This window comes from Brienomyrus brachyistius, chromosome 1, assembly GCF_023856365.1.
Source record: "Brienomyrus brachyistius isolate T26 chromosome 1, BBRACH_0.4, whole genome shotgun sequence".
Lineage (NCBI taxonomy): Eukaryota > Metazoa > Chordata > Actinopteri > Osteoglossiformes > Mormyridae > Brienomyrus > Brienomyrus brachyistius.
The window spans coordinates 13,710,964-13,782,559 of NC_064533.1; the positions used below are offsets into that span (position 1 = coordinate 13,710,964).

A 71,596-nucleotide genomic window follows, 5' to 3' on the forward strand; every position below is an offset into this window, starting at 1 on the left:
TTGTCCTGTTCTCACATCATTAGTAAATTAGGTTAGATTTTTTTTTTTTTTTATTGCCACACAACTGGAGTTGGAGGAATTTACTTTCGGTACAAGAAATGTACTGATGAGAACAGAATCACAGTGAAATGCAGCCCAGTATGAGTACAACAGGCAGCACTGTCTCTTCTGAAGAATCTGACTGGCACCACTCATATGAATCCAATTTAATGACCTACACCCTGTTTCTGAATGGTACTGGAGAAACTGAATAATATACGGTGCAAATGTGTTTAGCTTGGACACACCACATCATTCTGGTATCGATTACTAATATACCATCACCTGTAATAATTTTTCCGGGGCTTTGCAAATAACTCAAACCTATTTACCTGGTCTGCAGAGAGCCCGGGCTGAAAAAGGGAAATTGCTCCCCAATAATCTTCCATGTTGATTTCTCAGAAATGCCGAAAGCTTAAGCATTAATTAGCTTTCAGAGAATACAAAGCAGGGAGGTAATAGGATTATAGGAGACTGACACATTCATTGGCTTGTTGTCTGGGGCCCGTTGCATTTTTTTTTTAAATTCCGAGAAAATTTGATGGTTGACTTCAGTGTTTTAATTAGCGAAATGCGTTTTCCTCTCTTGTAATTTGTTTTCAATAATGTGCGCTTTTGTAAAAGCTGCGTCAAAGACAGATGGAGCATGTTACCAGATTAGCGATTTAGCACTTACATGCACGTTCAGTGCTATTGTTTCCACACAGAACCACTGAATGATTAGTGCAGAACAACTTATTTTCTCTCTTTGAATTTTTGACCTCTCAAAAAAATTGATAATGATGCCCAAGGATGTACATAGAATGTCTTAGATCCGTAAGATGCGGACCTCACGTACATCCAGGAGTGTAGCTATAATGGCACATTAGATAAAAGGCACTGAAAGAAAACATTGAGAAATCCGCTAATTCGTGAACCTTGTATCTGCCAACTGGAGAACACCATTGCAAACAGATTGATCAAAAGTAATGACAAAAACTCCACAGCCAAGGCATCCTCAAAGGATTTCTTTGGTCAGCAGTGTAGCTGTAATTTGTCTTTTCACACTTAGCAAATTCAATAACCACCTCTTTCTCCCGGGAGATCTCTCTTTGGAGATTCCTGCCATTTAAATGCTATTAGTTCATTCCTTAAATGCTGTTCACTATAACCAATGCAAGAATCAAGAGATTTAAACTAGCAGCAGAAACATATTGTCCCCCAATCCTTCCCTAAGTCATTTCCTATTTGAGAAAACCAAAAGAAATGAATGAATTATCTCTATGCAGAGCACTGGAGAGCTCATTCAGTCCAGTAGTTGTTTTGGATTTTAGATGCAATCTGCATTGGAATTGAGCACACACTGGTATTTAACTGGCAAACAGCTGCTTACCTATAAACCAAACCAGTTCTATTAATTTCCTGCAGCTTGGTTCTTATTGACTGTAGCATCGGTATCGTAGCAAAAGGTACTACCTTAATTATGCCTACAACGGATGCATACTGTGTGCAATGTTGAAGGTGCATTGATTTTCCTTGAACCTACGTGACAACAGCACTGAGAGTAGCTAAAAAAGCAGAAAGCCACGCAAGCCCGGCACTGACAAACACCTACTCAACACCCAGTCATTATTCGACTCTCTAGCTGCAAGTCTGTACTGTATGTGTATGTATCAGTTATAAGCTGCTCATTAAAGTATAGAAGACTCTCTTCTGCATGATGACCTCAAGAGCTTGCACAACCCATCTTGTACATATTTTAATAGTCACCGAGGCATCTGTGGACATGTACCACACTTAAGGATACATCCCACAACTGCTCTCAATTCATTAGACGGTGTAACGTTAGGCCACCTGACCGCTCCCTCCTGACGTGAGATAGCAATATAGAGTATGATCTACAGAAAGCATCCCCAAGGAACGTTTTATTTTTTGTGTGTGTTCATCCCGTAAGAGTCAGAGTCACTGACCTCTCTAGTGAGTCTGCTCTCATTTCGGTTTGCGATGAGATTATTGATTATCTGTCAGGCGGGGATGACAGTGTGAGACGCACAACCGAGAAACCTGATGGTGACACCAGCACCAGAGAGAAGTCGTGGCCAAAGATGTCGGGCGGAAACAGCGATTGTTTGGAGGAGACACATTGCTCGCCAGAATGCTCCAATTGTCAGGACAGCAGGTGGAAGCTGATAGGCTGAAGGATCAACATCCAGCAGGGACTTCCTGTAGTTTGTAGACAAACAACAATAAACAAATTTATTTTTGTATAGCGCATTATCACAACATTACATTGTCTCAAAGCGCTTTACAGCATCCCCACCCAAAGCCCCCAGTGAGTAAGCCATAGGCGACAGTGGCAAGGAAAAACTCCCTAGAAGGAAGAAACCTTGGGAGGGACCAGACTCAAAGGGGGAGCCCATCCTACAGGGGCCGGCAGGGAGAGTCAAATCAGAGAGATGGTTAAGTGCCAAGTCACACTGTTCAAGATTTAAGACACAACCGGGAAGCAGGGAGGTGATGACAAGCCGGTGTCGACTCTCCTTCCAATCGCCAGGCAACCAGAAGTAAGGCAGCGGGTCATACATGGAAGATGGCACAGGCAGAAGAGCGAGCTGGATGCAAGGACGTCATGGGTAGGAGGCGACGTCACATGTAGCAGGGTGTGCTGAATATCTTGATAGATTGAGGCCTCCAGGCAGCACACTCCAGTAGGGTCAGGGGAAATAAAATGTGCAATTAGTCAAAGCAGGGGAGACTATAGGCAGTGCAGACAGCTAGGTGAGCGCAATATGAAGTGCCTAACACTTGGTTTATATCCAGTGTTTTTCAGAAACCTTCAGAAATTACCCAGAATTAAAATATTAGATAAACGTTAGATACTTTGGGTTACAGAAAAAACCACAACCATAATCCATTCATTCATCCATCCATCTTCCATAACTGCATATCTAGTAAAGGGTCATGACATCATAATCACCATCATCAGTATAAGTGCACTGAATACACTTATGAAAAATGACCTCTTGACAACCAAATCATGATTGAATAGCATTGAACTTTACACAAGTGTTAAATAGTGACTGCATGTATCCAGTTGGAGCTGTATGTTATCAGGTTGCTGTTTCCTGCACAGTACATGCCAGAGTCACATTTCAGCTCTGATGTTGTGGTAACATGATCAGCACCCAAGAAACATTGTGGGAATGTGGTGAGGATATGTCTGTCTATAGCTTAACTCAAGCCCTCAATATCTCCCTCTTTGTCTACAGGACCCCTTGCAGAGACCGTGAAAAACAAATGGGTATAACCAGAACTTCCGAAGACTACTGGTGCTGAGCATCCGGCTGATGCAGCTGGGCCCCAAAGCCAGACCGTGGAGGTCCGCCAGTGTACCACAGGAAGGCCAATCTGACTGAAAATCGAACCCGTACCACAGTGACCACAACCCACACAACTTCTTATCCAAAGAGATGGTCAATGAACCACAGACGTGAGTGACCAGCTCCAGGCAACAAATCGAACTGGCCTTGGTTCCAGGGACTCATTCAGACCTGCCCCGGTAGCACTGGGCACCCGGAATCCTACAGGAACCAATGACAGGCCTCTTTCAGAAGACAGCGCTACTCAGACACTGCACTCCGCGTCTTTGATGCGTCTGAGTGCATGACAAAGGTGTCACAGGGAAGCATATTCTATAATAGTTATGCTGGCTGAAGGCTGCAATAAGAATCAGCCTTGGATCACTCAGAAGAGCATGCCAGACAGTGGCAATTAATAAGCTGAAGCAGTACAAGGAGACTGCAAGGATTATGATGCCATGTGGACTGGCATACAGGTAACTGTGATGAAATAATAAATAATGACACTTCATTGATCCTCATGGGGAAATTCTCTTTTCAGCTACCCCCTCCTGCTTTCCATGATACACAGACACATATATAGGTGAGAGTGTTCTTGGCAATGAAGGACAGCCACCCTCAGCGCTACCCATGGAGTTGGGGGTTCAGGGTCTTGTCCAAGGGCCCACAGACGTGACTCTTATGCCCAGGCTGGACTTGAACCCATGACCTTTCAATCACAGGCTTAGCCCACTGAGCCAATAAGAAAAGGTTAGTCAAATAGTTAGTCAAAATTTGTTCATTCATTTTAAGTTGTCTGTGTGTGTGTGTGTGTGTGTGTGTGTGTGTGTGGTCCAGGTATACCCCCACAATGTGTTTTTGTACCTTATGGGAAAACTCTATTTTATCCATGACTGCAATGAATAAAATAAAAATGCAATAACTCTTGTATTTTTTTGGTTACTTATGGTTATGGTTAGGCCTGGGTAGGGGCTAAGGTTGTCATAGTTAGCGTTAGCTTTTTTCCAATAGAAATGAACGAGCGGTCCCCAAAAAGATATGATTACACGACTGTGTGTGCATGTGTGTGTGCATGTGTGTGTGCAGGTCTTTTGCCTCCTGGGATAGGGGTCAGGCTCACGGTGACCCAGTATGGATATATATCCACCCATCCATCTTCTAGCCACTTATCCTGGTCAGGGTCACAGGGTATATATATTTTATATACTGTTGAGTATATAATACCTATATATATATATACACACACACACATGCACATATATGCGGCTCCACTCTGATCAGCAGTTCTGATCAGCAATGAAGTGTGAGCTATCGAGCCATTCAGAAGTGACCTTGCAGGGTCCACAGCAGAGTTCTCAGTTTGTGTGCATTCTTAAGGGAATATTTTATTTTACCATTTCACCGTGGAGAGCCCTGTGATACAATCTGGCAAATTGATTTAGCCGTAGACCATAGATAGCACTGCAGCATTTCAAACCAAAGGCCCTATCCACTCCAAAACACTTAGAAGAAAAAAGTACTTTGCTTTCATCTCTATTTCAAATCCAGAGGAAGCAACAATGCCTCTCTGAATCCCTGAAGTTATTAAAAACAAATTAGTACACAAGATGAAATTACTTTGAGTCCTATAATTGATGAGCGAGGACAATAGATGTAATTGCGTAATTACTTATAAAACAAAAATATATAAAAATGTATTCTAACTATGGTAAGTTACCGATGGAATTTTATTTTCTGTTGTCTGTTTCCAGCACCCTGCAACCCGGATAAGCAGCTGAAAGATGGCCGTATAGATGCATGGGTGTATGCTTCCATAAGCCATATTACACACATAAAACTGGTCTCCTAACCTCGTTTAAAAATCAGGCCTTCAATTCATAAAGATTCCGGACCAAGCAGTAAGACCCTTATCGTCCTATAGCATCTTCCATGCCCTGGGACTTAGGTAAGTATGGGCTGTATGGCACTGACTCCCCTCGCTTTCCCTTCAGCTTACCCCCATCTTTCTATCATCGTTTGATCTTCATCAGCAGTTTCCTCCTTCTTCCTGCTTCATTTAACCCTTTCCCATCTTTTCAAATAACATGCACATGGGATCATCTCTACTTTACTTTACTTACTTTATACTTTATTGATCCCTCTGTGGGGAAATTGTCTTTACGCCTCCCTCAGCTTGCTCCATGTAGAATAAGCTGTCCGTGAAGGGCTGCCACCCGCAATGGCGCCCAGGGAGCTGGGGGTTAAGGGCCTTGCTCAAGGACCCACAGACATGCTGTGGCTGGGTTTGAACCTGTGACCTGCTGCTTACAGGCACACAGGCTTAGCCCACTGCGGCATGGTGGTGCAGTGGTTAGCACTGTTGCCTCACACCTCTGGGACCCAGGTTCGAGTCTCCGCCTGGGTCACATGTGTGTGGAGTTTGCATGTTCTCCCCATGTCGTTGTGGGGTTTCCTCCAGGTACTCAGGTTTCCCCCCCACAGTCCAAAGACATGCTGAGGCTAATTGGAGTTGCTAAATTGTCCGTAGGTGTGAGAGTGAATGGTGTGTGAGTGTGCCCTGCGATGGGCTGGCCCCCCATCCTGGGTTGTTCCCTGCCTCATGCCCATCGCTTCCGGGATAGGCTCCGGACCCCCCGCGACCCAGTAGGATAAGTGGTTTGGAAAATGGATGGATGGGATCATCTCTCATTTTGCCTTCTTATCAGCCCTCACCTTCTCTCAGCAAATCAGCGTCGAGTCAGCGTAGCTGAAACCACAGATGCATGAATCGACATATAAATAAGCACAATTTGTCCATCTACCATCCCGGTTATTCAGTGCAGGGTCAGAGGGAGCCTCTATTCCATTCCAGGCGGCAAAAGGCAGCGGATCACCGTGGACAGGACATCAACCCATCACAGTGCACACTCACACAATCACACGCTACGGACAATTTAAAGACGCCAGTCCAGCCAACCACATGTTTTAGCACTGTGGCAGGAAAGTGGAAAACCTACAGTAAAGAAAACCCACACAGTACATAAAAATATGCAAACCCCATGCACACACATGTATAAAAATATACATTTCTTGCAACCCTCTATTTGTACTCCAACACAATACCCATACTTTCTTGGAAACTTTACTATGAATATTAAATCATGAGCATACTACAGGTCACTGAAAGGCAGTTTCAAATAACTGTTTGTCTTCACTACCCTTTAATGAGCTCATGGGAGTTTTACTTACACGAAAATGTTCTGAGGGCAGAAGGAAAAATGAGTGGGTCAGAGAGATAACCAATCAGATTGTGGGGGAGGTGGGTCTAAGACATGTGATTGATTATAACTCTTCTGGCCTTTCCTTCTGCCCTTAGAACATTTTTGTGCATTTTGCCGTTATTTAGGTTAGAGACCTATGTTAAAATGCATTCAAATACCTCTCAATAATGAAGATAATTAAACCCACCTATACTGCATCAGTAATGGCCCGCTATAATTACTATATTCCAGAAAAGTCATAGTTGTGTTTACTAACAATGTCAGCATCATTACATTAATTAGTACTAGTTGCTGGGAAAGTGAATTTTTTAAAAAAGCACAAATTCTGATCCAGGCCCTGGTGGCAGGAAAGCTGGATCATTCAGCGAAAGTAGGGATGGAAAACTGCAGGACAGCTGCATACAGCTTCCCAACATTTGTTTGGCATTTGATCACTCTGTTTCCACTGGCTGCACATTCCAGCGGGCGGACTTAGAAATAATCAAAAAAGAGCATTAACCATGCTGTCCATCATTGGTTAAAACCGGCCAGGTTGTTTTATGCCGTTAGTCCCAAGAGAGACAGCAGCTGCTACAGAGGAGATGAGCGGTGGAAGACTTGGCTGGCAATGCCAACCATTAGTCACAATGCAATATCTTTTGGGGAGCGGGTCCAATCCCAGGGTTTGATCCCTAACTTCTGGCAGATGTAGCATTTTTAAGTACCAAATCGCTCCCAAGTGCCAGCGGTCATATTCTAAGGATCCACCAGATGACAAGCATGAGGGGAGCGTTAGTCAATTGACAAGAGGAGAACACAGCACTGCCCCCTAGGGGAGTGGAGGCATAACAACACCGACTATGAAGTGTCAGTTTCTCTGAAGGACGGAACAGGGGTCAACACCAAAGCAAATTCTGACAAAAAAATTGATCAAATTACTATTTGACTATGAACCACGGGTATTTAAAAGTGTAGCCGGCAGTATGTGCCGGAAGCAGGGAATCCACCCTCCTCTGGGCTGTCACCATATTGCTGCGACACAACTGTAAAACAAATAATTGCTCCTCAATAGACCAGGAGAATATAACAGTAGTGAAGAAGGAGGGTATTCAGTTTATGTTTTCATTTTTAAGTCTGACTGGAAGAGCAGTCGATAGTGGATCTGGAAACCACTAATACTGTCAGGCTCTGCGTGGACAGGAATGGCGAGACCCCCTTCAGCACCATTATCTTCTGATGGTCCATTCCCACTTCTCCTTATCTCCCCCTCACAATGCAGTGATGGATGATTCCACTCTTGGATGCTGGGTGGGGATACCGTGGGAGGCGCGAGAAAGCTTGTGGAGTCTCCCTCCACCCCACCCCCTTGTCCGAGCTGCAGAGGTCGGGGACAGTGGTCGACCAGGATGTGTCTACTAAACCGGGAAGAAAATTAACTTCTCTGCTGTACGCCGGGCCTCCACCTATCAAGCTCTGCGACAGGTAATTTCAGATAAGGTACATGATGGTAAGACTTTACCTCTTCCCTGTAATTCTTTATGATTTTTTTTTCCATCTGTGCTTTTTGAGTCTAGGGGCAGCCAAACCAGGATGTGGAGAGGGAAAGTTTTTGGGGATGCGAGACCTTGCTAGTTTTTCAACAATTGACCTATACCCTACATTTGTCAGCAACAGGCTGAGTACACACCATTGAGTGGCACCCAAACTGGTTGCTGCATGGTAGCTATTACATTTCAAGCTGAACACCACGCACCAGTCTTAGAGGACAAGGAACTGGGCTGAGGCATTATTACAAACCAGTTGGGAGGTGTCCCTGATTGCTAATATCTTCAGGGCACAGGGGTTAATACCCCCTAGTGATTTGAAGAGCGTCTTAGAATCAATGATTGAGGACCTTGGTGTAACATCCCATCTGAAGGATTGCACCCTCAGCAGTAGTGTGTCTTTCACTGCTCTGGGTCATTGGAAGTTTATTTGGTTCAGATGAAAGACTGCCCCCTGCTGGTACACCAACACCACTTCCTTTTGGCAGCTTGGCAGCATTTTTTTTAAAGCTCTCCCATGCATGTGTGTAGCTTCAGATGCTTGGCAAGCAAATGCGACTGGATGGCGTGGCTCCCAGGACGAACGCGAACACCCACGACAAGCCACACCCGAGATGGCGAGAAGGTCTAGTCGGCCGATTGTTTTCGACCCTGCAGTAAGCGCCCACGTGACAATGTGGTCCTCCGTCTTTGTTGTCCTCTCACTTGCCTGGGAAACAAATAGGATTATTGGAGGCGTATGGACTGCTGAGTCACCCAGAGAGAAGGGGGGAGGGGCGAACAGCCAGTACTGAGGTAGACAGAGCCCCTTAGGCTACTCCATACCGGGCCCAGTAGTCATTGCCGTTCCATGACCTTTAGTACCCTGCACAGCAGCTTCTCAGCATCCAATCAGAGCAAGCTTTCTTCTGTGAATATTATTTGAACGCTCAGGAAGGAAATGAAACCAGACTCTCTAATGTCAGTATAGGTTTAATACAAGATAATTCACAGTTCAATGAAAGCATTAAACTCCAGGCGCTGCCTGTGAAAAGCACCGCGTTATTAATTCCTGAAGATCTTTAGTGCAGTTCTCTGGGACTTTATGACAATTAAAAAATAAAAAAATATAAGAAGAAAACAAATTGTGTCTTTAAAAGTGAAACTGCTGCTCATGAATATTGAAATTGCGTGACAAGCTAATGGATTTTCCCAACAAAATAAAGTTCAATCAAAAAAGTGAAATAAAGCTGCAATATAACACTATCATAGTAAAGGCTATCAACGCATCCATCCATGTCAAGCATGCTGAAGACTGACCGAACATGATGGCTATGAGCCACCTAGTGGCCAGTAGTTGTACTTCACACAACTGCAGTGCAGCACCAACGAGCACAAATTGCAATTAACACTGAAGTTGTCCTCATATTTACACTAAACATAAACAAAAGCTAAGAGCTACAGTTTTATTAGTGCAAGCCACAGTAATACTTGCTGATTGATATCCGCTGTTGCCTTCTGATTGCCTTTGCTGACACTGCTGTGATAGGATCATATCACGTCCCAGCTAGTCACAGATAAGAGGTTATCAGGAGGAAAACACGAGGCAGGCGGTGGGAGGGCAGACGCCACCCAGCACAGTGCAGCTGGAGTTCGGTAAAACCTGGTCAAACTCACCAGGAGGGAATCCCAGAGAGGCTGCAGGCTGAGGATGCCTCAGTACAAGGGTAAAGGACCAGCAGGAGCCTGCCAGCCGTGTCCTGGCCGATTCAAGCTCTGAGCTTCATATTCATCACCGGACAGCTACGTGCCAGTGCACCTTCGGGTCCTGACCCTCTGTTTGTGAATCAGCTTTTCCCCACCAGCAAGCGGGGGGATTAAAAGCAGAAATATTAATTTCAGTACTTCAGCAAAACTGCATTTCACTTTTACGACAGTTTGAATATGAAAGCCCACACATGACATCAAACACACAGTAGAATATGCTCACACAGGCAAAAACTGGCTTGTTTTCCATGCGACATTACCATACGAATGACAGTGTAATTACCATGGGCCTTTGTGGGTTTTGAAATATAATATTACAGACTGGTGTAGGCTTAAGTACTTATAAGCTTTAATGTAAGCACAGGGGCGGGCAGACTACCATGGAGCAGAAATGGATACACTGCTGCTCTCCGGAAACTTTGTCAAATCCCTGACCTGTGAACGAGCCATGTGATATAATCAGGCCCAGGTAGCGAGGTGTGATACTGCAGCCGGCCAGCCCAGCGGATTTTACCTGCATCACTAGTTAAATCTGACATGTGACACATGTTGACATACAGTCTTCTGGCAGCCATTTTGTTTTGGTGGACGCTAATATTGCATTACATGGGTGTAACATTAAGCAGCCGCTTAGTCAATGTTTGTATACAGCTCATAAATAAATTATTTATACAATTATATGTGATTGTCTCCGCCCCCCCCCCCCCACAAAAGCAATTTATATGTGATTTATGTACTCCAGTCAACCGTATGACATCGGGGATTTGAACCAGCGACCTTTAACTGACCTTCACCTCTCGAGCTCTCATGCAGTAACTGTTGTGACCTCGCGGTCTCTGTCTGAACCCTAGAGGTCAGCGTGGAGCTTGCACCCCTCACTCGTCGGGGCGCCTGCCGTGCCGAGCCTGCCGGAGGTCGGCATGGTACAGCTGGCTCTGCCTGAGCCGAACTCACTGGGGAGACAGCAAACCCCCTGCGATCCTGCCACGGGGCATAACAAGCATGACTTCATACTGACAGTGCACATATCGCACAGCTCACCCCCAGCTGGCTTGTGACCAAAAATATTAGTTTATATCCAAATCCGTGCCTAATTTTGTGCTCCTCTAAAATATCCTGCAGTATAAGTAAAACTGCAAGCTGCTCTATATAAAATTATGAGCTAAACAATAATAAAAGATTGGATGTGCTTCTCCTATATGACAGTAATATATACCACTGAAGACTGGTTGCAAGGTCAAAGAGTGTCTAACCATTAATCTCTTACTGAGAGAGTAATGACTTTCCTGACAAATGCCACCAGCACCATTAGAAGCCTCCACCTGCTCTCCAAAGGTCGAGTCTCAAAGCATGCATTACCATGTACCATCGCGGCCGTGAGACATCCCCGTTTAAGGCAGAGGGTAGTAGTAACTCAGCTAAAATTACATGAGATGGGCAGGCCAGTCAGCAGAGGGTTCCTCCGTACTATAATGTTTTGTGCTCCATTGCCTGCCGCTACAAAGTATTAAACTGTGATATAACTCTGCCGAGAAGTTCGGTCAGTTAATGGAGTTCAGTTTCATCAGTGCTTGAGAAATGGCCCGACAGAATTAGCTCTGACAAGTGTCACAGATGCCATCTATTGGACCGGCTCCTCGGACTGCGCTAAGTCATCAGGCAGTCCGTCACTGCAGTCAGTTCAGGAGCCGTACAGCGGAGATCAACGGTGATGAGACTCCAGAACAACCTGGTAACCACTTATCTGGCCTTGGAAAGGTTTGAGGATCTCCAGTGCCTTGCAGAGAACAACTACACAACCGTATGGGATTTGAACCCACAACCCTGGAGATACTGTACCACAGCATGAAGCACTCAGCCACAGTCTATAAGGGTCACCTTAAGAAAGAATATTTCAAAGAAGGATGTTGATTCAGTACCCTAGCAAGGAAAATGATTTATTTACCCTAACTTGCTTGGACAAACAGTAATATTTACATACTGTAGTCATCCAGGTCTCTATTGGATTAGGTCAGAAATAGAAACTCTCCATACCTGTTGCCAGTTCAGAAGCGAGGGCTCGATTTCTAATTAACCTTCCCTGGACTCGGCCAAAAATAGCCCAGGTTTCAGCGAGAGCGGAACTGAAAGCATGTCTCATATTTCCACATTTTCTCATTAAATAAGAGTGCGGGCAGATAACTTCATTTTTAGCAGTATGAAGGATCGTCGATAGCGCGTCGCCTGCAGCATCTCTGCATCTCCGGTGCTCTGCTGACTCAGATGTGGGAGTTCGCAGCCTACTGCACGGCCTGCTGGTTTGGGGATGCAACTAAACTTTTACACTTTTGGCCTTTTACAATGCAAAGAAATCTATCCATTGTCCAAAACCATTGATCGAATTACGGGGGAGCTACGGGGAGCTCAGCCCCCCCCCTGAAAAGAACATGAGCTCCTGTGAAAACCTCCCCTAGACGTTTGGGGAGTGTACAAGAAGCAGAAAGATGTTACCCATATCCCTCTGATTTCTCATTTTGCTTTTTGTTTGCTCAGATTAGGCTATTAAACTTCATGCATGATTCTTACGTTGTTATTTCGTGCCTAAATGAAATGATCCTGACAGTATTAACTGCTTGCAGTAGTAATAGTAGAATGTTTTTCGCAGTAACCCTGTTACTGACTGCACTGCCGCGCACTTATATATGTATGCGCGTGCATGTGACTTGGGGAGTCGTGGTGCACCCTGGAAAACAGGGCTCCCCCGAAAGAGACAGAAGCAAAAGGTGAAAACTTGAACCCTGCCCATAAGCACATACTGTACAGTACAGAATCATGGTGAGTCTACTGTGAGAAGCATGGGACACGAGGCAGGGGGACAGACAGATAGGGTGACAGTCCCTCACAGGACACACGTTCTCACGCTATGGGCAGAGGAGGAAATTTCAGGTCCAGAAAGTACAAATCCAGACCAGGATTTTGTTTCAACCAACCAGCTGTGCACTCTGTGACAGTAACTCATACTCAACTGGTTGCTTGAAACAAAATCCTGGTCTGGATTTGTACTTTCTGGACCTGAAATTTCCACCTCTGGCTATGTGCAATTTAGAGACACTAGTTCACTAACCAGATGTTTATTTGTGGCAGGAAACTAGAGAACCTGAAGGAAACAAACACAATCCATCTGCCCCCATCCGAAATGCAGTCAGACCTATGTGTGTAATTCACATGCATTACACAGAACACAGTTCTACACAGCAACTTAACAGATCTCTTATGCATGGCACCTTTAAACCCAACCCATTAATGCCATGGGACTGAATACTGAAGTATGGTTTTCTATCATCAGACCAAAGTAACAGCCTTCACACACCAATACATGTTAGTGACTGGGGAGTACACCCCCCCCCCAGAATGAATATTATTTATTCAGCCAAGGTTACATTTGGCAGACGCTCGGTGCATGAGGCTTACGTAGAAGGCCATGTTGTGCTTTAAAAATAGAGGAGGCACCAGGCGTGGTGTACAGTTCATTAGCGATTATTCATTTCAAAGCATTCTGACCCATTTCATCACAGAGTAATGGGCAGTGCATGGACTCAAAAACACTGAGTAACAGGTAGCTGCATTCCAGTCAGTTTCAAGATGTCTTCCTGAGGACAAACACGCTCTATGTTTTTCCTGCCCTGCACAGACATGTCTGATTGATCCTGGGCGTTAGCTGGACGGACAGTGCCTGGAGCAACACAGTCCTGATGAGTAGTTCCTCTGACTATCTACCCATTTTCGAGAGCATAGCACAGGAGTCACAGGACACAAAGCTGAACACGATGCCCATCCACTGCAGGCAGGGCGTACACACAATCACACGCTATGGGTAACTTCACCTTATTCCAGTTCACCTCAATGGTGGATAGTTCAGGTCCAGAAAGTAAAAATCCAGACTTTGTTTCAACCACCCAGTCAAATATACAGAGTCACAGTCACAGTGTACTCAACTGGCTGGTTAAAGCAAAACCTTGGTCTGGATTTTCACTTCCTGAACTCCCTCTCTGAGTCACCTTACACTGCATGTCTTTGGACTGTAGGTAGACACAGGAGCACCACATGTAACCTCCTCCAAACCCCCCCCCCCCACACACACACACACAGCAGGAATCACTCTTGGGAGGTGTGAGCCGACTAAGCTTCCACACTACTTGGTTAAAGGGAAAAAAATTCAGTAAAAAGTGATGAGGGTGTTGCCACAGTACAGATGGTGGAGGAGGGAGTCAGCAGCAGCAAGGCTGGTGACAGTGGGCCCCAGAAGCTGAAATGGAAGTGCGGGGAGCCTCCCAGACTTCTATGACAGCATCGAGAACGGTCTGCCGCAGCTTCGTGCATTACAGGGTATGGGTGACGTGGTCAAGTGAGATAAGATACAAGAAGGGCATCGTGGGAAGAGAGTTCATTCTGCTGGTGAGGAAATATATAGGACAGTGGGAGAGAGGGGGCGGTAAGGAGTCGCTGCCTGACGCCATAATTTCTAGGAGAGGGAGTAGTGCTTGGCTTCCTTAAAATAAAATCACACGCGACTTGCTTGGTGAGTAATAACAGCTTTTTCTGTACTGAGGAAATTGCTGTTTTCAAGCAGAATAACAGTTCTGTTTGTCCAAGCCAGTGTTTTTTCTTTATTCTTATAAACAAAGCAAGGGGCAGCCAGACCGTTTCCCATGCATGTCTGCTGAAGTCTGATCAGTGTTTACTTATATTTTATTCTTTATTGTTCGACGCAATCAAGAACATTATACAGCAAAGGGGAGCAAAAACAGCACATCTCCAGGGAGTTATTTTGGAGAATTAGAACAATAATCTGTTAATATGTTAATATTTACTACGCAATACTTATTTAAATCCATATACCAAATTCATATCCACTGCTTTGACATTTTTTTAATTAAAGCTGCTCCATACTTCACTTTTTAGGGAAAGCAGGGGCTAGATACTGTACTGCTTTTTAGCGTGAGTAACCTGCAGTCGTTCCATATCAGCTAGCTATTTACTAAATCCTAGACGTGTTTAATTAAAATCCTTAATGTTTTTAGAGCTCCGTGCTCACACCTGTCATTTTTAGGATAGAGAAGTTGTTAAGTCATCTTGCCTTCTGGATTTTGCATGTTGTTGGTTTGATCCTTCAAAGCATTTATTTGCAGAGAATTCAGTACTGGGAATGACACAAAGCTCACTGTCCATGGCAATGATCAGCTCATCTCCTCATCCCCCCAAACCCCCATTTCAAAACAGTAATTAGTTCTATGGAGTCAATAGCTCTTCCTACACTGGTCCACTGATCTGAACAAGCCACTGCAGAGATACTAAGAGACAACTTAACATAACAATGTCTCTTAATACTGTAGTGTTCTGGTTAAATACTTTATATGCTAACCTAATAACATCAAGTGATTAGTCAACCGTTAGTCATGTTAGAAGGAGCAAAAGGTGAAAAACACATTTATTTTGCCTTTTGCTTGGCAAAACATTTAGATACCATGAACAAAAAACCTTCCACTACTCGCAATGTGGAATTTAAAATATTTCCGTAGCGCAGCACACAGAATATTGCACAAAAGGTATGGTAGCTTATTAACAGAATGTGGGGAGGAGGGGGGTCATATTATTATTAAAAACAGAGGCTTCTTTTAAACCAGTGACACCAGGACAGCAAAACACCCGCATTGGCTGTTAATAGATATTGATCCTTCTCCGGAGAGGAGAGGACAGAGAACATTACTGTTAATCAGAAAGGCCTCAAGCTGCCACAGTAGCTGACCGATTCTGGGTACAGGTCTGATGAGAGGAGGATAAATGGCATAAAAGAGAGAGAGGGGCATGCAGACCCATGGTCACCTGACTGGGGGCACACAGCAGGGCAGGGAGCGGCGGGGTAAAGACATCCAGACCTTGCCTGTCTTCCACACACCCCCGGACCACACCCCATGTTTGTGCGGATCCTAAACCGGTGAGCCGGCGTCCCATTTACGCTGCCTCATTTTCCTAAACAAAAAGAGCCGGCCGGGCTGACGTGGTGCCTCAGCAATTTCCCGAGTTGTTAGGACGGGCCTCGCTCCACAAGCCCGGCCCTCCTCACCATCCCTGACGGGTGCCTCTTTCTTCGGTTCGACCCCGGTTTTCTATTAGCGTTAGCAGACAGATGAAGCGCAGGACTGCATGTATTATACTAGCAATGCGGCCCCAATCTTCAGATTTCTGACTATTTAGCGAACGCGCTTCTGAACAAAAGGAGTAAACTACCGTGCAGAGTTGGAGACAAAGTATCTCTGGGGCTAATGTGGTAATCACCCGTCTACAGACAAATACTGCCGAAGTGAATGACACACCAGATGTCAGTAACCTTTGTGAACGAGCGAGCAGACAGAAAGGGAGGGCAAGGCTGCCAATAGCGTCGGGTTTCAGCATGCCACAGGTCACCTGCCTAATCTCTGTGCTTAGCATGGTGGACAACAAGACTCCACGACTGTGCCAAGGCTGTGCGGTGCAGCGACTCATAGGCTCCATGCCCATGCTCGAACTGCCCCCCCGCGGCCAAGTCCCCACACCCCATAAACGTGTCAATTCCTGAACACACATCGTAAATAAAATTTCCTCCCTTCAGCGCTGACATGGTGAGCTTTAGGTCAAGGAGAATGACAACAACAGGGTTTGGCTCTCAGACGAGAAGAACCACCGGTTGCAAATCAAGCCAGTGGTGTGAGACAGCGGAAAGCCAGCAGATTTCCCAGCGGCACTAGTAGCCCACAGTCTTTGGTTTGCAGTGTTTCTCAGCCCAAAGTCGTATGTGCTCGCTGACCCTGAGCGAACATCACAATGATGGAGCCCTTCCCAGCATCCTTAGCTGTTACAGTTTACAGCACCCCTGATATGAAAAGGTATTGCTTTAAAATTGTTCATGACAGGCTTTGAAAAACACTCTCAAATATTTAGACCCTGCCGACTGCATTGTTTGCCGTGTATTATGTACAACAAGTATTGTGCAAATTCCCAGTGAGCCATTCTATCAGTGACCTTAGCAAGAGATAAAATAGCAAAAGATCTGCTTAAAGCAGACTGTCCAGCACTAAAGGATTAGAAGCAGTGCATACAAGCCTTTACTCTTCTTATATACTCAAAGACTCTACCTAATTATTGAACAAATGAACCTGTAGCTTTAAAGACTTGTACACCATGGCCTGGCGATTGATTGCCCCTCCCTCCCCCCAGGTAATGGAGTACCCCTGCTTTGCATATTGATTAAAAGTTATGTAGGGTTGTGGGTATGTGACTGCAGGCTTGGAAAACACCTGCCAAAGGGAGGAATGGAAGGAAGCACTGGATCCATTAAAAAAAGAAGAACATTAACACTGCACATGTAAGATCCGATTGCACTGCATTCTATGAGAAAGTGATGAGAAACAGCTGGCACTGCATGTCACGGCACGTGCAGGTGAGTGTGTGCATGTAGCCGACAGACGAGTGCACAGTGTAAGCCAGAGTTCCCAAAATCCGGTCTGGAGGACCAGAATCGACCACAGTTTGCAGACTTTCCTGTTCAAACACACCCTTGCTAAACCTGCTAAGTGGTCGCTTGAGATGTCTTTGAGCAGTGAAATCTGCAAACTGTGATTCTGGCCCTTTAAGACCAAAACTGGGGAGCCTTAGTGTAAGCAATCAAAGTACGCAGAAGTATTGGCTTATAGGCTGTCATGTGACACAACACCAGGGTTTAATAGTTTATTGCAGTTACTTCTTTGAATGCAGTGGCCCACTAGGACAGACGAAAATGCAATTCCAGAGCAATCTAGTAATATCAAATTTGTGATCGATGGTTACAGGTTCAAGTCCCAGGAGGTTGTAACTATTAGCAGGGTACTAATCACTTAAGGGAACGTCCAATAGCACAACAGCTGTAATGCATAGGCATTATTCCCTGTAGGCTCCCACTGTGAAAGAAATATCCCGGTGGAAATGATAGGGAACTATGACTCAACAAACACAGCTTTCCGGAAAAAAGAAGAGTTATGCTAACCACATGCTACCTGACTTTGAAATGACTCTGAAAAAAACTTTTTGAAAACTAAAGTCTGACACCCTCTATCGTGTAAATACAATGTGCCATTAGTCACAGAATTGTTTTGTCACGGACCATAATTTTGCAAAAACTGGGGATCTTGCAGGGTCACTATTTGCAAGACTGCAACTAGATTCCTCTTGATTTTGCTGTACCTTTGTACTACAGAGAATGTTTCACTGCTGTACATTTGCTTTTGTTTTACATGGAATAAAGGCAATAAAGAGCATAAGTACTGCAAAACGTGCATTCACTGTTTCTTTGTATAGAAGAATAACACTGCACAACAGCACAAAGCAGTTCAAAACAGAAGAGTATCTTTACAGTACAGTGGAAATGCAAGGCAACCTGTGTTCAAAATACTGTACGTCTGCACTGAAAATACTGTACTCTGCATTGCACTTACTGTTATTTTGGAGTCTCCGCCAAGTCTATCTAGCCGACCTGAGATCCTGGATCCGCTTTGCTACTTCCTGTTTGGTGCTGGAGAAACCTCATCTGTTAGATGTTGACAATGTCAAGACGAGAAAAAGACTGACCTAAGGCAGATATCCTGACCACCTTACAGCAAATGATTGGGATAACAGGGATGCATCACAACTCTAGAAAAACTCTCACTGGAACTCACTGGAAATTTGTCTGTGACAATGAAATCGCTTGGAAAGTCATTTGGTGTAAGGCCAGAATTAAACAGGCACCATTCTCTGTACTGTATCCTACTGTTAAATGAAAGCTGAGTCACAGCAGCTCAGTGGGCAGCACAAACTCTGTCGTCACCCTGCATTTTATGAGTTCTCCTGGTCTGCCAGTTTCCTCCTGCAGTCCAAAGACACGTAGCTACTGTAACACCTCTAAAATGTCTATGGCATTTCAGTGCTTGCATGCGGACCCTGGGTTACGGTCTGGCATCCCATTGCGGGGGTCCATGCTAGACAGATCTACCTGCAGATACAGCAGAACCGCACATTACTGGGCATTGCTACAAGGGGCCAAGCTGCTCTTCAGGTCTCCAAAGAAGTACAGAGCCACCCAACTCCTGCATCTCCTGGGGTCAGCTGCGACCCCAGAGAATGCAAGCAGGAAAGTCAAAGAGACTGGGTTTAGTACCAGGAGCAGTGGCAGGTAAGTCCCAAGAGATGATAGAGGACACAGTATGGGGTTTCTAACACGATACTTATCCATCATTTTATCACTTGCCCTCCCACACCATTAAACCCCAAAGGATTAATCTGCCTTGGTCATCAATCTGGTAAGCTCTCAGAGCTATCAGGAAAATGAAACGGCTGTTGTAGGACGGGATGTCATGGATATATCCTATTAACATATACTAGCAAATCAATTCCCCTTCTACACTTAATGGATATTAATGAAGTCTGCTGGTACACACCCACAGCCCCGTTCATCTACTCGAAAGCGATTTTCTACTTTAAAAGCCAATTACTACTTTTCATCGATTTTGCCTTTAACATAAATGTATGGGTGGCTAGATAGCTGTGTGCAGGAGACTTGGCACTTCTTCTGGCCTGGTTATAGTGAAGCAGTAGGTAGTGCTTTCGTTTACAGAGCGGGCAAAAGCCAGGCCTGCCTCCTACATATTGTCATTAGCGGCTAGCCGCCGCGGCTCATGGAGCCCAGACAAATGCCTGTCTGCATCACCATCTGTGTCACCATAGCAACGTGGGCGACTACAATGCCACCGAAAGACTGGAAACGGTCTGTTCAGCTAAAATAAACAGAGAGATCCTCCCGTCACCCGCCTTGCGAGGCACAGATGCCAAAGATGTCTACGAACAGGCCAGCCACTAGGTTCCCTCACTGTCACGGCTAGTAAGCAAGGCTAGGCATTCATCACCAGAACGCGCGATTGGTTGGTTTGTGCCATACGCATTTAGCATCAGGTATTAGAATAAAACTAAAAGACTTGGCATCAATTTTGCTCGTCACATTAGTATGGTTTTTACACGTTTTGGAGTTCCTAATTCCTCAAAAGAGAAGAAAACGCGGAAATGCCAAAGTTTGACGTATGCATGTTTCTTACCAAAATTACACAGTTTGCTTCTGCACCATTGTTAAAGCTGATTAACATCCATGACATATTTTACGACATAAATATGAAATCTGGACAAAAGCATATGTAAGTATATAAGGACTGTTTCCCTGAAATATAACTTATATTTCAGAGAAACAGCCCTTAATGTGAGTGGTAAGATAGACGGTCACCAACCTCAACTTGTTTATTTAATTCAACTGGAAATGTTGGTATTTCTTGTTAGGCTCAATCTCAAAGAAAGCTGCACGCTTGAATAGACTGTATTTACCATGCTGTGATTCTATGCCATTTGATACAAGTTATTTGATACATATCACCTGCAGCACGACACATGCTGTGTTATTTTCTCATTATTCTGAAAATCTTACAATAATTAGAAGTAAACGAAAGAAGTGGATTCACAGCCTGCAATAACGTTTTAAAAGTGGTAGTGAGCTTATCAGCTTCTTGGAAAATTCGGATTTCACAGTTTTTCTCAGTCGCTTTGGTGCATTTCTTGAATCATCTGCAGAACAGCAAGTGAAATTTCTCGGAGCAGTTCGTACAAACAGCACCATGCAATGGATCACCTGCAAAAGCCTGCAAGTTTCTCGAAATCGTTAGTTCACCCCTCAGAAGTAAATATTTATGTAAATGAACTTGTCAGTGTCACCAGAATGACAAGGCCTTGTATTGTCATTCAAAAACATGATGGTTGCTAAGGTTTTGATGACAATGACTGGAAATGCACTTTTTCTGTATGACATATTTCAATTTCACAGTACACAGTTACATATACTTTACATATACTGTACATATACTGTAAGACACAAACACACAAATGAATACATATGTGCACAATGTAATATGCATACATATGTGTGTGCTACAGTATATGCCCAGAATGCAAGTGGAATACTACAACATGACCCACTTCAGTACGTATATAATATTACAGTAGAGTGCACATTGTTGGATTACATACCTGTTGTCTTTATGAAAAGTTTGAATGATTGAGAACACGGTTGTTCACCCAACATTTGGCTGCACCAGCCTCAGCCATTCTAAGGCCATGATTGAGGACATGGTCCAGAACCGGTTGATCACTGGTAGATCACCCATCTATTGGTTAAAGTCAAGATCCAACTGAGAGCAATTCATCAATTCAAATCATTTACAATCTGATAAAAAAACAATGAGATTTTGCATTTATGATGCGCACAAGTGACTTGATGATGTGGAGATTGTACAAATAGTTATGAGAATTTCGTTTCTGATCTGAGTAATGTGCCAAAGCGACTGAGAAAAACTATAATATCGAAAGAGATGCCGTCAATGAAAGTTTGGAGGGCTGCCAACTCATGTTTTCAGATTCGCACGCTCGCGCAAGAACTCTAACGGCAAATATATATCATTCCATTATAATCTTAAATTGAACTACATCAAAAACGTTGGAGCAATTTACAAACCCTGCAGTCTATTTACTGTACATGGTAATAAAATTGTTACATATATGGAAATGCATGTAAATGTGTATGCAGACTTTCCTCGAATTTAAAGTCTCACTCCAGCCAGCTAAAGTTGGCAACAGTGTTGTTTTAAATTTTCTGTTTATAAATAACACGGAAAATGTAAATTAATTACTTTCCTTATGTTCTCCCTATAATAGTATTTAGCGCGATGAAGCGGCCACCCCGGGCCAATAACGTGCCGCTTGCAGCCGATTATGCAATAGCCTCGAGATGTCCGCGATCTACACCCCAGGAATGGAGACGAGGCATTTTTCCGCGCAATTTGGCAAAGCCAAAAGACCGGAGACTGTTCAAAAGAAACCCCGCTAATACCCAAACCCATTAAAGTCCCACAAATTACCATTATTAAGCAGGCCCGTGGAGTTATGTCTTACTTTTATACTGAGAAGACTAAGTTTTGAGAAGCTCGTGCACACCGGCACGCGCCGGAGATCGGACGAAGGGGCGTAGCCCTGAGAGCTGGAGAGCGCGCGCTAGCGGCTGCAGCGAGTCGGATGCGGCGCGAGGGCACATCGGCGGGCCGCCCCTTTGATTGGCTGGGCGAAGCCGCACTTCTGCAGAGCGCCAGAAACGCGGAGTTTAGCGGGCGTCTCGCCTGTCTGTGCCGTGCACGGCGGCTACGTGTGGGACAGGACCGGAGCAAAACCCGGGCGAGCGCGAATCTGCGGCGGGCTCTCGAGTTCACTGCGGAAAATATGTACATCTGAAGAAGGAGATCTGTAATAGTATATATGCTGCTTTCAAACATCTGATTATATATACGTGCATTGTAGGTAGCTGATTTATGGCTGGAAAATCAGTTAAGGTAAGTGGCTACTGAAAAATGAAAAAAGGAAACAGTTGCAGATCGGATGGGGGGCACTGCTTTCCCATTTTATGTAAAGTCATTCTGTTTAAATTATTATTATTCGGCGAAAAGGCTTGAAACTGTGCGTATTATGAACAGTTAAGCTGCATTGTTGACTACTGTAAAATTTTAAAGTCGTAGAATTACTAATGTACTTTGACAAACCATTTAACTAGGTGGACACCCATTCTAGACGAAGTCTAAAAGTAACTAATATTTCTGAATTTTTGAAAATGATTGAATGCCGATTCAGTTGAAATTACTTAGCGGTTTTTTAACACGATCAAAGTTGTAGGAACAGATTTTTTTCAACTTTCGGTATGTCAGGTCTAGAAGTTAATATCTTTGCGCCAGAACCAGCCAAACCAAACCGAGTAAGCTATTAAAAAACTTTTGCTCTTAATAGAACTGACTAGGCGGCAATTTGGTGGCATTCCTTTATAACTTCTATTAAAAATGTTTGTAGATGTACAGAGAAAGTAAGCTGATTGGTGTACGTGGTAAGCACAACATTTATAAAGCTGCAGCGTTTCAGTTATGTACTTTTTATTTTATTTATTTGCAGATGGAAAGTGAGTGTGTAGCTTTGAAAGATCTAACATGCCCCTGTCTGAGCAGATCCGCAACGGATGGAGATGAGGTCAAAAATGGTCATAAGGCAAGTGTTTCCTGTGCGAGGTTTCAACGGCGCGCTTTGCGCACGTCCCTTTAATAATAATACTAATGATGATGATGATGATGATGATGATAAGAAATAGGTGGTTATTGTTGATGGTTGTTTTTATCACGTATTTACAGTATATTGTTAAAGTTTTTCCAAAGAGATTTAAAATTTTGGCACATTTAATTTTTACATTGGCTAACATCAACTTAAAATGTTAGATTTAGGTAATTACTGTGTATGTATATTTAAATGGTTGTGCACTTTTACTGGTTTCAAATGATCTTTAACTTACAACCTTGGCAGGAAAACGTTTTCCACCCCCCAGTGGAACGCAGGAAGGTCCCGCCGAAGAGCGACGGCGCGGCCAGTGCGCCGACAGGGAGGAGGGCGCTGTCCTCTGAGCAGCTCCACGCCACTCCCACCAAACAGGCGGACCAGGGTGCCGCTGAGCCATGGTCACCCACCGCCAACCTGAAGGTGCTGATCCAGGCTGCCAGCCCAGACATGCATGACCGTGAGATGAGAAACAAGACCGAGATGAGAAAGGTCTTGTTCCGACCCATTGAGAACAAGAATGAGGGGGTGGCGCTGGACTACCCCAGCCAGGTAAGGTCATGTGATTACCCACCCCCACACACAGACACACACACACCCATGCACGCACGCCTGTTAAGGGATAACTTAATGAGCACAGGACTGCATAGCAGTACATTTCCGTTTTCCATAGCAAGCCTGTCTCTGAGTTCACACACTGACCACAAATATTTGTTCCTTTGATTGCAGTACGTGGTTTAGTGCAGTGTGATTGAGCTAATTGTGTACCCAGCGATGGGTTGGCGCCCCATCATGCTTTTTTCCCTGCCTTGTACTTGTAGCTTCCAGGGTAAACTCCGGACCCCGGTGACCCTGAGTAGGACAAGCGGGTATATGGATGGATGGATGCATACCTGACTCCCCTCACTGATTACTCCATGCGTGTCTGTTTTTGCGTGTTTGGTTCAGTTCGAGGTGCCTAGTGAGAGCGCCGATGACATCGAGAAAAGGCCCTGCAGGAAACGAAAAAGCTTAGGCCTCCTGTGTCAAAAGTTCCTGGCCCTGTACCCTGATTACCCAGCATCCTCTGAGGCAACAAGCATCCCACTCGACGAAGTAGCCGTGAGCCTCGGTAAGACCCAGGAAAATGAAGGACCCCATTTTTAATTCTCTTTAAAATTCTCCTTTTCTTTTTTCAGGCTTTCTATAATTCAGAGGAAAGGTGCTTTTGTTCACTCGTTGTGACAGGTGGCAGTGGTGTGTTTTTCCCGGAATATAACTGTGTGTCTCTTTGTGTTTTTGCTTTGTGTATGATTTTGCTCCTCTGCGCCCCCAAGTCTGATCGCCCTTCCCCTGCTTCCATACATCAGGGGCAGAGCGCCGGAGGCTCTATGATATCGTGAACGTGCTGGAGTCTCTGAAGCTCGTTAGCCGTGTGGCAAAGAACCAGTACCTTTGGCATGGGCGCCAGAGGCTGCGGGAGACCCTGAGCGAGCTGCGTGGCTCGGGCTGGAGGCAGTGCTGCCCCCTGCAGGAGGAGGACTGCCAGCGCATGCAGACAGGGGAGGCTACTGTGCAGGATGGCTATGCGGAGACTGGCTTTGGTGAGAGGAAGTGGCCGGGTTTTGGCCCTGGCCTGGAGGGGGGGGGGTGCGTATATGTGTGTGTGTGTGTGTGTGTGTGTGTGTGTGTGTGTGTGTGTGTGTGTGTGTGTGTGTGTGTGTGTGTGCTCACGTGTCGTCCAGGTATTCATTACATTGTGGGGACATTCCACAACATGATAGAAACCTGTTATTTTGACGGTGCGTGTGTGTGTGTGTGTGCATCCAATGTACTTCTGTCTACCAAACCTGATGGGGGGTGTGGGTGTATGTATATTAAATGTACATCTGTCTTTACCAGAAGCAGCATATCAAATTAGATGAATCAAGATCTGCTCTTAATTGCCGAGGGTTTTATGACATTTGAAAGAAACGCACATTGACCACACCAAAGCGTGACAGAAGATGCCCTTTATGTTCTGATTATATCTGTAACTACTGACTGGCAAATCCTGAACGAGGCGGGGTGGGTGGGGGGGGCTAATGGGGGAGAGCTGCTGCTCTGAGGTCTGTGGTCTCACAGACACCTTCAGTCAGGCCCTGCAGTTGAGCTCACACCGGCTCCCGCAGCATGATAGCGGCCATGCCGCCTGATTAGACGGCCAGGAAGTTTAGGCTCAGCGACAGCAGGGTTACTGGCTCTGATCCCTGGTGGGACTGAGCGTCCATGTGCTGTTTCTGATCCTACTTATGTCTGTCTGAACATTCTTGAATGACGTCACCCTGCACAGCCGCAATGTTTCTTTACAAAATTAAACGGTGTTGCAGTACTTCTAGGGGACATGATGACATTATCAGTAAATCGGTGATATCAGTCAAGTAACCCATCTGTCTAACCGGCAATTATCGCCTTTGTCAAGGAAGCAGGCTTAAGCTACACACAACGCAAGATTAATTTATTGACTGACTTTCAGTTCAGCATTTTGTCCTACGTTTCCATCACAGTTATGGTGCAGTATGGAGAGTCAGTTCTGCTCACATGTGCCGGCCCTGGTTGAAGGTGTCCGTGGATCTGGTCTAAAGGGCTCTGATGGCCTGATCTTGGCAGCTTTGATAGCTCACACTGTTTCTCCATAGGGGTGGCTGGTGGACGCAAGGACAAGTCCCTGCGCTTTCTGAGCCAGAAGTTTGTGACGCTCTTCCTGGTGTCCGAGATGCAGACCGTAACGCTGGACCTGGCAGCCCGAGTCCTCATTGATGAGAGCCAAGACACCGAGAGTCGCAGCAAGTATAAAAGTGAGGCGCTTTTTGTTTGCCTGGATGCATCATCTGGAGATGGTGGCTCAACAGGTTAGGACGCTGTGTTATCGGAAGGTTGCTGGTTTAAATCCCAGAGTCAGCGGCGTGATTGCACTGTTGGGCTCCTGAGTAAGGCCCTTAACCCCCACTTGCTCCAGGGATTGTCTCACTCTGCCTTCTCAACAAAATGTGCATTATTTTGGATAAAAGCATTTGCTAAATAAATAAAATATAAATTTGATCTGGCAATTGTTACGGTAATCAGGATGTAGATTACTATCCTAAGGGTCAGTGGTTCAAAAAAAACATCCTGCTGATGTACCTTGTTCAAAGGTATGGACCTGAATTGCATTGTATCCAATCAGCTTTATAAATGTGTGAAGGTGCCGGTGACCTTAATTGACCCGAAACTTTTATTTTCAGGACAGTGTCTTGCTCCCTTAGTGCTGCTGAGCTATCTGACCAAAGCTGTAACGTAACTGTAATCTCATCAGGAAGTGGCAGAAGGTCGTTGGCTCTGTAACTTTAATCAGGCCACACCAAAGATTTGTCTGTTAGGGTCGTTGGCAAAAGTAAATAGCTGGACTGATGCACAGGAAGCCCCTAGCCGTGGGGGTGGGGGTTTTCAATTTGGATTCTTTTAGATGAAATGAAGTTCATTGCAGCACAGAAAAAAGAACCAGTAACACAATACTTGTCATCTATAATGCACTACAGATACCTTCATTATGCATTGTAATGGTCGGTATAAGCATTAATGATGCTTCATACTGCATTATAAATGTATCTATTGTGCATTATAAATGTTTCATAAAGCGTTTATAACGAAAATAAACATGTGTTATGCCTTTCTATAAATATTTATAGCCATGTTTATAATGCTTTATGAATGCAGTATAAATGTGTTATGAATGTGTTCGTAGATTCTTATAGACACGGCATTTACAGAAAGTGTTACAGAAGAACCTTCAGTATTGTGTTTCTTTTTTAAAGAAAGAAGGCACTGCTGGGTCCGAAACTTAAATTTTAAAATGTCTCACTTCCCCAGACAGAAAGAAACCTCGTCTCTTGAGTATGACCTCAACACCTTCTCTCGATTTCCATTCCCTGTAAGACATCAGTTTTGTTTTCTGATTCACTATCTAAAAAGTACAGATCTGACTTGTGATCTCCCTCGCCAACGTCTCCAGCGAAGGTGAGGCGTCTTTATGACATTGCCAACGTCCTGACGAGCCTGGGCCTCATCGAGAAGGTTCAAGTGAAGGAGGAGCGGGGAAAGAAGCCAGCGTTCAGATGGACGGGCCCAGTTGAGGTTGCCTGTGGTGGTGAGTGGGCCGGCTCCACATCAATGATAGAAGGCTAAAGTGCTGTCCAACCTGGATCTTCAGTAATGTTTAGTTTAGCTGTTTTCAGCAGTAAACCTCAACTCCCACATAGCACCAGGATGCTAATGGCACAGCAAAGAGCAATTTCATTGGTCCTTTTTGTCTACGGCCAGGGATAGTGCATAGACTGGATCTTGGTGCTTTTTAAGGATGCACACTTACGAAGGTCGTGGAGTCCACAGATTCAGGTTCTTGTCAGTCCTCCTCTGTATTCACCGTGTCGCAATACAACTGAATTTGCATCATGCTAATCCTCTGTTCCTTGATAAGACTCCCCAAGTTTAGTGTAAAGCTTCCAAACTCTTCTTAATTTAAAATGTTTTAGGTGACTTGCCAGCTGCAGCCATCCACTCAGCTTGCCACGTCGACAGTCACCTTGGCGTATCAGGGGGAGGGAAGCAGATCGTGGGACACCCCCACTTCACTGAGAGACCCGCCCCCTTTGCCACCGAGCAACGGGCCAGCTCCACCCCCTGCAGCCCTCCCTGTGGCCGGACCAGTAAGGACATCTTGTTTTCCCCTGGACTCCTACATTTGATAGACTCAGCTGGGCCACAGTGTCTCCAAATGAGCTCACTAGATGCCATATCTCCAAAAAAAAAAGTTAAAGCCCCACAAAAGGCTGGATTAATTTCTGTAATGGTTAGCTTTGGCTGCAGAATTCTCTACAGAATGTTTATAACTTATTTATAAGTATTGATGTAACTTTTTGTGCTTCTCTGATTTGACCAGGTCCAATTCCCCAGCCGGTGGATTATTCTAGAAAGGCCGCAAGCCGACGCCAGCAGGAGGACAGCCAGCGGTGAGTCCTGACAAGGACCCCAGCAGCTTTATTGCAATATTTTCATGGGAAGCAGTGAATTGTGTTGCCACCTCCACACGCGCATTTTGAAAAGCACTGTCCACCAAATTACAGCGAATGGGGTAATTCCCACCCATAGGTCCACCCATCCATCTTCTAATGTGCATTTCCTGGTGCAGGTTGCGGGGTAATTAGAATATGTAAAAATGGACGGTGCAGAAAAAAATAACCTGTTTTACAGACACATGAATTCATGGGGATCTGCGGATTGCATTAAGAGGACGTCTAGATCTGTATTGTTGGAGGTTGAACTTAACCAGGCAGTAATTAGTGTGAAGGGGGCTAGTCCCCAGCCCCCAGTGACAAAGAAGTTAAAAATAATCGTCTGGTTCAGTTTAAAAGCCCATACAATGGAACAGACCAACAAGGTGTGACAAGCAAAAACAAGCCTCTTTCAGATCTCACACGCACCTGCATTTGACGCCCTTCTGCTTGCACGCCAGTCCATTCCGCGTGTCACGCATGTACACATGTGTGCATGCTTAGGACAATCCATATGGAAACTGAAGCAGAGCTAAGGAGAACCTGCAGTCTGTATGAGCATGAAACTGGAATCACAGTCAAGATCACTCTATCAGTCTACTTAACAAGCTAACTGTGAAAAGTGTACGTACAATTAAGCTATCAACCACTGACCTTAAATTCAGTTTAATTTATTTGTAGTTACATTACTTTAGTTTTGTAATTGATCACAACAAATTTGTAATTTATTGTAATTATTTGAACCCCAAACAGAAATAGAATACAGGAAACAATTCCAGTGGATGCCAGAGAAATTTGTGTCGTATTACGTTTCTTACAAGTACATTTCTTCACGGTTGCGTGAATACGAAGCGTTAAAAGGCTACCCCAAATCGCGATGGCTGAGCTTCAGAGATGCTAAATTGGAGCTGGCCTGACCTGTTTTGTTAATAGTCTGGGTGGACCTGTAGCGCGTTGGCTCCCGGCCTGAGCGGGGGTTTTTATGCGGTGCATGCGAGCCTTCTGAAGGTGCCGTGCAAAGACACGCGGCGTGGCTGGATTAGTCATGGCTTGCCGCTGTGCACTGCATTGTTTCCCATGTTGCCCGGTCCCCGAGCTTCCCTAACTCTACATTTTGCAGCGTCACTGTTGTGGACAGCTGTGGGATCGGCTGGCGTTTCCGCACGTGTTCGTTCCCAGCTGTATTGCGTGCGGCTTACTGGAAAAGGGGACCCCCACTAGTAACATAGAGGCTGGAGAGCGAGACGTGTGCTGCTGGTCACGCTTTGAAGCCACTTACTGTTGGAATATGAAAATGTAATGGAGGGATGAATACAAGGATCGAGGATTTTTGTGCAAGTTGGTAGCAGAAGCACCAGGTTTAGTAGCTGCCTCTGAAATAGCATGAATAGCATAAAGTAACTATACTATACAAACATAGGGCAAAGGAATATGCATAAAATATTTGTATATATGGAAATTCACTGAGAAAAATATCCAAAATTATAAATAAATTATTTTTTTTTAGTTGTGTGAGGGACCGTGGTTAATCCCTGATCTGTATGGATCGTCCCCCGTGGTTCGGCCCCTGTGAACCACGGATTAATTGCAAAGTTTAATCACAGTGAAATACAGACGCTTCCCGAGTTACAATATTTCGACTTTACGATGGGTATTCCAGTTCCATTCTGTTTTTCATTTTTAGTACATCGTTCAATACAATTCAACACTTTATTATAAATTAGGCGTTGTGTTAATGATTCTGCCCAACTGTAGGCTAATGTAAGTGCTCTAAGCATCTTTAAGGTAGGCTAGACTATGATGTTTATGAAAATGCATTTTCGCCTTACAATATTTTCGCCTTATCGGAACGTAACCCGGGGAGTTTCTATACAGGACATACAGATTAACTCCTGCTGTTATTTATTAAAGTAATAATTCCCTAAATCTTGATGCTACGAAAGTCCATAAAGAACGTGCATTCAGGGCTTGAAATTCATTTCTGATAACGGGAGACTTCTCCCCTTATGTGTAGCACATGGAGGGAATTTTAGATTTTCAGTGGAAATATAATAAAAACAGCTGTAGGGACTCGCAGCATTCGCCGGGGTGTTTTTACTGGAATGCACTTTCTCTTGACAAACGCTGCTTTCGTGTCTAATTACAGCTTTTGTTTTTCTGAGAACTTTTGTTATTCTGTGATCTCACGTAAACTCGTGAGCTTGAGAAAACAACTTTCGCTATTTGAGATTACAAGAAGAAAATAAGTGGCGATCTCAACGTAAGAGGAAAAGATTATGCTGGATGTTGTCTGAGGACAAAGCGGTTGTGTGTTCATGCAAATGGTGATAAAGTCAAGCAATAAATGGAAATTTATCTCCTAGTGTATTTATTTTTTTTGCTGATCCAAAGAATGATCCATGACTCAAAAAGTGGTACAAACCAAACCGTCACTCTTCCGATCCATTGTACCCTAACACACGATTAGCCAATGAAAAGTTGCTTCATGAATTAATTTAACTAGTATTTATGTTTGTGCTAGTTAATATTTGTGTTCATGATGCTTGTTTGTGTGGATTATTAAGGATTACTTTGTATTGCTAGTTTTAACGAAGTTGATAGCTAGCTAACTAGCATCATTGCTAATTGCGAATATAAAGCGAGATTTGTTTGTATTTTGTTGGTACTGACATATTTGCCTCGCTGAAAACAATCCACATAAGTCAGGAATTCAATTTTTTATTGACGGCTGTGTAAAAAGAGGCTTCTGTTTGTGGTCCCAAGGGTGTCTCATTACGATGTTTTATTTGTTTGTTTACTTTTTCACAGTCCTCAAATAATGGACTGTTTTTCATTGGGCAACAACAAAATATATGTATATTAAATTACATGTAATTCACTCACTGAGATGTAATTCTGAGCATTTACGGTTATGATAGGGATTACCAAATGCATTTTCTGCTTTGTCATTGGTCTTTAGAATCCAGAACTGTGATGAACCAAGGGTCGATACTATGAAGGACAGATCAGAGTGCCACGCCCCCATTCCCAGTCCAATTGGAGTGCTTGAGGGTCCCTGCAGGCCACTCCCCCTGACCAGCTTTTACCCACCAATTGGCCAGGCCTGCCCCCAGGTCATGTCCACGTGCCCCACCCTCCCAAGCATCAAGAAGCACCCACTGTCTCACCAGCCCCAAGCTTCTGTTTTCCTACTCTATGGGGGTAAAGGAGCGCACTGGAGTGAGAGTGAAGAGAGGCTATCTCTGTGTGAGCCCAAGGAGAGAATCCTGGGAAAGAGGAGGACTGTAGAGGAGGAGGGGCCAGTAGCCAAGAGGGTCCAGCTGTCCAGTCATGAGGAAGAGCCTTCTCTGAAGGTGAGGTTATGTCACGTAAGCTAAGGCCCCCATCAGGCAGTCATACTTGGTGTTACTAGGGTTTCGTCGGCCAGTCAGAAAAAGGAAAAATATTTCATCAGCCAATTATGAACTGTGAAGAGACATCAAAAAATGAGGATAGGATGTTTTTTACAACTTCCTTTGACCTTTTAACACTGGCTAAATATGGCAATAGGCAGTTGATCCGTAGTAACGTCAGTGTATCAGCAGGTGGCTTCTGTGTGAAAATGGGGTAGTTAGTTACATATATATATATATATATAGTCATAGGAATTGAAACAGCCCTCTGAAAGTTATGCCTCCACATACATCTTGAGTACAGACAAAAGCGTGTTTGACGTGGTTGTTAGTGTCTGCTACGGTTAGCCCTCCTGTGATAGGTGATGTATTAAAAGGGTTAACCATTTAGCACTATGAAGTGAAGCAATTTTATATTCAAAGGCACGGAAGTCTTTCTTTTCTTGCTTTTCAGTTATAAGGTCCTGCTGCTTTTGCTTATTTTTGTATGAAATACAACAAGAACATTTCTTTTCTGCATTTAATTCAGTTCAAAAATGCTATTAATCAAGTAGAAAATAAACCAATTCATTTTCACTGATTACAGTTTCTGTTAGTAATTAAAAACTATTATCATTTTGAAAATGCTCATTTAAACACAGCCCAGAGCACGGTCTGATTGTTTTGCTGCGTAGTTTGTGTCGCACAGAGACGTTCTGATTACGGAATAAAGTGAGGTGCTCTCATCACACCCAACTGGAAACCGACTGTGCTGCCACCTATCGTGCGGATCGGGGATGACCACTGATATCCTGCAATATGTTGACTTTACTTAATGAAGTGTGAAGCTTATTTGGTTTTGGGCAGAACTTCCATAAGCACTTAAGAGGGGAGCAGAAATCCGTTATTTTTCTCCTCTGCAGTGACTTGTTTCATTACCGTGTTGGTCAGGGCTCCTCTCTTGATTGGCCAAAGTCAAATTAGCTTCTTACCTTTGCTTTCATGGAAATAAACACAATTGTTTTGGTTAAATTCTAGGGTTTCTCTGAGCAGGTGGAAATGTGGAGCAACGTGGACAGGTGCCATCCACGGGTGTCCCCCAGGCAAGGCTACCAGGTCCCTGAAGAGCACTCACTGCTGCCCCCTAAAGGCGACGAGGCCAACACACACAGTGTTCCTGCACCCTACCCATCCTCGCACTACCTGTATGTCCCCATCTTGCCAGGTATGCTTCAGCTGTCACATGACTTGCACTAGCTTCTAGTGAAGATCAGCTAAAATCGATGACGAACTACTGTGTCTGATCATAACCAAGATAGGTAATGAGAAAGGAGCACGAGTATCATTAGCGGAGTTGGCCTAGGATATGCCCCTCTGCTGCATCACGCTGACTGCAATCCCTCAGCAATATGGTCCCATATTGTGAAACACAAATCCTAATTAATCCTGTGTGACTGCAGCCAAGGGGCCACACCGTCACGGAGGCTCTCACATCGCCTGCTTCCTTTCCACGTCTCTGCTGCAAACGGCACTTTTAGGCAGGTCGTGAAGGAAACAAACAGATTTCAACACTCGCTGTGCGCTTGTTAGCTGGGTACTGCCTGCGCAGTCGGGGGAGTGATGCGCCTGGGGCGGGGGGGGTGGGGGTTCCGTGCCGTTCACGCTCTGCTTCCTGACAGCCCCCATGTGGCACGATCCCAGGCTGGAGGCTCCACCCACAGCACCGCCTCCTCATTCACCACGAAGCTTCGTCATATTTATTTAGTAAATATTGTGCGTCATGTTTTGCTAGGTTTGTTACACAGCTGCTAAATGCTGACCATAATTTTAACAGTCGTTTGAACACCAAGTTCGGGTTTAATCTTATTCTGCTAATTATGCGCTCTCTTGTCTCCCAGGGACGCACAGCCTGAGCTTCCTGCTTTCTTCTGGACCAGTTCCCGTGGCGGATGGCGGACTGACCGCACTGGCTTTGCCCTGCGTCCTGCTGCCCTCCTGTGCCTTGGCGTCCCACCCTCCCGCTGGCGGCTGCAGCTGCAGCTGCGACGCGCCGGCAGGTCTGGCCCCGTGCGGCTTTGTGGGGTCGCGACCCATCGCCGTTTCGGGACCCCCTGCTTCCATCTGTGGTCTGGAGCAGCCCCTAATGCAGGTCTCCACCCCTCCACGTTCACCAGTGGGGCTGCAGGCGGCACCTCCCGCGCTCACGATGGATGTCGAAGTACGCCGTTTGCGCCTAACCTGTATACGGTCTTTTTAAAAAATAACTATAGTCTGTTCTTACGAAAGAATTAGGGCACGAGTCCAAAGGGATTCTTGCGGCTGCGAGAGCTGTATTCTGGCATTTGTGATGGGCTTGGGGGAATTCTTTTTCTTGCATGAAAATTTCCATTCAAAGGTCTGACAGCGCTATCTCCGTACACGCTGTAACAAACCAACGAGCAGACTGCGAAACGTTAAGAAGCTGGTTTAGCTCTGGGACATTCAGCAGTCTCTGCTAACCCTGATGCTTTATTCTGCTCCAAAAAAGCACTGCAAAATGGTCTAAAATTATAAGCTTTTATAGATGGATATAAAGTTACTGAGGAAAAACTAGAAAAGAGAAAATATTAACCTGAATATGACACGCTTTCGTTCTTTGCCTCTGTTCCTAAGAAGTGTATCTATTTGTAGAAAAGTACCAATCTCCTTTTATAGACTGTCTTGTGACTGTGCTTCTGACTTTTCATAACGGACATTTTAAGTGCAGTTCTTTAAAAAGAGGCGAATGACTCAAAACATAGGTTAGGATCCATTAACAGTACGTTCTTATGTTATACATTGAATCTAGCTATGTTAAAGGTGTTAGCGTGTCTTAATTACTGTTTATAGAAATGAGTTTTTTTTCTGGCTAAGTATATCTGAATTGTGCAGAAATTGCTGTGTTAAAACCCGCATTTTACTTGGATTCTGTTCCATGTGCATGTTCACTCTGGACTGAGGAACAGTGTTGCTATGGCAGCTGGTTATTTTTCTTTGGTAAAGAAAGGAGAGCTATTCCTCCTGCAGTTCTAGAGCCTCATGTTCCCTGTCCTCTTCCTGACCATAGACACTGCCGACTCTGAGGGGGCCCAGCTCAGACGACAGGCAGGCTTTCTTCCAGACGCCGGGCACCCTGCGAACTGGCAGCCCCCCAGCCGCCTGCAGGCGAGGCTCAGCCCAGAGGAGACTGGATATCGAGCACCGAGCAGCCAATTAGCCGAAGCCAAGGGGAGTAGCTTCCCTCTACGCGGATGCTGACGACGGGCCAGCGTGCTCAACTTGAGGTCGCCCCTTGCTTATTCCGAATCAAAGGGCAGCTCCTACCCACCTCGTGTCTCGATTGTACACTTTAGAGCGCTGCCAATGCACTTATATTTCATGCAAGAATTTTAACCTTGAGGTACAAAATGAAGAGGAAAAACTTCTGTAAAACGCAGCAAAGAATAGTAGGTTTAATTTATAGGGTCATACCGTTTCCTCTATAAACAGACTATTATACCAATTTTAGCTTTAATGTACAATAATAATTATACCTATTTGTCACACTACTTTACTGTTATGGTGGGACATAAGCTCTCCATATGCCGAAAGCAGCGGACAGTCAGCAAAACATAGCAGCTGAGCTGGCAGTGAGGCACGCTGACTGCTGTTCTTTCTGTTATGGTAACATATGTATGACAGCAGGCTTTGGTGGGACCCTATTATTCATCCGATTATTATCTTACTATAATGGGCCTAAGCAAAGAATCATTATATCTAAAACTAGAGAGTTTGAAGTATATAGAAGGTTAGGGAAATATATTTGCTTGATAATTAGTTGTAAAAAAAAAATTGCATTGAGGGGGATTTGGGAGCACTAGTAGAAATTAATTTAAATGTATTGTTTTAATTGAAATGGTTTTTGATGGCTTATGTGTTCTTTATGCCTTATCAGTTTTCACGGGTTCAGATTATATCAGAATGGTTTCTGCATATGGAGGAGCATAGCTGGTTGTATTGGCCTCTAGTGGTAGGAGGACCAAAAAGGCTGCTTGTTAGTTAAATCATGGAATTAATGCAAATTCATTACTTCCCTCATTCCAACATTATTTATATGTCAGATAATCTGTGAATACTGGTAAATTTCACAGGTTGCTGCCCAATTAAATATATCATTAGATTTAGTAATTGTAAAGGGTGATTTTTACCTTGTTGCATTCTAAGAAATGCCACATTTCGGTCAAAACTATAAAACATGCCTCAACCGAGGGTGTGCCCAAAGAAAAATGAGCCATTTCTATTGCACTATATGAAAGTCAGCCGAAAGCATTGTGGACGGTAGACATCATAGAGGCTAAGGGTGTAAACTGTAATTCTTGTAAACTTTAAGGCTGTTGCATCAGGCCCCAGCAGCCACTCTGCGGTAATCTGGTTGAGCATCTGAATATCGGAATTGTTTCCTTGGAAGAAATCTGAATAAAGGTGTCAGCTCAATGAAGTAAATTCATCTAGCTGGAGGTTGGGATGGTTAAATCTGAGCGTTATGTCACTGCAGTGAATGTTACATTAAAAAAATGTATTGAACATTATAGGTCAGAAATCCATTGGCTACAACTGTAAAGATCTTTTAAGGTGTTTTTTTTTTTTTACTTTTGAAACATTTTGATAATAGAAGCTGTTAAATATATACTTGTTTCTGATACTATGTACTGTGTATGTAAGTATGGCATGACTGTGCTGGATGAGTAGATATTGAAGGTAGGATAGATGCATATAAATATACGATTATGCTTTACGTTGACAGCACCTTCATAATGCCTTTATAATGCATTCGTAGTATAACATCCGAACATATAGTAACAGCTTATAAGCTTAAGATTATGTTGTTTGTTATTATCAAATAATGTTTGCAATTAATTTTATATTAAAGCTGTTAAGGTATGTTAGGATGTTACGGTACAGTTACATGCTGCTTATGAATGCATTATGAAGGTACTATTAATATTCTACAAATGCATTACAAAGGCATTATCAAGGTGCAGCTGTAAAGCATTAACCAATATAAAGTACTTTTAAAATAGGTAAAAGATATCAGAAGAATAAGTGACAGTTTAATAAATATTTGAAATACAAATTATGCAATATGAAACACTATTTTTTCCAAAATGGATGTTTGGAAATTTAACTATGAAACACCTTTATAAAGAATTAACTGGTCTTGTGTTATCTAATTCAAAAGATACTATACTGGTGGATGTTTTTCCATGTCATTTCATTAGCATCCCTTTGTTGTTCGGCATGTAACACTTCTGGAGGCTGTGGTGAGACCGCCAGGCGTTTCCTCAAGACATAACCATGCTGGCCCATTGCTGGGATACCAAAGGGCAGAATAACTGAATGACAGGGTGCAGAGAGGAGGTGTGGCCAACATTAAACCTAAGGACAAGACTGTCATGTGCCTAGTATTTGAGTTGCACTGTAAAATACCAGCCTATGAGGAAGAAGCAAGGATCATACTTGAATCACAACCAATGAAATATATCCAGTGGCTACAGTATATAGTAACATGTAAAATCTGTTCTATACTACATATTACTCTAAAATTATCTGATCATTTTTGTAGCAAAGTGCCATTTATCAGCTTTTGTGGTTTGTATATCTTGCTGGTCTTTGTATGTAATTACGTTGTAAATTGTACTGAAGCATTTCATTATTTGGTAGTATTTTAATACTGACTGGTTAATTTAACATTGCATACATTTTGCTGTGTAGTATTATTGACTTATACTCACTAGATATTTTTCTTTTGCAAAGATTCAGTCAGTCATTCTGTAGTGTCCTGGTTTAAGCTGTACATGCCTTAGCAATGTTTTTCTTGTATGTTTGTGCATTGACGTGCCTATTACTCTGTGTGTGTGTTTGGGTGGAGGGGGGGTAAGGACTGTGTGCAACTAAAAAGAAATCTTGACCTTAATTTTAATTGTCAGTTGTAACTTTCTGGCTTGGCAGCAAATGCAGTTTTATGTATTAAGATAAAGTGTGGTCATTTGTATACACTTTAAATTTTGGGGTTTTGTATTTATCCAGAATATTATACGCAAAAGAGCTTTTAGAAACAGGGTATACAGTCATAAAATAACATATTCAATACTCAGAGCAACGTACTCAACACAGATAATGAACTGGCCCAGCTGGGAAATGTCATTATTCTGCCCAGTAGATGGCAGTAGATGTTTCAGAAATAATTCCATGCCCCGTATGTGACCTATCATAATTGAATTTCAGCAAGGTCACTGCCATGATCTGCAGGAGATGATTCATGAATGCATTACATAATACTCCATTGAAATCTGTCTAACTCCTTATTGACTCTTGGGTAAACCCACTGGTGAAATACTACCCACCTATTTGTCAGCACCTGTGAACGCTTTACCGCAAGGCTAACACGGTCTCTTCTGTGATGTGACTTTACATCACGGCAGAGACGTCTTAAGCTTTTTAATCCATCTCAATTTGACAATTATTTTAAATTTTTTTTTACAATTGTTCAAATGTTTAGACCTGGCTCAGTGGGAAGACAATGTGATTATACTTTACAAGCCACTCTTAATAGAGGCAGCCTTTATTTTCCTTTCTGAAAGTTGACAAGGTCTTTGCGGTCAGATATGCACATCTGTAGAATGAGGCAATTTAAAATATTTTATAAATAGCATTCAGTTCTAAAGGGGCACAGGTCACAAGTGAAAGCCCTACATTTGTTAAGTTTGTGTTTAATTTCTCAGTGGTCAACCTCATCCTGGATGTCATTGGAAATGATTCAAAAGCGTACTGTGATGCTGGGTGCACTTCAATCTGTACAACAATGCGGCCTCCACAAAAGCCACATTCCCACAGCGTTTTAGATGCTATTACCGAAAAAAACGTACATTATTTCCTAGGGATTGTGGGTAAATGTCACATGACACTTAATTTTCTGAATGCTTTTTCCACATAAACTCTTTTCAGTGAAATGGACAAAGAAGCTAAAAGATACGGCATGTATAGCAATGCGATTTAACCTTGATGTTTTATAATGTTTTATCAGGGATTGTACTGCAGGCTCTGGATATGCAGACACTTAATATACTGTTACATGTCAGATGAGTATCAACAGAGCATCTTCAGAAACAAACATGGAAATCAGTCAGTTTAAAAAAAAAAAAAACATTAACAATCATAGAATATTGGTTTCATCTTTTCATACTATATGCCGTTCACAGCCATACAGAAATATTCCTAAGGTGCAACAGGAATACAATATAAAGACAATACACACACAGCCTAATATGTGGGATGTACGAAACAAAATAGCAATTCTTCTGACAAAGTGCCTTGCTGAAAGGTGTTTCTGTAGGATGCAGCCGTGGAGGTCTACCAGAAAATATAACTACTTTCAAAAATGTATCTAAATGTCAGACACTGATGGTACGCACAAGTGATTGATAGGCGGATGTGTTATCAGGAACCAGCTGCAGAACATCACTGTAATAACAGTACTGGAACTGGAAAAGTGCCATTAAATGAGACTATAGTGTCCGGTGTTTACTTATAGTCTTAAGCAGGCTTAAAAACATTGAGAAGGCGAAGCCTTTAATGATCATGTATGCACTGCACCTACACTGCAACTTGGTACTGCATTCCAGACACATACACGAGTTTCCTGGCTGGATGATGCCTTCCATGTAAAAAAAAAAAATATTCAGAATGTTTCAGAGAGGCAGAGGCGCCTGGTGGCTCAGCCAAGTGCATGCAAAAGACGACCACAAAGTCTGAGGAAAAGAATTAATTTCAACCTATAGATGCGGTCTGAAGACTTTACCATAAAAGGGTCAGGGATGGAGAAAGAATGCTGGAGAGAGGGTGGGCAAGGATCTACCTGGTCCATCTGTTATTCATTACCCTTTCACTCCACAATTTTCCCCCTCCACTATAAATTCTTTCTGAATGACATTTCTCATTATGCACATTCCAGCTGAAATTCCAGGCTGCAGATTGGGGGAGTGTCTCTGACACTCACCCCCACGTGCTCTCAGCCATTGGTTGGAAGCTTCTTTGTGCAAAACTGGTCGTAACTGTTTGGCAAAAAATAAAAAGAACGTGCAAGAACCTGGCAACTTCTGCAGTCTATGCAGACTATGCTGGCAAGCAAAGTGTGGGCTGGGTTCGGTTTCAGGAGCGACCGAAGCAGTAAGCGAGGGCACAGACAGCTGGAATATCGCAGTTTTCGGCGCAACCGAGACGTCTGTGAAAATGGAAATCCGGAACACACCAGGAGCGTCCTGGATGATTTCGAGTCACTGGTTCACCTGAGCTATGAGCATTCAGACCGTGGGGAGTAAGCCCATATAAACAGAGGAGACGCCAGCTCCACACAAATCACAAACAGGATTTCTACTTATATGTAATAACTCAAAAGGACGGACACAAATGTATGCTGAGCTACCATGAGACAATCATGTTGTGCACTGGACCTTTGCCTTGGGTGACGAGAAGGACGGAACCTATTTTTCTGGAACATTCTGTTGAACTAATTAAATCCTTTGTGAATTAGAATATACAATACCATTCATCACAATAGCACATGTCAGGGAAGAAAAAAAAACAGCTTTCATTCTGCCACACTGTCTGATTTACTGACTTGTGAGTAATGACTGTGTTTCTGTTTATTCTGGTCATTTAATCTCTCCATAGTAAACAAACCACTTTGTTCCCCATGGTTCCTTCCCTTCAGGTGCAGATGACAAAAAAAAAAAAAAACTTTGTCAGCTTAAAGACGATATCTATGCTTTTCCCCATATCATCTCATGCTGCGTCCTACAAAACAGAGTGCATGGCCAAAGCTCAGCTCACAAAAATCATTATCAAAAATTTAATTCAAAATTTTTACGCTATGTCACTATGCTGTTGAATATCAAGCACATTTGCTCACACCATCTCAAATGAAATTTTGTGAAACATATATTATTGTAAACGTTTCAACTTCTCAAAAACCACTGAGAGGTCGTAATGCATTCTGGGATATGCCTAAACACAAGTGTACTTTAAAGATGAATGTACAGCAGAATGGAAAAGTAAGGTCTCATTGTAGGAGATGTGTGAAAAAAAAATCGTGTGACAATGACGTCTATTAGATTTGAGCCATTATCCCCCAAGTTAAATAAAAACGCTGGTTTCTTACAAAACAACATTCTCTCCTTCCAGGTCAATCAAAATCAACCAGGACGGCAAGAAAAAGAACTGGCCCAAATTCTGGGTCCTGAACAATTCAGTCACGGTCTAGATCTGACATTCCTAGCTGAGAAATTTGTGGGAGGCCCCTGCAGTCATCATGCACCATGTGAGAGGGGGGTGACTGATTTTATCATCCCTTCCCTGTGCACTTTGTGCATGGAAACTAAATCAATTGACTGCACAATCCATTAGCCATACTGTCCTTTTTAGTGGTGTTTCTCAACCCAGCCCTTGGGGATCCCCAGACGGCCCAAGTTTTTGCTCCCTACCAGACAGTCCACATATTTGCTCCCTCCCGGCTCCCTACCAGATGGTCCAAGTTTTTTCTCCCTCCCGGCTCCCTACCAGAAGGCCCATGTTTTTGCTCCCTTAAGAACGTGGACTGTCTGGGTGTCCCCAAGGACCGGGTTGGGAAACGCTGCCCTACGGATGCTCCCTGTTAAGAGATTCCCCTTCAAGATTCCCGATAAGCTTAAATTCAGAGGTTGAATTTAGTCATGGTTTGTTTAACCTTGGAAGCATGATAATGATGTGCTTCCTTTTCCTCCGATAGGGTATTAGGTCAATTATCTGTGCATCCATGTCAGACAATCGTAAACCAAAGGTATGAGTCACAAGTGACTTTCCATTCTGTGGTCCTCTGATTCACCGGCTTTCGCCAGGACTCACTGTACTCCACAGCAAATCAGATGCACATCCATCACTGGGGGGGGGGGGGGGGGGGGGGGGAGGGTGGTGGAGAGACAGGCTAGACCAAGTATATGATTACAGTTGATGAATGGATTCTACATTTAGGCCTCAGATGAGTATTACAGTCATATGAAAAACAAAGGTGAGTGCCTGTTTGGAACATGAGGAGACTTTACTCATACTCTAACTCGGTTAACCGTAAAAATAAAAAGTCAAGGGTGGTCTACAGCATGTTTGATATGGAATGTGCACCTAAACTCCTACACATGGCTATGATTTTCAACAGCACCTCAAAGCACTGCCAAGTCTAATACAGTGCGTCTATCTGCAAAACAAATGACCTCAGATTACCCCAACTCTAAGGTTTCTACTAAAACCCCTCTATCTGTTTAAACATATACGTGACATGACTTCCCCAAGTGCTTTAGAGGTCCCAGTTCATGACATGGAACAGTGATAGAGAGCATCAAAGTTAATATTTTATTTCCAGTACTTTGGGTTTCCCTTAAACGTTTATTGCTATGTCATCTGAATGCGACCCAGAGTAGAATTTGAGTAAAGGGGTACTTAGTCAAATTTCTACTCCTCCTTTAGCTTTTCAAAAGGCGTGTTGATATTTATGAACATTTCTACCCAAAAGCCTCACTTCAGCTGACAGTAATAGCGACTGGAGGGTTAAGTTTGACTCTGACAAAGCATTCAGAACCACAATCCACTCCTGCTGGAATTTTAGGAGATGGGCTAGCAATAAGGGTACGGTGATTTACAGGATCTTCAGTTGGTATGCTTTAGTCCGAGTGACTTCTTTTAAAATTGATTTAGTGTTTAATTGAACTTTCTACAAAAGTAATTCTGGCTGCCCCTGGGTGAGGTGTCCCTAATCGCCACATATACCTTTCTCAACCCCCCTGTAAGTACCGAATACTCACATGCATGCGTATGTGTTCCATCTCCCCATATCACTATATATTCATATTCACTATTCATGAGTCACTAGGACTTCATTACACCTAGAACCCAGGTGTAAAATCCGCATGGTATACACAGCTTTCATAAACGGGTTCACCTACACAATTCGTTACACAGACACTAACCAATATCCATACCTTCTTAAAATATATTGTTAGTTACTTAGTTGACGTAACAGCCCACTTTCAGTCCACAACCAGATAACTTAATATCCGTTTAACATATATAGATACACTGTATGTACAAACCACCCTGAATAGCAGCCAACAAATGTTACAAGAAGTTATTTTTTTACTTAATCGTGTAGGCCTACGTTATAACGTGCTGTGTTCTATGATGCTACTTATTAACAAGCATTTGTCATAGCAAAACTGAAGTTTCTGTTTTTTTAAACATTTATTTGAATAGGTCAGAGCCATGGTGACGCAGAGTCTGAAGACTTTCCCCCAGCTTGCAGAGCCAAACCCCACCCTCGCCTTAAACGGGACGCTGTCCGCGACCTCGCCGCTCATCCAGCCTCGGGAGGCGACCGGGACGCCGCTTCATCACCCGCGAGCAAAGTAAGGACCTTCGTAACAGCCGAGAGGGGCTGAAAAGATCCGTGCAAACGGAAAGGGGTCGCCTGTGAATTGCCTGGGTGCTTCTCCAAGCCTCTCGGACGTTGCCTGCTCACAACGCATGGAAATCCACTGGTTCGGTGATACCAGCGCAATCTGCTCTTAGGAACCTCCACTTAGTACGCCCACTTAGATAGATAGTACGCCTGTTTGAAGAATATCTATCTATCTATCTATCTATCTATCTATCGTCGGATGTCTCGTTGTTATATTTGGTTGCTCTGCGGTATTTACTGTAGTTTTCCGTTTTTTTTTGCAAAGTAAACTCTTCAAACATCCATATAAATGTCGTTTTACTTACCTTTCATGTCTCATCGTGACTTTTTAAATGTGGTCGTTAAAATTTATTTAAATTTCAAAACGAGGTTTTACTGCATTGCTATAGGTACGTTGAATGGTAGTAACGGTGCTCCCATTCTCTCCAGCTTACTTTGTCCTTCGCTTGTTACCTAAAAGCATTTCGGCTACATCTAACGAAATGCACCTGGTGGAGCGTGATGGGTTTAGTCCCGACGGTAAATGCCGACGTTTTGGAAAATGGTCGTTTAATCGTGATATAGGACTAACCTAAAATTGGTTATAATGTTAACAGATATACTTGCTGTAATATTGTCGTAAATATTGCATTGGTGACGTTTTCAGAGCCGTTTAAAACGAACTTTTAAGATTTCAAGTTACATTGAAACAGCTGTGTAGTAACTGCTTTTATATTCTGCCGAATGGTTTTTTGCTCAGTCGGACCAGAAATTCAAACGGCTGCTCTGACATGTTTCTGATATCATCTGAAAGTTATTACCAAAATCTGATATTATGAAAAGGTTTCTGGGTAGTTATATAACAGTTCTCCACAGGTTTTTATAAAGCGTCACGTATTCCTATGTGGAATTGAAAGGAAATGCAAGATCTCCTTGACAATGTCCTTCTCCATTTGATGTTACGAAATAGAAAACATGTAAAAGATGAATTACGTGTAGTTCTCTGCGTGCTTGACTAGTGATTCGCAATTACGTCTGTATGTGTAAAGCAATGAATATTTTGCCGCTTCCCAATCGTTTAATTTGCTTGCCCACAGTTTAGACTAAACGGTTACGACATTCTCTTAAAGAGTCCAAGATTTAACTATTTAGTCAGGCCAGTTTACTGGAAATGTTAAGCCGAGTTTCATGTTAAGTGGTGTGTTCCTTAGCTAGGTTTGAGTAGGTTTTGATGCTCTTTGACTGAAATAGAAACTTCAAAGGTAATTTGACTTATGTTCATCAAATTTCAGATTCACAGAGCTCAGTGTGCTGAGTTTCAAAAAAACCAAAGGATGCGTTAGTGTCACTGATAGGCTGTCCATGGTCAGGAAGTCATGGGATGGACCCAAACTTCCTTGTTTTGTTGTTAAAGACAATACCATATTTGTTTTTCTCTTCACAGAGCCAACATGCCTAACTGGGGAGGGGGAAACAAATGTGGGGCCTGCCAGGGGACAGTGTACCATGCTGAGGAGGTCCAGTGTGATGGAAGGAGCTTCCACAAGTGCTGTTTCCTCTGCAGTGAGTGTGGTTTTGGTTACTATCAAGTGAAGGGCTCAGTGTCGCAAATGTCATCCATCCATCCATCCATCCATCCATCCATCCATCCATCAATATGCACTCTGATACAACTTGCAGAAGATCTTTGTGTAGTGAAATCAGATTTGTTTTATTGTTGTTAGAAATTAACCAGTGTGCCTTTAAAGAACAAGTGTAGTGGACTTAGATGAATAATGTTATTATAAAAATAAGTTATTTAATTGGTAGAACATTTGGATAATCTAGTTGATAGTCCATCCATTTTCACTAACCATTTATCCAGTACGTGTGAGCATGCCTAGAATCCATCCCTGGAAGCTGAGAGCATGTTATGAGGGACACTTAAAGTGGGGTGTCAGTAGAACAGCTGTATTATATAATATGAAATTAAATAATGTAGAAATAGTAAATAATGATAAAATTAAATATTGCTCTTTCAAAAATAACTTCTTATGGTTCTGAGTGAAAAGCTAGTGTTTCGTCTGATGTTCATGCAGTTATTTTGAGTTTTGTTCTTTCAGCAAACATCACTCTTTTTTTTTATCTCGCTCTTAAGATGGGTTTATCAGATGAAATCTTATCTTTGAACTGACCACCTCTGCTATTTACTACTGCTGATCACATTTGTGAATCTATGCTGGTATCGAGTGCTTGTTGTACGTGGCAGTAGGACAGGGTGGGATCAGTATTTTTACGCATTTTTCTTGGTACGGACATTGACAGATTAACGGATACCCTTTGCCAGTGGTCAGTTTGTCTTGCATGATGTGAGGATTTCTGGATGGTTTCGTGCACCTGAACATGTCAATGTGTTCTGTGCTAAACAAAAATTATTTTACCATTTGTCTGACACTCTGGATAGAATAAATTATAAAACAGTCTTGTCATTCCATCTGGTTCTACTGCATTGTACAAGGTACTCCCTTGTTTTAGTGGTCTGCAGGAAGGGCCTAGACAGCACCACACTGGCCATTCATGACCAAGAAATCTACTGCAAGTCCTGCTACGGGAAGAAGTATGGGCCCAAGGGTTATGGCTATGGTCAGGGTGCTGGGACGCTCAACATGGACCGTGGAGAAAGGCTTGGGATCAAACCAGAGCAGTGAGTGCTGAATGCTAAATTGCTTTTTGGACCGTCTCTTATGGTGGATTATGGTGATGGAACGCTCCAGATTCAAGAGGGAATGTTCTGCTGGTTATCTTTGATGGCATTGTTTTAAAGCATCCAGTGAATTATTGTTCATATCCTTTGTTATCCAATGAAAAAACAACATTGGAGGGCCTCCAATCTCATAGATCTCATGCTGTAGATTATGAGAGGAAAGCTTGTTTGCCCAAGCAGATCTGTGAGCTTACAGCAACTCCCACACTTATGAGGATGGAAGGCTAAGGCCTGCTGACTGTTCTCTGTCAGGTGGCTGTTATTATGAAAGAGCTCACTGTATAACATTAGTTCTAAGGTCACATCATGTTCTGAAAGACAATGTGCCCCATTCATCTTACCACGGTTGCAGGAGGTAGTCATCCTTCCTTGTGCAGAACTCCAATATCTTTCGCTACCTAGACAACAGGCCCAGTTGAAGATGACATCAAATGATCTAGTTGTTTTTCTTTTCAGTGCCTCTTTTTTTTTTCTCCCTGCAGGGTTCAAGGTCATCGGCCCACAACAAATCCCAATCCCTCGAAGTTCGCTCAAAAGTTCGGCGGCTCGGAAAAGTGTGCCCGCTGTGGGGAATCTGTGTATGCAGCGGAGAAGATCGTGGGAGCAGGCAAGGTAATGAGGAAGAGGATGAGTGGGAACTAGCAGGCTTAGTGTGATCTTATCCCCGTTTATTGTTAATAAAATGTCAAGGCCAATTTCGGTGCCTTAGTGTTTCCTAAAGTACAGCTCAAAATCCTCCGTTCCAAACAGATGGCGTTAAAAGTGTGCAGTCTGGTCCGGCAGATGTTTTCAATCATTTTTGTCCTTGGATGTTGCTGCAAATGTCACCTGGCTCAAACGCCGGAGACTTGTTCCAGACTGGGGGTGTCATTTTTGATACCACTGTAGTGTTGGAAATGAGGGTGAATATTACATTTACATCCTACCCTGCTGTTAAGGAAGAGCACTTGTACTCCGGACTTTTCTTAGGGAAGCAAGTGCAGAGACTGATTCTGTTCTTTTTTTGGTAGATGGAATAGTAGACCTTATTTAGAAATATGTAATCCTGTAATTGGCCCAGAGGTCTGGTGTAACATAATGGGCAAAGAATAATGAAGTTGTTTTACTTTAAACTCTGTTTCCTGCTGTATTTTTGTGGTTCCTGGGTACTTTGTATGTCGGCTTCCATATCTGGATTGTAAAACATTCCCATAACTCGCTTTGCGCCTGGAAAAAGGAAACTTCATTTCATGCTCCAAGAGTTTTACTAGATCATGGAGGATGGTTAAAACCAGGATGCATGTTCTACCTCTGTAGTGCTGTTACTGAGATCATTATTTTGGATATGATTTTATACGTAACATTTTATGTGAATTTTTTTTAAAAGGAGTATGATTTTACACGTTTCCTTCCAACTAGGTTTAAAAGTGATGTTGCAGACAGCTCAGTTATTGTAGGCTGTTTAATCTCCACCCCAAATCCAAATTTCCAGTGACTTCATTCCATTGGCCCAGCAGGGAATGCAGATTTTAAAAGGATAATCTGTTTAAATGATTGATTGGTGTGACTCAGCTCTTGCTCTTCCATATGAAGCCCTGGCATAGGAACTGCTTCCGGTGTGCCAAGTGTGGAAAGAGCCTGGAATCCACCACCCAAACGGAAAAGGATGGGGAGATCTTCTGTAAAGGTGATTCCCACACGTGGATCTCATGGCTAATTTCCATTCACAGCTGCCAAAGACACAAGTATAGGCACCTGAAATGTGGCCTGTTGATAGTACAAATATTAAGAACCATTCAGGGCTTTAAGCCGTGGGCTCGGTAATGACTGATTCAGCGCTCTAGTTGCAGGAGAGCCTTAGTGTGCATGTACTACGCTACATACGCATTGATGGTGTACTGATAAAACAATTAGACACACTCTAAGCAGGATGTCTTTTTCAGTGCTTGTCTGAGAAGCAACTACTCGCCATTCTGCAGAAAATGTGTTTGGCTGTTGCAACTCGCCATTAAACCACACCCTGGTGTGGTCTAAACATCAGGCACCACTTCAGGATTTCTTGCTGGCCAGAACACTTGCGCTCTGATACAGACTACAGAAGATCTTTGTGCACTGAAATCAGATTTGTTGTATGTTTGTTAGAAAGTATTTCTTGCCCATTTAAACAAGTACAGTGAGCTTGGATGGGTAATGTTACTATTGAAATAAAGTGGTTAATTAGTAGAATGTTATGATATTCTAGTAGACAGTCTATCCATTTGGGGTAACCACTTATCCAGTACATGGCAACAGAGTCTGGAGCCTGTTCTTGGAAGCACAGACTGCACTGATGCAGTTGACTCCTTGACAGCATGTGTTTGTAAACTGCTATTTGCCTCACCTGTATGTTGCTTCGAACCTGGAGCAAAGCACCCACAAATGCAAACTCAACAAAGGGGAGCCGGCGGCAGGAATCGCGCACACAGCCCCACAGATGTGAAGTCGCAGTGCTACCCACCGAGTCTGATTATAGGCTGCTTCAGTGATCAAGTAGCAACAGCGAAGAGGGCAACTCTGCTCCAAAAACAAGCATGAGTGGACTTTTGAAAGAAAATGCCATTAAACCAAATAGCTGGCATTTTCTGAAATGAGACACAAGCCAAGTGATACCGTGCAGCTGATGACCAAAATGTTTTTGCGACACAAGCGCTAGACTCAAGTCTGTTTTTTTTTTGTGAACCTCTTACCACTTGTCTTAAGCTGGCGGTTAAGTATCAGTGTTTTCTATTACAGCATGCTACGCCAAGAACTTTGGACCGAAAGGATTCGGCTATGGTCAGGGGGCTGGGGCCCTCGTCCATGCACAGTGAAGCTGCCCCTGAGCGCTGCGTAACATAGACGACCCTCAAAGTCTCAGCTATGTATATTTTATTACTGTCCAAAGCAGCGTTTGCCAGTGGCTTAGTACTTTCTGATGACATGCTTTGAGGATTGCTGTGTAAAAACTAGGCTGCCTATTTTCATATTGCAAATACAATAAAGCACATGTATACAATTTTACACCCATGTGCCCTGAAGTACTTTCACACAGGAATAAATCACATCTATAATTTTGAGCAAACGGGTGAAAAATACTACAAGAAGCAGCTGGCCGACTAGTGATTTAAGTCTATGGTCACTTAATGTGCTCACATGACATATTCATCACTATATAGGCAGAACCAATGCAAAAAGCGGTCATGGTTGTGCAGCTTTAAAAATATATACCCCCCTCCCCCCCCCCCCCCAGTGGGGTAAGTAATGGTAGTTATGAACTGAAGAACAAAGATGATTTCACACAGTAGATGTTCCAGGTAACAGGTGTGGAGTTTATTTAAAAAAAAAAAAAAAAAAAAAAAGGCATGAGCCTCCGTTCAGTGTGTTACCCCCCCCACCCACCCCTCCCTCACCCACCCACCACAAAGCCTCATGGGCAGGCGTGTCAAACGTGTGTCTGGTGGGCCGTGTATTTCCTAGCTTTCCATTCCAATGCGTGGCCTCATCATGCTAACGTAGGTTATTCGTTTGTACCGAATGAAAATGTTCAAATACGATTTTAATGTTCTTTTAAAAGATTTATAATTAAGGGAGGATTCTGGCAGTTAACATCAGAATATACAAGGCCCACCGATCATCATCTTTGACAGCCCTGCTTTTTAGTCTCCAACACTAGTCCTGGAGAGCATCTGTCCAGCTAGCTTTAAATGCCAACCTAATTATCTATCTCTGCAAGATTAGATTATGTGTCCATAAGCAGTCAGCGGCTTCATGTAAATGAGAGAGATACATGTTTGATTAAAATCACAGTATTTTTGATCACAGGACCTCCGAAAGGGCAGCGTTTGTTCTAAGCAACAGGAGACTTTTACAACGACGGGCATCTAATCCTGCAGAAACCATAATCGGGTTGGGTGGCTCAACACCAACTGTGAACGGAGCTCTGTAGAACCAGGGCTGTGAGACCGTACTTCTGTAGATTAAAGCCTCTTTGAGATGTGGTCACAGGAGACGGTTTACAGTTATACGTTAGTGAGAGTCCACACAACCTTTGCATTTGAGGACAGCTTTTATGAATACAGCCTGCTTATATCCAAAAGGATTCTAATGCGGACAGTCAAAACAACATTCCTCGGCAAACCACCTTTTTAATAACGCAACAGTAAATAGCGTTACAATCCCAAAGCTTTGCCTTTAGGTCCATTATACCAAAAAAGAAACACTGTCAAACCCTCTTTCACAAAAAAAAAAAGTGGACTTTTTGTATATTTTATACATTTAAACGAAGTGTTTATTAAAGCCATTAAAATGGTATCATGCCCAATATGGAATTAAGGTAATAGTCAAGGGCTAAGAGGCACTGTAAAAACATGAATCAGTCATGTGTTTTCATGTGGTGTTCTCAAGTGAAGGGGCATGCGGATTCTTCCTAAGAGCTATCGCATGCCTATCTTTTAAAAAAAGAAAAACACACAATTCAAAAGTGTCGTTTGACCTCAACACAATGAGAACCAAAGAGCCAAGGTCGGAGGCCGAGTAAAAAGACTCCGCCCATTACAGGTGACAGGAGCTTTTGTGCTGTCAGGGTCCAAAGGCTGGACAGCATCGCTTTGCAGCGATCGATCTGAAACCCGCATGCGGCAGCCGGACGTTGGAGACGCGAAAAGGAAAAAACGCTGCAGCCTGCTCTCGTAATTTCACATCATCTTTCCTCGCAGTTTATGCATCCAGCCACACGACAAACTCCAGAGATACAACATATAAAATCTATTAAAAAAAACGAAAACAATTCTGTTATCCCCTGACACGGAACAGTCAGAAAATTTACACCACGAAAGATGGTTTTTCTGGCACTTGCAGAGACCGATGCTGCCCCTGAAGAAACATGAAGAAACTTGGGGACTGGAGGAAAAAAAGGTATCCCAAAAGTACTCACACATCCACTATTTACAGACACATGGCTCCCCTTTGGCTAGGAAACACAGGACAAATGGTCAAGCTGCTGGTGAGCAGCTCTGCAGGATGGGAACACGGTATGGAAACTGGCTGGTTTCAAAGCATCACGCATGCAGTGTTCTCACAAGGTAAGATGCCTCAAGACAGCGGCAAGGAACGTCGCCAAGCGCTAATGTCACAACTACGTCACGGCCTAAGGGAGACCGGATGAAATTCAGAGAGCAGCTTAAAACCCAACGGCGACGAAAAAATTTCACGGACGAAAAGAACTAACTAGCTCATTTATGTACAGACAGACGATCTTTACACTCGTTTAAACCTGTTGCTACTGCGTAGAGTCGGGCTTGTATGAAAACAAAATGCTAGCGGCCACTGCTGCCCTGTTGCCCCCAGGTGACGTGGCCTGTCCTCTGTAAACGCAGAATTGATATTCGGAAGGCCGGTCTGACCTACCATTTTAGCGGCAGGACGAAAAGCAATCAGTGCATCATATTAACAAGTTAAACAGGGAAAAAAATAATTTAAAAAACGGGAAGACTCCTCCCTGTAAAAAAATAACCATTATAACCAACAACCACTTAAACCATTATAACCAATAACCACTTTAACCATTCCATAAATCCCCCCTTTTCACTATTTCAGCGGCTTCCAAGTCTTTGAAAGACATGATCATGTATCCTCTAAACTACACAATGGCAATAATAAATATTAATGTTATTAAATACATATATATGCATTTATACAAATATATGTTCTGTTATTTGCTTTCAAACTATAGTTCTGTACTGGACCACATCATCTATATAATTAATTACAATAAAACTTTACACGTACTACCGGTAACATGATCAACTCATCTATAAATAGCTTAAAAATAAATACTCATGTAGCTGTTACTCGGTGGTGGAATGGGTTCCCGAGCCGACTTTCACTCTCGCCTGTCCATAGGGGTCACCCGCGCTGAGGTGCCCCATCCAAAGTTTCCGATCCCAGACCCGCTCTCCCCTTCACACTCCGGAGTGTTTCGTTTTTCCTCATCTCCTCTGGAATCCGTTTCTCTAGGATTCTGAGGGTTTTATGGAACAGCTAAGCTTCAAGTATGAACCAAAAACGTAATAATACTCTTAACAGAACAGAAAATAATTTAAGGCTACACAAACGGAAGCCATAAAGTGACAATGATGAAGGGAACGAAAAGGAAAACAAACGTATTGCATGTCTTGAAATGTGAGACTCCCGTATGGAGGGCAGATGAATCCCTTTATGCAAGCCTTCTCTTCTTATGCTTGCCCAACATAGGTGGCAGTCATACACTGTCCATGTCAGGGACCATGGGGTTAGGGACTCTGACAGTGGCCATGTTGTGTCCTGTACGGTATGCGAGTGTCCCGGCAGATTTCAGTCATAGCAAAAGGAGATGATCCCAAAGGGGCATTCCCAAGAATGAACCCCTCCCCCTAAACCTCCACCCTGCACTTCCGGGGGACCTCTCCAGGACCTGTGCGGACCGCTACACCAACTGGTATCCCGAGCCGGACGTCTGGTCGTACTCGATTGTGTACTGCGCGGTCCAGTCCACGACCACCGGCCGCATCAGGCCACAGCAGCGATACTCAAAGAAGTCGATGAGGTTCCGCACACAACCATGGCTGAAGAGGAAGAGGACAGAACGGCAAGGATTAGTGACACATTCAGAGAACCTCAGACTTGTGGGGACTCTCCACCCACACTGACCACTCCTTTGCACAAATTCAATGACCATGGGTGACATGTAACATGAACTGGGAGAACAGCTCCTTTACATCCACGTGTCCATTATAGCCTGGGATCTTCATGTATCAATCGACTCATTTTTGGCACATTTTCCAGCTCAGGTCCTGGAGCCTCTTTACACCATAATTTGCTTTGATTGTGAAAGTGAATCCTGTTTTTTTACTCACGTTTCATACATTAAGACTTGAGAATATCTAAGCCCGTTAACTCTTGCCCCTAGTTCGCTTGTACTCACTTGAAGGGGCTCTCGATGGAGGTGGTCGTGACTTTAAAGTGCTTGTATCTCCTGGCGTTCATACGCTCATTTGTGGTCACACCAAGGCAAGCAATCTGAAACAGGAAAGCATGAGCAATGCACCATCATGTTCCAGGAGGTTCACCGAGTGACCGAAGGCTGGCAAGGCTGAGCGCAATCTTAAATACTTTCACCCGGCTTGTTAAGCGCTGGCAACTTACAACCTCAACTCAAACAGAATCTCTAAAGAGTTTACTGACAATGGACAAGAATATAACAGAAGGGTTTCTTTTTTGTGAGCTGAACCAGTAACTGCATACCTCAACGTTAGTGGTGCTTCGATGTGGAAATATATCAGAATAACTGATATTTGTCTAGTATTACTGATAACAGAAACCAATAACCAGGTCCGTAGGCAAAAATAAATTTAATGGGGTGTCTGGCAACCCTACCAATAGATCCCACCGTGAATGTGTGTAGCAAATATATAAAATAATGCATGCAGTTAGACTTAGCACTGACTTGGGAGACTTACGTGTGGTGAATTAGCCAATAAAATCCCTCATTCCTTTGCTAGAGAAAGCGGGGAATGATCCAATGCAATCATCTCCTTTATGTTAATAGCTAAAGTTTTTAGCTCCAGTGCTAACCAGCTGGTAATATCGACCGAGACTGGGCCCACTGGACCCATGCAGAGTTCTTGATTTTTAATGAGCATCTGCCGATGTGTTACTGAATATACTGTGCATCTCTACTCAGAGTATTTTACAAAGACACAAAGTCTGGCGTTATTGCAACTGAAACTTCAGCTAGACTGCATTTCTTCCCCTTTCCATCTGTGTAGAGAGATCAGAAAAGTCAACACCATGTTTGGTGACATAGAAAGCTCTAGCTGGGGTCCTCTGCTGGCCTGGCGAGGCACTTACCTGGTACATCTGGCACATGATGAGGACGGCCACCCACATCAAGTGGAAGATGCTGTTGAGGAACATCCAGAACATCCACGGCGAACAGGTGGCGATCTGTGTGATGTAGGTCCAGAGGCCATCCTTGGAGTAACTAGTGGCACAGTGGATCCTCCAGTCTAAGAGCGAGGCGGCACCAAAAAAAAAAACAAATCAATGTGGGTCTCCTAGAACCATGACACACTCCATTCAGGAGACCAGCCAAGCTCAATCCAGCATTCATACACACGTCATGCCTTCTAGCACTTCCTTTGATTATTGTACTTATATAACTTGCCTACAAATTAGTGTTTAGCAATTACCAGCTTCAAGGCAAGGACCAGGGCCAATTTAAATGCAGATCCACAAGTCGGAGTGATAATTACGGACTAGTGAACGACACTCGCATGGAAGCAAAATTTGCCAAAATTGAGAAAATGGCCAAGCTTACAGCAGATGCAGCCGTAGATCATCCAGCAGATCATGCAGAGCAGAAAGAACAAGTATCCCATGAAGTAGCGGTGATTCCCACTTCCTGGGAACAGCACAAGAAACATGGCTGAATCACATGTCAGGGAGCAGGTGAGAGATGTAGAGTTTCCCTGCCGAGATGCAGGCAGCTGTTGCACAACCACGTGCCTGAGATTCTGAGTGGGAGTGACATGATCAGCTACTGAAATTAATTGCTGCTTATGATACTAATTTACTACTGGTACCAATTAATGTTTCCATTCCAGAAAAAGTGGACTCTGGTGTGCACATGTGTACATGCCATACATGTCACAAGCCCTGTTTAATTTACACACACAGAATCACATGTGCAGGCAAGTTCTGTATGTCTAACACACCCTTCCTCCTTTGAACACCTAAATGTATCACTCCCCAATTCTGATAAACCTTATATATCTAGATACTGCACTATGGTGTGTCCCCTACTGATATCACATCAAAACAACATCAAGTTTCTTGGCAACACAAAACGTATCAGCAGCCCGTCAGACCTATAAGAATGTCTTCAGAACAGACAATGGGCTACAATCCTTCAGAAGCAACTATATTAAGTCTGTCTCCCAGTGCTGACTCACCTTTCCTGTCTCCCTCCCCTCCCCATTTCCCATGGACACCTGTCCAAACAAGAAAACAACCCCCCCAGGGGGACCCTCAACTGCCCTGCGCCACTGCAGTGTCTGTCATGTGACTCTAGGGAAAAAGAACAGGACAGGATCCGCATGTGGCTCGGGCAGCAAGCCACCGTCAGGCACGCCAGCCTCTTACACCAGGCTCCAGCTGGTCACGGGGCACTGGAAGCGTGGACATGGCAGACAGGCTCCTGCTCATTCCCCTGCCGTTAAATTGAATTTCAGAGTCCATCCAACGGAATTTTCCGGTGCGCTAATCCGCCCTGAAGGGAGTTATTCTCTGCCTCCAGCCATGTGCTACTGCTTAAACTGGAGTTCACTCCCAGTAATAAAGCTGTTTCTCTGGGGTAAGTAGGGGGGGGGCATCTGCAGCTGATGCAGCAGGGGGTAAAAGCCACAATCGGGATACATACCCACACAGTTGCCCACCCAGGGACAGTGGTGGTCGAACTTGGCGATGCAGCGGTTACACACGGCGCAGTGTTTGGACCTCACCGGCTTCCGTATCTGCGGGACGCATTTTATAAGGGGAAATCAGTTTGCCTCACATTCATAGGGCCACTGCCGCAAATTAGCTCCCAGTATGAGGTAATGCGACTAACAGCATTTAATGAAAGCAACAAATTCAGTTGATTGTGACGCTTCTAAATGCATACCTTGTTATTTCCAAAATAAAACCAGAAATCTGAACCATTGTGCCAACTACCACCCACAAAAGCTCAGCAATCTGGCATATTTATAGATTAAATAATGAATGAGATGTTTTTATATTTTGTAAAATGATGATTGTTACCAGGCAGGTGCTGCAGAATATGCTCAGGTCCAGATTTCCTGTTTCTGCTAATTCAACAATGGTCTGCAAAAAGGAAGGAAAACAGTTATGCAGACCCCAAACACACAGCTCTGCCACGTTGTCCCTGTACAACAGCGCAATTCGAAAACATCCACACCACTAAGGCACAGAACCACAGTTAAAGTTTAAAATCTGCGTGTAATTAAATTAAGCTGCTCCGACAACCTCACAAAGCTGTCCGTCATGACTTCTCATGCAGTGGTGCTGGCTTCACTTCACTGAAGTGGTGCACTTTGAAATCCATCGTCTCGGCCTGGGTTATCGGTCCGCTGCGCCACTAACTATTACCATGGAAACCACAGCGCTTTCAGGGTAACTGTGGTTACTGGAGTAGCAGTTCTGACCAGAGGGGGACACTGATAGAATCTAGTCATGCACAGGGGTGTGCCCAAATATGTCTGACCACACCCAAGGCATCAGGATTTATGAGGATAATGCTATTTATAGTCTGTCATTAGTGCAAACCACTGGGATGTATGCAAGAACTACAACATCAATATAGCGAGTTAAATGACAGGTTTCCATTTTTACTGCTAACTTTAAACGTAAAGCCATGTGTCGATAAAAAGACCTGCGCTAATAAGTAAGAATGCCACCAATCTGGATGTACTTGAGAAGATAGTTAGCTTCTCAAGCCGATTCCATGTTTCATCAGGCTTAAAATGACACACTGCATTTAGCTGGAGAAGGGCCATGTGGGCCATACCTTCTTCTTCTGCTCCTCTGAAGCTCTGATGATCCCGGGATCGGATTTCCAGGACTTGCCAAAGTTGTAGAACAGAGCGGCGCTGGTCAGGAGGAAGGGGATGTGGATCGTCACCAGAGGCAAATGTGCCGTTCGTTAAGGACCTGTGTTTCTGGAACTTTGCTTTGCCAGAAGGTAAGGGAGGCGACACAAAGCCCCCACACCTGCATATGTAAGCTCCATACAGCAGGGACACTGGAGAACACACCACACCAGGGGTTCTCAAACGTTTTGATCAAAGGCCCACATCAGGTTTTTGTCCAAAGTCAGAAATCCGGAACAATTTTCAATAACAAAACAGCACTTAATGAACTTTAATGAATTAACAATAACTTTTGAAATTAGACATTAATATGCTATGGAAACTTGCAGAGACTGGTTTAACGTCTGCCGATCATTTTGTCATGGGGGGTAGATTATGACAAGTTATGTGTGGGTGAAGTTTGGTTCTACCTTGTATTTTTGTACTTCAAACCCTATTAAGCTTTTTTATGTTAACCATTTCAATTCATAAGGGGCATCAATCTGGGTCCGGATTAACTTCCAAATCGGCCCGCATCCGGACTTTGAGAACCCTTGCACTAGACACTAGTGATCACCATAACAGCTGCACCACGTGTGCATCTCCGCACGTCCCACTGCAGCTCACACTTCAGTTCGCTTCTGCCCTGTGACTCCAACCGTAAACCATCAACATCAGCCTACGTAACAGAAGGGGTTATACAGAGGCTAGACAGACTTGCCCCTCGGCTGCTTGTGACAGACCACTGCAAATTTACCGCATTACTCCTCTGCTGTTAGGTTAAGCCACCAAGGTAAACCCGAGTGGAGAGCCAGGAGACAAGGCCCAGCTCTGACGGGGTTAGACAGCTCGAGTGACACTGGCCCGCGTGAGTGACTATGACATCATGCCACACATACCATAATTACAAAGCAGCACTGTAAAACGAGCGATGTGTTTACATTTCGTTTCGAATAACACATCCAGCACCCGCTGTACCTTTCTCCACAGGATGCAGACTTTTTACAGAGACTGTGATATCACCCAGTTGGACACCGAAGACGACCTTATGTGGTTCAAACCTAAAGCAAAGTCACAAAATCCCAGGACTGCACTAACAATTAGAGTAATCACCAGATATTTCAGGAAGTATGCCAACAACAGGAAACCCTTATGTAAGTTGATGAACATCACTGTAGTGATCTGGAAGGCACTATTCTATCTGAGTAAAGGAATTAATGGGGATGCAACCTAAGCAGAAGAGAAACTACAAAGAGAGACAAAACAGTGGCTTAACAGATAAACTCAAACCTGATATATATGCTCAACACCAGCCTTCTCCTATAGGGAAATACAGGGTTCCATTAAAACGTGCTAAGAGAAGCATTTAGCGGTTAGCAGTACCAGAAGACATGAATTAGCTTTGTGGCACAGAAACCCCTTCATCACAACTGTAATTAGAGGGATCCCACTCCCCACCCATCCCAGACAGACTAATATATCACAGAACAATTCATGCTAAACTGTACTTTGCTCAGTTCTGGGCAGTTAATGTGGACTAAGTAACTCGCATAATATAAGGGCTGAATGCATCACGTGAATGTTGTGAGTCTGAATCCTGGCTGTATGTGACTATAGTCCCATTGTTATTCGCCAGATTTATTGACTGCTGAACGGTAATGGTGGCTTATAAAATGCACCCAATGTCTAGAAAAGAAAAGCTTAAACTGCAAAACAGGGCACAGACAATGTTGATGTGAACCACATGCTACATTTCCAGGTAAAAAAGATCTGATCTTGCCAACGTGACCAAACATGCTCTGTTGTTCAAGCTAAACAAATCTCAGATTTTGCCTTTCCTTGTGCAAAGAGCTGTGCCAAAAACCACGTAAGTCTTTTTTTATACTAAATGTCCTTTTACCTCTTAAGTAAAACAGCTGTTTCTTGAACAATTGAACATAAGAGAAATGAAAAACAACGACGTGGCCCAACTCTGATGGGGAGAGACCCGTTACATAGGGACACAACAGCCACATACCTACTGGAAAGTCATTTAATTTCTTTAAACTGGGGCAAAGTGCATTTGGTGCTCCGGCTGTCGTTACTGAGCTGCAGGGGAAAGTCACAGCAGACAGCAGTTTATGGTGATTGTATCGTCGCCAGCTACATGTCGCAACAATGTCAAAACAGGAGGACAAATCCATTAGAAGAGAAGGTGGCTGCTGTAAAGCCTGTTCTGGAACGTTCCTTGTGTAAGTATTATCTGTCTCACCACCACTCCAAAAATGCTTTTGTAATAAGGACTCTCTCACCATAATGTTATGCTGATTACCTCAATAAACAAAATGAGATACACAGTACCAGTCAAAAGACTGGACACACCTACTGAAAATCATCTGTTTTTCCACAACATAATGACCCTAAGTTGCCCCTTCAATGCCCCGAGGCCTTTTACTGTACAGTGAATAACACAGACAAATGCAGTAAAAGCAGGCGTGTCCAGACTTTTTACTGTAAAGAGGTGCAAAAACACAATTAAAAAGTATAGTCAAGCTCATATTTATAAACGAATACTGGTAGGAAACATACTGGAAACAAAGATCTCAATGGGACTGACCTAATGGCCACAAACAGAAGGCCAGTAGGCTTCCAGGAAGGTAAGCAGTAGGCCGGGGGGCAGTGCTGAGAGCTCCCCCGTCCACGATGGAGAGTGACCGCAGACACAAACTCCAGACAACAATGGCTGTCCCCTAGCCAGCCAGGCCATTTTTAAACCTGGCTCAGGTCACGGCTCCACCGCGGAGACCTTCTCCTTCGGGGCCATCGAGCGACTGGAGGTCCACAACGAGCTGCTGCGGAGTAATCCTCCATAAAACCACCAGCGTTCATGACCAGGTCACCAAGGACGGGAACTCCACGGGAGACCTTCGGGGGGACCAGCGCGATCGGGACAGCCTGATCTCGTTAGAGACTCATGGGGAGAGAACCGCCAAGGCATGCAGCTACACATATGCCAAACAAGGGCCACCACGGCAAGCTGAAACATCAGGTAATTAGGCCGTTCCATAGGAGCCATTTAATGCCAGATAATGACACGTGGGAGGAATTCATCTGTGATGAGCTACTGGCAGAGAGCTCTTCCATCAAAAGCAGATCAAAGGGCATCCCTTTCTATTGTGTTCTATTAAAAGTAACGATCTTTTGTATTATAGCACCCCGCCCGATTTGTCAGCAGTGCCGAGCCAAAAGCACCTGAGACAGTGCTGCCCCGCCCTGGATTAATCACAAGACACCTCCCGAACAGGCAGCAAGGAGAAGTTAACCTTCATGGCAGGAGTCCAGGTAAAACACATCATACAGACCTGATGTGCACCCACGTCTGGACCTGTAATAACCAGAGGAGATTCCAGTCGGTCAATCAGAAACTGGCACCGCCCAACGAAACAAAAGCGGCCAATGGGAAGCTCTGCTGTGTCCAACCTTAACTGATGAGTTTGCTCATATTGCGCACACACAGGCTGCGGGCTGTTAGCATGATTGATTTTCTCCAAGAGAAAAGTCAATAAGTATAAAATTTTCTCTGGTGACATCAGAAGACACTGGCCTGTTCAGGCAGCCAACCTCATTAGGCACGAAGCTACGCTGCTCATACAGAAAGACACTTAAAATCTGATCAGATTCTTGACCACGGTGGTGTCAAGCAGGACTGTGACATCTAGAGACGAACTGTATGTTTAAGGACTTGATGATGCTTCCCCCCCCCCCCCCACCTGAGGCCCGAAGCAGCTCAGTGTCCCTCACATGTTCACTGTTCCTGCACTTTGATCCAAGCTGTAAGCTTCCTTCTGGTTGTCACGCCCTGGTCCTGTTTGGATAACAAATCCCTCGCGTCGCTCAGCCCTTGTGCCTTTTTGGAGACTCAGGAAACGTGATATGGCGCTGATAATTTGGGGACAGGCGCGCCTCAGACAGAACTAATCAAACCGCACAATAATCCTGAGTGCTTGTGTGGTAATGTTGTAGTTCAGACCATTAAAAGGATTAAGGGATCAAGGTTAAATAGACTGAAGATGTCATTACATTAAGAGAAGCTTTTCACACAACATACACTCTTTTCGGATAATGTTTCGTCAATTGTAAATATTCATGCAAGATAATTGCAGTAATTATCAGTAATATTCTGGCAGCTTCCATTAATCTCTAAGCCTTCAGAGTTTGGAACCGTCACGTAAAACAGGTGTGTGTGTGTGTGCGTATGTATGTGTGTGTATAGAATCAGCTAGCATCAGTTTTTGTGGCAAATTCAGCTCTTAAACCGTCCTCAGTACAAACCTCAAGTTCAAATTTAACATGACCAGAAAGCAGATGTAAGTGTCGCCATGGGTCACCGAAGGAAACGGGGCAGTGCGGGGGGGGGGGGGGCGGGGGGGGGGCGGGGGCGGTCACCAATTAATTCTGCAAATGCTGCGACGCACACCAGCTAATTAGATGACAGCAGATGGTAAAGAGGCCTTCTGTCTGCTCTATAGGGTCTGCAGAACTCACAAATTCCTGCAATGACATCTTAGTGGTCTCTGGACAGCGGATGGACCTGCATCAAACTTCATTCCATCCATCTTTGCCTTTCCCCATAACGACCTACCTTCCATCAATGCCAGAAACGGTCTAAGTTCTCCTTTCATAAGCTATAGCTTAAAGACCAGAGATCCTAAGCTAGGGGTGCTAAAGTGACTGTACCTTCTCATTGATTTAACCTATAACTAAACATCCATGATCTGAGTTTTTAACATTCCCGGTCCTTGAATACAGCAAGTCTGGCAGGAATAAGGCGGCACGCACAGCAGAAGATCACAAAGTTAGCCCAGAATAAAAAGGATATCGTTCCAAAACCAGAAGAACCAGGTGACGTACATCCAGAACTTGGTGGCCAGGTAGATACCCAGGGGCAGCGCACTGTGCATGGAATGATCAAAGAAGGACCTGGGAATTAAGGGCACATAAAAATATGATTACTTAGTGAAGGTTCCCTCCCCGGCTCACCCTTCGCGTAAGTCTCAGAACAGCACTACGTCCCCAAATCTGCACCCCCATTTCACCATGCTATGTGTACAGCCCCTTACCAAGGAAATCATACCACACGCAATGAGCTAAAGCAACTTTGCCACATAAAGCAAACACAAGTTTACATTGTACACTTTTACCATTATAACACAGTAAGGACCCAAACAGACAGCACGTTTATCATTCCAAACACAACAGATGATGCATTCCTAAAGTAATGTAACACAAGCTCGATCATGCCATTGAGCTCCTGTAAGCAGTCTTCCCCAAATGGCTACTTCATGTTCCCATATCTTGGGCTCTCGGAGCAACGTCACGGAGAGCTCCGACGCGAGCTGGCACCCAAGACGTACTTGGAGAGGAACTGCACCGTGATCCACACTGCAGCGTACATCAGCCCTTTGATGAGCCAGGAGTCAATGTTCAGGTCGGCGATGAAGCCCACCAGCCAGATGACCAGGAATGGGGTACCCAACATCACTTTCTGCCGGAAGTCCTGAAAGACAAAGGGGCAAGGGTCAAACGTAGGTGGACAGCTCACAGAAGTAAGGAGAAACAGACCGCAGAAAACTCCATTCATCCAGAGGCATCACTTGTGTCTTCTTGGGAAGTATTTATAAGACTAGCCGTCTTCTGCAAGGACATTACCATCATTTAACCTTCTCATCCACAGACATGACACACTGAATCAAAGTAGTCAGGGTGTGCTACTTAGTTGGCGTTAACCTTCATAAATGTTCAGCAGTTTTTATTGCTCTACGAAATCCATTTCTCCACGACGTCTGCAGTTTCGGGAAGCTCCATATGAAACACAGGAATACAAGTGCCCCGAGGAGATCAATGCACAGATTCATCCACCTAAGCGGAATCTGCAGTTTTGGGCATTACGGCCATTGAAGCTTTTAGTGCGAGAGCTCCAGGGCGATTTCAGACGGCCTTGAGTTCATGGAGGATGAAGAAAAGGCCTGTATGCAGATTACAGAGACGTCTGAAATCATCAGGCAAAAAAAGTTCTATGCAAAATACAATTTGCATTTGGTCAGAAATACTTACGCTTCAGCAGTTTCTCAAAAATTTTTGTATGCTTATCTTAGTTGGTTTTAGAGTTGAGCCAGAATATTACATTTTTGAGATCCATATCTACGTTTTAGACCTACAATCATTGACTCACACACACACGCACTCACACATATATATACATATATACACACATTATATATATATACACACACACACACATTACATATATATTTACACATATACACACACATTTATATATATAAATAAAAGGACACAAACAAATCAAGAGCTTGGCTTTCAGTAATAATAGATTAGCTCGAGCTAATCACCGGAGCCGCTGCCAGACACTGTGCACAGGCCACCAAATTGAACGTTAGCATCTCCCACGTCAAGGAGCAAACAACAATTTCTTCACAAAGGAGCATTTTCCCCTAAGTCTGGGATTCTTTACAAAGACATTGCAGCTCCAGTACTAACATGTCGGTCATACTGTGCCGTGGACTGGAGCCAGCCCACACAGAGCTAATTTGCCGAATGGTTCTCAGCGTAACTCCAACTATATCCAACCGAAAAGTGCCGTGCGTAAGACACCAATTCTTACATCTACATTTAATTACTGTGCTGTTGCTTTCAATCTTACCTATTTAAACAGCTTGATATTTCAACAGGGTAATTGAGGTTAATTACCTTGCACCAGGCACAGCAGTAGCGACTTAAATGACTTGGGTTATGACTCCATGTATTTAACCGCAGCACTATTTATAGTCCCTGCTATTTTTATGATGCTATTTATTGTTTTGCAGACGCCGCTATTCAAATAGGCTGATGCAGCGTTGAAAATATTTTGTTCAGTCCCATATAATACTGGAAGAACTCGCATGTACCTTGTGTGTGCAGCAGCGATGGCCACCAGAGGCCATCAAGAGCAGCCGTTTGGGTCACAGCTGGTTGCTGAGGACATGCAGGGTGCAGATCAGCAGATCAGATCACTGCCACTCCAATGGCACAGTCCGACTGGACTCTTAAATCACCCCCAGCTACCTCTGATGCTAAAGGCACAATGTTTATCACACCACTCAAGCGCCTAGTTTACTTTTCTATCTATTTACTTAACTTTATCGCGTTCATGAATGCATTTTCCTATGTCATAGTCTTGTTTGCTGTTGTTTACAAACCTTGACGCAGGGAAATGCCCAATAATTCCCATGTACTTCTATATCTGTGTAAATAGCAAATAAAGAGCGTTCATCAACGCCAAGAATATCATATTTGCATTCTTGGCAAGAAAAAAAAAAAACTTGGAATGTAGTGAATCATGAGATTGTCCTCGCTGGCTTGATATCTGGGGCTGGACACAAACGACATACGGGGATTTTTGGTTCATGAGTATTGGAGTTTTACTTCAGCAGTGGAAGACGACGTCAAACAGGTATGTGAGAAGAATGGTCAATTACGCATATTAATAGACACCCAAAGTCTCAGGTCAATTCAACTATGCTTCAGATCCCCCCCCATTCATCTACATGCTCCGCTCCACACCTTGTCCGCTTTCAGCCTCTTCAGGTAGGATGGGCTGTCGTAGCCCTTGGCCTGTCGAGCTTCCTGCAGATGGTTCATCATCCAGGCGTTCTTCCTCTGCTTGGCCAGGTCCAGTGCTGTCTCCCCCTGCACACAGACACACATACAGACACACACACACACACAGACATTAGTAACAGCAACCAGAACTCTAAAACCTCTCATGGCGTTCACTGTGATACCAAACCTGACTAAATGCTAGGGCTGGGAATCACTTTTCCCGATATCGGTGCTAAAACGACACTTTTTAACAAGGAGCCGATGGAAAAAGGGTGCATGAAAACTGAAGTGTTCCCCCCTTAAACATTTAAAAATTAAATACTGCACGTCCCGATATCGGAACGCTTTTGAGTGGAATACAGCCACACTTTAGACCGTTTAGCTTTAGACATTTTCACCATGTTGAAGGTAGCTACTAGCTAACGGCAAGCGTCTGCTGACACCAGAACAAATATATCGTTAACTAGCGATGATACGTGAGAGACGGTGTTGCCTGAGCACCAGAGGGCAAATTTTTCAAACCGACAGATCAGGCATTTAAGTGGCACCAAAACGAGCCACCGAAGTCTGCGCTGCAATACGGTCAGATACAACCCTACTAAACGCACTCAGGAATCAGCACAAGGTCACATAATTACGCAAGGTTTTGCTTCTTTTGGAGCTAGAAGTATGAAAAGTCTCCGGTGTCCTCCTCATTTCAGAGCAGCTTTGTACGATCTGCTGGTTTTTCTACTCTCCGCTAAATACCATGAGGCCATTTAATGCTGACAAAATATGCCCCCTCCGCAAGTAAATATAAACCTGACATTGTAAAGACCCTTCGATTCATCACATTTCCAGAAAACATTCACCACAAAATGCTGTTTGTCATCGGCACGGTTTTCCTCAGCTACAAATATTCTCCAAAAAGAGCTAGACGAAGCCTGGAGTACCAGCTCCACAGATTTAAGGCTTTTATTTAAAAAAAAAAAAAAAAAAAAAAAACTGTGGGTTTTCACACTTCACTTCACGGGAGCCTGAAGCCAAGGCACTTTCCTAATGATTTCGTAAGGAGGTGCTAGAGGTGAGGTGTGAGCCAGCAGGGGGCGATCTCACGGCCGCGGTTCAAGGATGGAGACGTATGTATCTGCCAAGGTAAATGTCACGTACATGTCATCTCATTAGTCACTCGCAGTGAGCAGTCACAGAAACACAGTGTTTATCACATTCTGCTGATGGCTCTGTGGCTCAAATCCTTGCCCTCAGCGAATCCATTTAAAGCCTCCAAATTACTATCTAGCCACAATGCATCAAAGAGTGCCATGTTTCCAAGTGAAAAAAACAGCAACAGCTGTTTACAGAAAACTGCTTGCCGTGAGATAGAGAACTGCGGCAGCTGCGCGTCTGGGACCCTCAGATGCATGCTGGGATAGCTCACATGGAGGACTATAGATCCATTAGAGCTCACTGTTGCCCCCTAGAGGGCACGGCAGACTTGCGGTCTACCAACTAAGGTTAAAGCTACTAACGCCTGAGCACGGAGGGTGAGTTCCAGAACGACTGTTTGTTTTTTTTATTGCCAAACATACCAACCTTGAAAGTAACACCTAATGGAGGTTGAGGGCATAAATTTAATGCGGCATTTGAGAAGACAGATGCTGAGCGCATGCAGAACAGATGGTATGTTTACAAAAGGAGCGTTGCCATAGATTCAAACTAGCATTATTCATATGTTGCTAAAGTGGCAGCTTGTGACCAAGATATGGTCTTTGGGTTATGACTTGATCTATATTGGCAGTTAAATGGCATAATAACAGTTCAAAAGTCGAAAAAAGATAAAGTAGAAAAAAGGGAAAATAGATATTTAAATAATAATAACTGATATTTTATTGATCCGCCTCCCACAACTAGCTCTTTGTAGAGTAAGCTGTCTGTGAAGGGCAGCCAGAGAGCTGGGGGTTAAAGGCCTTGCTCAAGGAGCCACAGACATGCTGAAGCTGGGTTTGAACTTGTGACCTTCTGATTACAGGCACACAGACTTAGCCCACTGAGCCACACGCTGGCCCCTGATGACAGTAAGAAAGTGCTGAGACAGCTGAAACGTCTGTCCCTGGTCAGCAGGGGGTGCTGCGCCTCACCTTGATATTCTGGGCGTCTACATTGGCTCCAGCATCCAACAGCAGGCTGATGACAGTGGTGTTGCCGGCCAGAACAGCCCAGTGCAGTGCAGTGTTTTTGTGATATTTGTCACCCAGACTGACAGACACGTTGAACGTCAACAGGAGCCGGGTAGGATCCACACTGCGAGGGAAGAAACCCGAGAAGAAACGAAAGCAATCAGCGTGTGGCACTCTGACATCACCACCAAGAGCTGCTTCCTTTACCTTAGCTGCTGCCAGGTTGGAAAAAAGCACACTGATGCCAAAGTGTAGCTATACCATGAGGGGAAAGGGAGGGGAAATATTTCACACCTGGCATAGTCAGCATTATCCTTCAGAAAATGCCTCATCAACATTTGACAGCAGAGCACCTACACATCACAAGCAGTGATTATAGATCATAACACAGAACCTGCAACACTCCATGAGATGAACGGCTAAGATAACAGGCTGCCCAACGATTAATTTTTTCAAAGTATCGATCATGGGTCATACAGTGAGGTGGTTTATCAGAAAATGTCAAGCCTCTGACACTCATCAATATTTCAGACCCTGTTTAGTTCACAAGAATGGAAAGCATGTCGGCACCTTGCCTTCCAAAATCAGGGGTGAGAGTTTCTGACATGCAGTTGAGGGAAACAGGGTAAAAGCCTGGCCCCTGACATTTCACAACAGCAGCAGGCATAACGGGAGTCGACCTGCTTTTCAATGACAGCCGGCAGCAGGCCGGAGAAACCTCTCTCCGTTTCTTCAGGTTCAGCTGGAAAAGCAGCTTCGGGGAGAAGGTGCACGCGTCCCACCCACTCTGCATTTCTACCTGGGCGTGCGGCCCACACATTATAGCTCATTCACAACTGTGCTTCAGGGAAACGCCAACACTAATGGGGGCATGGGGGGTGGGGAGAGGGTTTCTCTGGACGTGGCGCATGAGGTTTTTCCATCCTGAAGGACTACCCTGACACATGTAAACATTTCCCAGATAAGAGGGGATCTCAAACTGATCGCTCAATTGCCCTTCGGGTGCCAAACTTTCATGTATCAAAAAGACATATATTCCAATAGAGGTATTTCTTAGGGAAATAGGACAGTAGCAACAGGAAGCAGTCTGTGGTATGGCAGCCAAATTTCATGCTATGATTATGATAAGATTAAAAGAAATTAACCCAAAGACACAAACCTGTGAGTTCTATAAGCAGCCCACATTAATGGTGTCATGCCATTCTGGTCCATCATGTCCACATCCTGACGTGGGGTAGGGCGGGGGGTTGGGGGAGGAGTGAAAAGCCAAGATCAGTAATGCATTTCAATCGAGGTTTCAGTAATGTGTCCGCGCGATCTATTCATCATTATCTTAAATGAAATTTACGATTAAGATCCAGAAAAACATAAAATGGATTTCTGCACCCCATACACTCTGAACCTTTTGATTACAAGCTAAAAATGAAACTGGATTCCTTAAGCATCAAGTTAGCAAATCCACATAAAAAACATAAGAAACGCTATAGTGAAAACAAATGGTACAGCTCCCCCTGGTGTACAACTGAAGTAAAGTTACATGTCACTGAAGCAGAATCAAACCAATAAAACTCTAATCTATCTCCATAAACATCAAAAATAAACTGAAGTAAACCTAAATAAACAAGGTTCAACGGCATAAAACAGTATGAGAACAAACATTTAATATACTGACATTCTTATTCTGCGCTCATAAACTAGACTACACCTGGCTGATTTAATATATCTGGTGTATTGTAACAATATTTGTTAAAGTTATAAAAACATGAGTAAATTTTGTCTTTCAGTGCTGGTTAAATTACAGACGGAACAAAATTTATGACAACACTGTCTATTCCATCTGTTTACAAAAGTCTAGTGAGTGCACATAAATCCAAGGGAAATACTTGGAAGGCCTCAGAAGCAGTAAGACTGCAGACTGGCCGCATGTGTGAGGTCTTGCATCTCGCACCTGGCCCTTTGCGATTAAATAGGCCACAATGGAGGTGTGTCCAAACTGCGCGGCCAGGTGGATGCAGCTGCAGCCCTCGCCGTCGATCAGAGCTGGGTCGGCCCCATACTTCAACAGCTGGACCACCATGGAGAGGTGGCCCTGTCTGGGGAGACGGGGAAGATAAGGTTAAAGGTCACCGAGGGCGCTTGTCATGCCATGTGGCCCATGGAATCAGGAATTATGGAAAATACAGGGTCACTCATGTTCAAGGTGCTTTTCAATGATGTACATCAGCGTTTCCCAATCCAGTCCTCATGGACCTGCTCTCTCCCAGCCCCCAACCGATTTGGAGTGTCTGACAGGGAGCTGGGAAAAAGCAAAAACGTGGACTGTCTGTGGCTCCCCAAGCACTGGATTGGAAACACTGATGTACATATCAACTTATGTCAATCAAACCTTCACTGCATAAATGCACAAATCTTGCCACACTGCAATAGAAGCTCCTAAAAGAGAAAGTGATACATCTGTAAATTCAATTTTATATGAATAAATCAACGTTACTTTTAACAGAAATAATACAACTACATGTTGACGTGTGACAGTGTAATGCTGATGCACATGGTCCTGGGGTCCGAGAAAACACAGGCAGAGAAGCCAGCCAGCAGCTAAACATCAGCTGTCTCGGTACAATGCCGGAGGCTGGCCTTCCAGAGGGAAATGCAGACGTACTGTTAGATTCTCTCTGATCCCTAAATGATGCACCATACAAACCAGCAATAAGAGCGGCCCCAGTTGGGTCTGTGAGTCAGGACAATCTAAAGCTGATTACACACACACACACACACACACACACACACACACACACGGCTCTGTGGGGCTGTATTATACCAACATTTCTCAACCCAGTCCTCGGGGATCTCTGGCAGTCCACATTTTTGCTCCCTCCCAGCTCCCAGCCAATCAAGAACACCAACTACCTGAGATAGGTGTGTTGGGAGTAGAGAGGGAGCAAAATGTGGACTGTCTGGAGGTCCCTGAGGACTGGGCTGAGAAACACTGCATGATACCAATGAGACTGCCACAGACATTTAGTTCAGGTAGTCTTCAGAGCTGACATAAGCAGTCACTAAATTAGACTAAATTATACCCCCTCCCCCCTCTCCCTGGGGCAGCCCCACAGCCTGTGAGAGAAGATTATGCTTTGACGGGACAAAACCTTAGACACTATATAAGAGTCCAATGTTACAAATATGAATGAGGAACAAAATAAACTCTTAAAAAATAGGACGCAGAGTTGAGGGATGTGGAGATGTTTCAAGGAGGTTTGTACACCCCCATAAAAGAGGGCAAAGGGGTTTAGCTGCCGGGAGGGAAAGTCTAACCTTGGACGCCCAAGAAACCAATAATATCCAGAAAAACTCTGGTTTACTGACATAGGGTAGTGAGCACAAACAATTCAAGAGAGTGAACAGGTGAGAACAGAACTGATTAGAGGAATCCAAAAGAGATTTGGAAATGATGCTCGGTGCAACCATCTGTGATTTTAGGCGTCAACACTGATAATATTCCACAGTTCTGACATTTCAGTGGTGAGTCAACAAATGTCAGTCACACACTTGGGAACACCTGTCATGATTCTGAAAGAGGAGAGTTAGAGTACAGGGAACTAGGGCTGGGCGATATGACTTAAAATCATTGGTATATTTCATGGCATGATGGTATAGCTCTCTTTTTGAACAGTGACGGTATTATATCATGGTATCATTTTTTTCTGAGTTAGGGGAGGAGGAGCCTGTCCTGTCCCTTTATGCAAATAAAAGTATTTTGGAAATATATTAAATACATGGAATGTATCATTTTCAGTTGGGAGACATGGGAGAGTGTGCACGACGTTCATTTTGCAAAGAGCCTGAAGATCTTGATGTTAACTTCTACGTGGTATAACGAGACTAAAATGACTAGTACTGCTGTACCAAAAGAAGAACATTTTTGCAGTCACATGGTAGCTTCGAGCTAAATTGTATCAGGGAACATAAAAACACACAAATGAAAGGATCGAGGCACACGGTTACTAAAAGGTACAGTGCATAGTATATTTGGAGAACGAGAGCGGGCGTCACGGAGCTGCTACCAAAATGCGGGAGACTCCCAAAACTTCTGGGAGAGCTGGGATGTCTGTATAGTGAAATTTTGCTCAGCGTCTGATGATTTAAAACCGAACCAGGTCAAAATAACAGAGGTGCCCCCTTTTTGAGAGTCTCCTCGCCTGTCCACACCTTGGCTACTATATACAGTACAGGCCAAAAGTTTGGACACACCTTCTCATTCAGTGTGGTGTCTTTATTTTCATGACCATTTTACATTGGTAGATTCTCACTGAAGGCATCAAAACTATGAATGAACACATGTGGAGTTATGTACTTAACAAAAAAAGGTGACATAACTGAAAACATGTTTTATATTCTAGTTTCTTCAAAATAGCCGCCCTTTGCTCTGATTACTGCTTTGCACACTCTTGGCATTCTCCCGATGAGCTTCAAGAGGTAGTCACCTGAAATGGTTTTCCAACAGTCTTGAAGGAGTTCCCAGAGGTGTTTGGCAAATGGTGTGTCCAAACCTTTGGCCTGTACTGTATATGTAACCATCTTTAACGCGTACAATTACATAAAATCAATTTATTTTAAATTAGTTCATTTGTTATCATAAAACAGCGTCAGTGTGTGTCTAACAGAAAATTTGCATAACACCTTTTTTTAAAAAAAATAAATAGGCTGTAGTATAATTAGGTTGTTGACTTCTAGCAGTGTTACCAGTATAAGTGCAAATCTATGTTATGGCGCATTCCGGTAATGACTATAGCACCGGTGTACGCCCGCCCGTACAAGGTGACGATAAGTACACACGCCCGTCCGTACAAGGTGACGATAGGTATACACGCCCATCCATACAGGGTGCTGATAGGTATACACGCCCGCCCGTACAAGGTGACGATAGGTATACACGCCCATCCATACAGGGTGCTGATAGGTATACACGCCCACCCGTACAAGGTGACGATAGGTATACACGCTCATCCATACAGGGTGCTGATAGGTATACACGCCCGCCCGTACAAGGTGACGATAGGTATACACGCCCATCCATATAGGGTGCTGATAGGTATACACGCCCGCCCGTACAGGGTGCTGATAGGTACACACGCCCGCCCGTACAGAGTGACAATAGGTATACACGCCCGCCCGTACAGGGTGCTGATAGGTACACACGCCGATGGGTAGAGCAGAATGCATTACCTTGTAGCCCAGTGCAGTGGTGTTGAATTAAGGTCTCCGCCAAGCTGGTCCACGATGGCACCCTTTGATATGTAATACCTGCAGAGAGAGAGCACCACATGCACTTACTTCCAGATGGCCATGAGT

The 71,596-nt window shown here is 43.9% G+C and overlaps 3 protein-coding genes across 6 annotated transcripts in view; 2 read left to right on the top strand and 1 right to left on the bottom strand.

Moving 5' to 3' along the window:
• The first annotated feature begins 22,059 nt into the window (after positions 1–22,059).
• Positions 22,060–37,502, top strand: e2f7 (E2F transcription factor 7). 2 transcript variants are annotated; one of them, XM_048970519.1, is made up of 13 exons: positions 22,060–22,352; positions 22,960–23,052; positions 23,362–23,664; positions 24,061–24,223; positions 24,462–24,695; positions 25,770–25,928; positions 27,122–27,256; positions 27,642–27,815; positions 28,049–28,118; positions 31,120–31,513; positions 32,585–32,756; positions 33,430–33,749; positions 34,617–37,502. In XM_048970519.1, exons 1-13 carry the CDS (start codon positions 22,332–22,334, stop codon positions 34,764–34,766), a joined length of 2,388 nt encoding a protein of 795 aa, XP_048826476.1. In that variant the 5' UTR covers positions 22,060–22,331; the 3' UTR covers positions 34,767–37,502. The 2 variants fall into 2 exon arrangements, with proteins under 2 accessions (XP_048826476.1, XP_048826466.1); XM_048970509.1 differs by having other exon boundaries at positions 22,062–22,352; positions 32,570–32,756.
• A 5,363-nt stretch (positions 37,503–42,865) lies between these two features.
• Positions 42,866–48,810, top strand: csrp2 (cysteine and glycine-rich protein 2). 3 transcript variants are annotated; one of them, XM_048970539.1, is made up of 6 exons: positions 42,866–43,017; positions 44,494–44,612; positions 45,564–45,732; positions 46,275–46,404; positions 47,365–47,458; positions 48,544–48,810. In XM_048970539.1, exons 1-6 carry the CDS (start codon positions 42,875–42,877, stop codon positions 48,618–48,620), a joined length of 732 nt encoding a protein of 243 aa, XP_048826496.1. In that variant the 5' UTR covers positions 42,866–42,874; the 3' UTR covers positions 48,621–48,810. The 3 variants fall into 3 exon arrangements, with proteins under 3 accessions (XP_048826496.1, XP_048826506.1, XP_048826514.1); XM_048970549.1 differs by lacking the exon at positions 42,866–43,017 and adding an exon at positions 43,446–43,589; XM_048970557.1 differs by lacking the exon at positions 42,866–43,017 and adding an exon at positions 44,382–44,399 and having other exon boundaries at positions 44,493–44,612.
• A 1,026-nt stretch (positions 48,811–49,836) lies between these two features.
• Positions 49,837–71,596, bottom strand: part of zdhhc17 (zinc finger DHHC-type palmitoyltransferase 17) — a 29,713-nt gene continuing 7,953 nt past the window's right edge. Inside the window, exons 4-17 of the mRNA XM_048970527.1 lie at positions 71,471–71,548; positions 68,196–68,340; positions 67,407–67,471; positions 66,209–66,371; positions 64,053–64,178; positions 61,847–61,989; positions 61,310–61,412; positions 56,393–56,515; positions 55,627–55,689; positions 55,247–55,340; positions 54,146–54,229; positions 53,677–53,834; positions 52,751–52,845; positions 49,837–52,391 (exon numbers count right to left, since the gene is read on the bottom strand). Of these exons, the coding sequence (XP_048826484.1) occupies positions 52,253–52,391; positions 52,751–52,845; positions 53,677–53,834; positions 54,146–54,229; positions 55,247–55,340; positions 55,627–55,689; positions 56,393–56,515; positions 61,310–61,412; positions 61,847–61,989; positions 64,053–64,178; positions 66,209–66,371; positions 67,407–67,471; positions 68,196–68,340; positions 71,471–71,548 (1,579 nt within the window). The 3' untranslated portion in view covers positions 49,837–52,252. The remainder of the gene's footprint in view (positions 52,392–52,750; positions 52,846–53,676; positions 53,835–54,145; positions 54,230–55,246; positions 55,341–55,626; positions 55,690–56,392; positions 56,516–61,309; positions 61,413–61,846; positions 61,990–64,052; positions 64,179–66,208; positions 66,372–67,406; positions 67,472–68,195; positions 68,341–71,470; positions 71,549–71,596) is intronic.

Excerpts from the sequence above, each read along its gene's own strand:
- e2f7 (XM_048970509.1), top strand. The coding sequence starts at position 22,332 with ATGGCTGGAAAATCAGTTAAG. Across the intron at positions 22,353-22,959 it reads TGGCTGGAAAATCAGTTAAG|ATGGAAAGTGAGTGTGTAGC; the intron begins GTAAGTGGCTAC and ends ATTTATTTGCAG. Across the intron at positions 23,665-24,060 it reads CGCTGGACTACCCCAGCCAG|TTCGAGGTGCCTAGTGAGAG; the intron begins GTAAGGTCATGT and ends TGTTTGGTTCAG.
- csrp2 (XM_048970539.1), top strand. The coding sequence starts at position 42,875 with ATGGTGACGCAGAGTCTGAAGACTTTCCCCCAGCTTGCAGAGCCAAAC. Across the intron at positions 44,613-45,563 it reads CAAGTGCTGTTTCCTCTGCA|TGGTCTGCAGGAAGGGCCTA; the intron begins GTGAGTGTGGTT and ends CCCTTGTTTTAG. Across the intron at positions 46,405-47,364 it reads AGATCGTGGGAGCAGGCAAG|CCCTGGCATAGGAACTGCTT; the intron begins GTAATGAGGAAG and ends TTCCATATGAAG.